Source organism: Cynocephalus volans, chromosome 11, assembly GCF_027409185.1.
Source record: "Cynocephalus volans isolate mCynVol1 chromosome 11, mCynVol1.pri, whole genome shotgun sequence".
Classification (NCBI taxonomy): Eukaryota; Metazoa; Chordata; class Mammalia; order Dermoptera; family Cynocephalidae; genus Cynocephalus; species Cynocephalus volans.
Genome location: NC_084470.1, coordinates 130259145 through 130330695, shown reverse-complemented (window position 1 = coordinate 130330695; position 71551 = coordinate 130259145).

Here is a 71551-nt window from a genome sequence, read left to right as displayed (position 1 = left end):
GTTTAAACCGGTTCAATCCGGTTTTATCCAGTTTAAACCGGTTCTATCCGGTTCTATCCGGTTTGAACCGGTTCAATCCGGTTTTATCCGGTTTAAACCGGTTCTATCCGGTTCTATACAGTTGAAAACGGTTTAAAACGGTTCAATCCGGTTTTATCCTGTTTAAACCGGTTTAAACCTGTTCAATCCGGTTTTATCTCGTTTAAACCGGTTCTATCCGGTTCTATCCTGTTTAAATCGGTTTAAACCGGTTCTATCCTGTTCTATCCTGTTTTAACCGGTTAAACCAGTTCAATCCGGTTTTATCCGGTTTAAACCGGTTTAAACTGGTTCAATCCGGTTTTATCCGGTTTAAACGGATTCTATCTGGTTTAAACAAGTTCTATCCAGTTTAAACAGGTTTAAGCCGGTTCAATCCGGTTTTATCCAGTTTAAACCGGTTCAATCCGTATTTTCCAGTTTAATCCGGTTTAAACCAGTTCATTCCGGTTTTATCCGGTTTAAGCCGGTTCAATCCGGTTTAAACCGTTTCAATCTGGTTTTATCCGGTTTGAACCGGTTTAAGCCGCTTCAATCGGGTTTTATCCGGTTTAAACCGGTTCTATCCGGTTCTATCCGGTTGAAACCGGTTTAATCCGGTTCAATCCGGTTTGATCCGGTTTAAACCGGTTCAATCTGGTTTTATCCGGTTTAAACCGGTTTTAACCGATTCAATCCGGTTTATCCAATATAAACTGGTTTAATCCGTTTCAATCCGGTTTTATCCGGTTGAAACCGGTTCTATGCTCTTTATACCAGTTTAAGCCTGTTCAATCGGGTTTTATCCGGTTTAGGCCTGTTTAAGCCGGTTCATTCCAGTTTTATCCAGTTTAAACCGGTTTAAACCCTTTCAATCCGTTTTTATCCGGTTTCAACCGGTTTACACCGGTTCAATCCGGTTTTATCCGGTTTAAACCGTTTCTCTCCACTTCTATCCGTTTTAAACTGGTTTAAACCAGTTCATTCCGGTTTTATCCGGTTTAAACCGGTTTCAACCGGTTCAATCCGGTTTTATCCGGTTTAAACCGGTTTAAGCCAGTTCAATCCGGTTTTATCCGGTTTAAAACGGTTTAATTCTGTTTAAACCGGTTTAAGCTGGTTCAATCCGGTTTAAACCAGTTTGAACCGGTTCAATCCGGTTTTATCCGGTTTAAACCGGTTTAGGCCGGTTCATTCCGGTTTTATCAGTTTTAAACCGGTTTAAACTGCTTCAATCCGTTTATATCCGGTTTAAACCGGTTTAAGCCGGTTCCACCCGGTTTTCTCCGGTTTTAACCGGCTTTAACCGGTTCAATCCGCTTTTATCCAGTTTAAACCGGTTCATTCCGGTTTCATCCGGTTTGAACCGGTTTAAACCGGTTTACACCAGTTCAATCCGGTTTTAAACGGTTTAAACCGGTTCTATCCGGTTCAATCTGGTTTAAACCGGTTTAAACCGGTTCTATCCGTTTTTATCTGGTTTAAACCGGTACAATCTGGTTTTATAAGGTTTAAACCGGTTTAAACCGGATCAATCGGTTTTATCCAGTTTAAACCGGTTCAATCCGTTTTTTCCGGTTTATCAGGTTTAAACCAGTTCATTCCGGTTTTATCCGGTTTAAACCGTTTCAATCTGGTTTTATCCGGTTTGAACCGGTTTAAACCGCTTCAATCCGTTTTTATCCGGTTTAAACCGGTTCTATCCGGTTCTATCCGGTTGAAACCGCTTTAAACCGGTTCAATCTGGTTTTATCCAGTTTAAACCAGTTTTAACCGATTCAATCCGGTTTATCCAGTATAAACTGGTTTAATCCGGTTCAATCCGGTTTTATCCGCTTTAAACCGGTTTAAACCGGTTCAATCGGTTTTTATCTGGTTTAAACCGGATTAAACCCGTTCTATCCGGTTTTATCCAATTTAAACCGGTTCAGTCCGTTTTTTCCGGTTTAAACCGGTTTCAACCAGTTCATTCCGGTTTTATCCGGTTTAAGCCGGATCAATCCGGTTTAAACCGTATCAATCTGATTTTATCCGGTTTTAACCGGTTTAAATCGCTTCAATCCGGTTTTATCCGGTTTAAACCGGTTTTATCCGGTTTAGACCAGTTTAAACCAGTTCAATCCGGTTTTAATCAGCTTAAACCGGTTCAATCTGGTTTTATCCAGTTTAAACCGCTTTAAAACGGTTTTATCTGGTTTTATCCGCTTTAAACCAGTTTGAACCGGTTCAATCCGGTTTTATCCGGTTTAAACCGGATTCGGTTCAATCCGGTTTAAACCGGTTTAAGCCGGTTCAATCCGGTTTTATCCAGTTTAAACCGGTTCTATCTGGTTCTATCTGGTTGAAACCAGTTTAAACCGGTTCAATCCGGTTTTATCCGGTTTAAACCGGTTCATTCCGGTTTTATCCGGTTAAAACCGGTTTGAAACGGTTTGATCCGGTTTTATCCGGTTTAAAGTGGTTCAGTCCGATTTTATCCGGTTTAAACCAGTTCATTCCGGTTTTATCAGTTTTAAACCGGTTTAAACTGCTTCAATCCGTTTATATTCGGTTTAAACCGGTTACAACCGGTTCAATCCGGTTTTCTCCGGTTTAAACCGGTTTAAGCCGGTTCCACCCGGTTTTCTCCGGTTTTAACCGGCTTTAACCGGTTCAATCCGCTTTTATCCAGTTTAAACCGGTTCTTTCCGGTTCTATCCAGTTGAAACCGGTTTAAACCAGTTCAATCCGGTTTTATCCGGTTTAAACCTGTTTAAACCGGTTCAATCGGTTTTATCCAGTTTAAACCGGTTCTATCTGGTTTAAACCCGTTTAAGCCAGTTCAATCCGGTTTTATCCAGTTTAAACCGGTCGTATCCGGTTTAAACCGGTTTAGGCCGGTTCATTCCGGTTTTATCAGTTTTAAACCGGTTTAAAATGCTTCAATCCGGTTATATCCGGTTTCAACCGGTTTCAACCGGTTCAATCCGGTTTTATCCGGTTTAAACCAGTTCATTCCTGTTTTATCCGGTTTAAACCGGTTTGAACCGGTTCAATCCGGTTTTATCTGGTTTAAACCGGTTTTATCCGGTTTAGACCAGTTCATTCCGGTTCTATCCGGTTGAAACCGTTTTGAACCGGTTCAATCCGGTTTTATCTGGTTTAAACCGGTTTTATCCGGTTTAGACCAGTTCATTCCGGTTCTATCCGGTTTAAATCGGTTTGAGCCGGTTCATGCCGGTTTTATCCGGTTTAAACCGGATACCGGTTTAAACCGGCTCTATCCAGTTTAAACAGGTTTAACCCGGTTCAATCCGGTTTTATCCAGTTTAAACCGGTTCAATCCGTTTTTTCCGGTTTAAACCGCTTTAAACCAGTTCATTCCGGTTTTATCCGGCTTAAACCGGTTCAATATGGTATTATCCGGATTAAACTGGTTCAATTTGGTTTTATCCCGTTTAAACCGGTTTTATCCGGTTTAAACCGGTATAAACCAGTTCAATCCGGTTTTATCCTGTTTAAACCAGTCCTATCGGGTTTAAACAGGTTTAGGCCAGTTCATTCCGGTTTTATCAGTTTTAAACCGGTTTAAACTGCTTCAATCCGTTTATATCCGTTTTAAACCGGTTACAACCGGTTCAATCCGGTTTTCTCCGGTTTAAACCGGTTTAAGCCGGTTCCATCCGGTTTTCTCCGGTTTTAACCAGCTTTAACCGGTTCAATCTGCTTTTATCCAGTTTAAACCGGTTCTATCTGGTTCTATCCGGTTGAAACCGGTTTAAACCGGTTCAATCCGGTTTTATCCATTTTAAACCGGTTCAATCCGTTTTTTCCGGTTTAAACCAGTTTATTCCGGTTTTATGCGGTTTAAGCCGGTTCAATCCGGTTTTATCTCGTTTAAACCGGTTCTATCCGTTTCTATCCTGTTTAAATCGGTTTAAACCGGTTCTATCCTGTTCTATCCTGTTTTAACCAGTTAAACCAGTTCAATCCGGTTTTATCCGGTTTAAACCGGTTTAAACTGGTTCAATCCGGTTTTATCCGGTTTAAACGGATTCTATCCGGTTTAAACAAGTTCTATCCAGTTTAAACAGGTTTAAGCCGGTTCAATCCGGTTTTATCCAGTTTAAACCGGTTCAATCCGTATTTTCCAGTTTAATCCGGTTTAAACCAGTTCATTCCGGTTTTATCCGGTTTAAGCCGGTTCAATCCGGTTTAAACCGTTTCAATCTGGTTTTATCCGGTTTAAACCGGTTCTATCCGGTTGAAACCGGTTTAATCCGGTTCAATCCGGTTTGATCCGGTTTAAACCGGTTCAATCTGGTTTTATCCGGTTTAAACCGGTTTTAACCGATTCAATCCGGTTTATCCAGTATAAACTGGTTTAATCCGTTTCAATCCGGTTTTATCCGGTTGAAACCGGTTCTATGCTCTTTATACCAGTTTAAGCCTGTTCAATCGGGTTTTATCCGGTTTAGGCCTGTTTAAGCCGGTTCATTCCAGTTTTATCGAGTTTAAACCGGTTTAAACCCTTTCAATCCGTTTTTATCCGGTTTCAACCGGTTTAAACCAGTTCATTCCGGTTTTATCCGGTTTAAACCGGTTTCAACCGGTTCAATCCGGTTTTATCCGGTTTAAACCGGTTTAAGCCAGTTCAATCCGGTTTTATCCGGTTTAAAACGGTTTAATTCTGTTTAAACCGGTTTAAGCTGGTTCAATCCGGTTTAAACCAGTTTGAACCGGTTCAATCCGGTTTTATCCGGTTTAAACCGGTTTAGGCCGGTTCATTCCGGTTTTATCAGTTTTAAACCGGTTTAAACTGCTTCAATCCGTTTATATCCGGTTTAAACCGGTTTAAGCCGGTTCCACCCGGTTTTCTCCGGTTTTAACCGGCTTTAACCGGTTCAATCCGCTTTTATCCAGTTTAAACCGGTTCATTCCGGTTTCATCCGGTTTGAACCGGTTTAAACCGGTTTACACCAGTTCAATCCGGTTTTAAACGGTTTAAACCGGTTCTATCCGGTTCAATCTGGTTTAAACCGGTTTAAACCGGTTCTATCCGTTTTTATCTGGTTTAAACCGGTACAATCTGGTTTTATAAGGTTTAAACCGGTTTAAACCGGATCAATCGGTTTTATCCAGTTTAAACCGGTTCAATCCGTTTTTTCCGGTTTATCAGGTTTAAACCAGTTCATTCCGGTTTTATCCGGTTTAAACCGTTTCAATCTGGTTTTATCCGGTTTGAACCGGTTTAAACCGCTTCAATCCGTTTTTATCCGGTTTAAACCGGTTCTATCCGGTTCTATCCGGTTGAAACCGCTTTAAACCGGTTCAATCTGGTTTTATCCAGTTTAAACCGGTTTTAACCGATTCAATCCGGTTTATCCAGTATAAACTGGTTTAATCCGGTTCAATCCGGTTTTATCCGCTTTAAACCGGTTTAAACCGGTTCAATCGGTTTTTATCTGGTTTAAACCGGATTAAACCCGTTCTATCCGGTTTTATCCAATTTAAACCGGTTCAGTCCGTTTTTTCCGGTTTAAACCGGTTTCAACCAGTTCATTCCGGTTTTATCCGGTTTAAGCCGGATCAATCCGGTTTAAATCGCTTCAATCTGATTTTATCCGGTTTTAACCGGTTTAAATCGCTTCAATCCGGTTTTATCCGGTTTAAACCGGTTTTATCCGGTTTAGACCAGTTTAAACCAGTTCAATCCGGTTTTAATCAGCTTAAACCGGTTCAATCTGGTTTTATCCAGTTTAAACCGCTTTAAAACGGTTTTATCTGGTTTTATCCGCTTTAAACCAGTTTGAACCGGTTCAATCCGGTTTTATCCGGTTTAAACCGGATTCGGTTCAATCCGGTTTAAACCGGTTTAAGCCGGTTCAATCCGGTTTTATCCAGTTTAAACCGGTTCTATCTGGTTCTATCTGGTTGAAACCAGTTTAAACCGGTTCAATCCGGTTTTATCCGGTTTAAACCGGTTCAATCCGGTTTTATCCGGTTTAAACCGGTTCATTCCGGTTTTATCCGGTTAAAACCGGTTTGAAACGGTTTGATCCGGTTTTATCCGGTTTAAAGTGGTTCAGTCCGATTTTATCCGGTTTAAACCAGTTCATTCCGGTTTTATCAGTTTTAAACCGGTTTAAACTGCTTCAATCCGTTTATATTCGGTTTAAACCGGTTACAACCGGTTCAATCCGGTTTTCTCCGGTTTAAACCGGTTTAAGCCGGTTCCACCCGGTTTTCTCCGGTTTTAACCGGCTTTAACCGGTTCAATCCGCTTTTATCCAGTTTAAACCGGTTCTTTCCGGTTCTATCCAGTTGAAACCGGTTTAAACCAGTTCAATCCGGTTTTATCCGGTTTAAACCTGTTTAAACCGGTTCAATCGGTTTTATCCAGTTTAAACCGGTTCTATCTGGTTTAAACCCGTTTAAGCCAGTTCAATCCGGTTTTATCCAGTTTAAACCGGTCGTATCCGGTTTAAACCGGTTTAGGCCGGTTCATTCCGGTTTTATCAGTTTTAAACCGGTTTAAAATGCTTCAATCCGGTTATATCCGGTTTCAACCGGTTTCAACCGGTTCAATCCGGTTTTATCCGGTTTAAACCAGTTCATTCCTGTTTTATCCGGTTTAAACCGGTTTGAACCGGTTCAATCCGGTTTTATCTGGTTTAAACCGGTTTTATCCGGTTTAGACCAGTTCATTCCGGTTCTATCCGGTTGAAACCGTTTTGAACCGGTTCAATCCGGTTTTATCTGGTTTAAACCGGTTTTATCCGGTTTAGACCAGTTCATTCCGGTTCTATCCGGTTTAAATCGGTTTGAGCCGGTTCATGCCGGTTTTATCCGGTTTAAACCGGATACCGGTTTAAACCGGCTCTATCCAGTTTAAACAGGTTTAACCCGGTTCAATCCGGTTTTATCCAGTTTAAACCGGTTCAATCCGTTTTTTCCGGTTTAAACCGCTTTAAACCAGTTCATTCCGGTTTTATCCGGCTTAAACCGGTTCAATATGGTATTATCCGGATTAAACTGGTTCAATTTGGTTTTATCCCGTTTAAACCGGTTTTATCCGGTTTAAACCGGTATAAACCAGTTCAATCCGGTTTTATCCTGTTTAAACCAGTCCTATCGGGTTTAAACAGGTTTAGGCCAGTTCATTCCGGTTTTATCAGTTTTAAACCGGTTTAAACTGCTTCAATCCGTTTATATCCGTTTTAAACCGGTTACAACCGGTTCAATCCGGTTTTCTCCGGTTTAAACCGGTTTAAGCCGGTTCCATCCGGTTTTCTCCGGTTTTAACCAGCTTTAACCGGTTCAATCTGCTTTTATCCAGTTTAAACCGGTTCTATCTGGTTCTATCCGGTTGAAACCGGTTTAAACCGGTTCAATCCGGTTTTATCCATTTTAAACCGGTTCAATCCGTTTTTTCCGGTTTAAACCAGTTTATTCCGGTTTTATGCGGTTTAAGCCGGTTCAATCCGGTTTTATCTCGTTTAAACCGGTTCTATCCGTTTCTATCCTGTTTAAATCGGTTTAAACCGGTTCTATCCTGTTCTATCCTGTTTTAACCAGTTAAACCAGTTCAATCCGGTTTTATCCGGTTTAAACCGGTTTAAACTGGTTCAATCCGGTTTTATCCGGTTTAAACGGATTCTATCCGGTTTAAACAAGTTCTATCCAGTTTAAACAGGTTTAAGCCGGTTCAATCCGGTTTTATCCAGTTTAAACCGGTTCAATCCGTATTTTCCAGTTTAATCCGGTTTAAACCAGTTCATTCCGGTTTTATCCGGTTTAAGCCGGTTCAATCCGGTTTAAACCGTTTCAATCTGGTTTTATCCGGTTTGAACCGGTTTAAGCCGCTTCAATCGGGTTTTATCCGGTTTAAACCGGTTCTATCCGGTTGAAACCAGTTTAATCCGGTTCAATCCGGTTTTATCCGGTTTAAACCAGTTCTATCCAGTTCTATCCGGTTGAAACCGGTTTAAACCGGTTCAATCCGGTTTTATCCGGTTTAAAACGGTTCAATCCGGTTTTATCCGGTTTAAACCGGTTTAAACCGGTTCAATCCGGTTTTATCCAGTTTAAACCGGTTCTATCCAGTTCTATCCGGTTTGAACCGGTTCAATCCGGTTTTATCCGGTTTAAACCGGTTCTATCCGATTCTATACAGTTGAAAACGGTTTAAAACGGTTCAATCCGGTTTTATCCTGTTTAAACCGGTTTAAACCGGTTCAATCCGGTTTTATCTCGTTTAAACCGGTTCTATCCGGTTCTATCCTGTTTAAATCGGTTTAAACCGGTTCTATCCTGTTCTATCCTGTTTTAACCGGTTAAACCAGTTCAATCCGGTTTTATCCGGTTTAAACCGGTTTAAACTGGTTCAATCCGGTTTTATCCGGTTTAAACGGATTCTATCCGGTTTAAACAAGTTCTATCCAGTTTAAACAGGTTTGAGCCGGTTCAATCCGGTTTTATCCAGTTTAAACCGGTTCAATCCGTATTTTCCAGTTTAATCCGGTTTAAACCAGTTCATTCCGGTTTTATCCGGTTTAAGCTGGTTCAATCCGGTTTAAACCATTTCAATCTGGTTTTATCCGGTTTGAACCGGTTTAAGCCGCTTCAATCGGGTTTTATCCGGTTTAAACCGGTTCTATCCGGTTCTATCCGGTTGAAACCGGTTTAATCCGGTTCAATCCGGTTTGATCCGGTTTAAACCGGTTCAATCCGGTTTTATCCGGTTGAAACCGGTTCTATGCTCTTTATACCAGTTTAAGCCTGTTCAATCGGGTTTTATCCGGTTTAGGCCTGTTTAAGCCGGTTCATTCCAGTTTTATCCAGTTTAAACCGGTTTAAACCCTTTCAATCCGTTTTTATCCGGTTTCAACCGGTTTACACCGGTTCAATCCGGTTTTATCCGGTTTAAACCGTTTCTCTCCACTTCTATCCGTTTTAAACCGGTTTAAACCAGTTCATTCCGGTTTTATCCGGTTTAAACCGGTTTCAACCGGTTCAATCCGGTTTTATCCGGTTTAAACCGGTTTAAGCCAGTGCAATCCGGTTTTATCCGGTTTAAAACGGTTTAATTCTGTTTAAACCGGTTTAACCTGGTTCAATCCGGTTTAAACCAGTTTGAACCGGTTCTATCCGGTTTTATCCATTTTAAACCGGTTCAGTCCGTTTTTTCCGGTTTAAACCGGTTTCAACCAGTTCATTCCGGTTTTATCCGGTTTAAGCCGGATCAATCCGGTTTAAACCGTTTCAATCTGATTTTATCCGGTTTTAACCGGTTTAAACCGCTTCAATCCGGTTTTATCCGGTTTTAACCGGTTTAAACCGCTTCAATCCGGTTTTATCCGGTTTAAACCGGTTTTATCCGGTTTAGACCAGTTTAAACCAGTTCAATCCGGTTTTAATCAGCTTAAACCGGTTCAATCTGGATGTATCCAGTTTAAACCGCTTTAAAACGGTTTTATCCGGTTTTATCTGGTTTAAACCAGTTTGAACCGGTTCAATCCGGTTTTATTCGGTTTAAACCGGTTCAATCCGGTTTAAACCAGTTTAAGCCGGTTCAATCCGGTTTTATGCAGTTTAAACCGGTTCTATCCGGTTCTATCTGGTTGAAACCAGTTTAAACCGGTTCAATCCGGTTTTATCCGGTTTAAACCGGTTCAATCCGGTTTTATCCGGTTTAAACCGGTTCATTCCGTTTTTATCCGGTTAAAACCGGTTTGAAACGGTTCGATCCGGTTTTATCCGGTTTAAACTGGTTCAGTCCGATTTTATCCGGTTTAAACCAGTTCATTCCGGTTTTATCCGGTTTACACTGGTTTGAACCGGTTCAATCCGGTTTTATCCGGTTTAAACCAGTTCACTCCGGTTTTATCCGATTTAAGCCGGTTTGTACCGGTTCAATCCGGTTTTATCCAGTTTAAACCGGTTCTATCCGGTTCTATCTGGTTGAAACCGGTTTAAACCAGTTCAATCCGGTTTTCTCAGGTTAAAACCGGTTCAATCTGGTTTTATCCGGTTTAAACCTGTTTAAACCGGTTCAATCGGTTTTATCCAGTTTAAACCAGTTCTATCCGGTTTAAACCAGTTTAATCCAGTTCAATCCGGTTTTATCCGGTTTATACCGGTCCTATCGGGTTTAAACAGGTTTAGGCCGGTTCATTCCGGTTTTATCAGTTTTAAACCGGTTTAAAATGCTTCAATCCGTTTATATTCGGTTTAAACCGGTTACAACCGGATCAATCCGGTTTTCTCTGGTTTAAACCGGTTTAAGCCGGTTCCACCCGGTTTTCTCCGGTTTTAACCGGCTTTAACCGGTTCAATCCGATTTTATCCAGTTTAAACCGGTTCTATCTGGTTCTATCCCGTTGAAACTGGTTTAAACCGGTTCAATCCGTTTTTATCCGGTTTAAACCGGTACAATCTGGTTTTATCCGGTTTAAACCGGTTTAAACCGGTTCAATCGGTTTTATCCAGTTTAAACCGGTTCAATCCGTTTTTTCCGGTTTAAACCGGTTTAAAGCAGTTCATTCCGGTTTTATCCGGTTTAAACCGGTTCAATCCGGTTTAAACCGGTTCAATCTGGTTTTATCCGTTTTGAACCGGTTTAAACCGCTTCAATCCGTTTTTATCCGGTTTAAACCGTTTCTATCCGGTTCTATCCGGTTGAAAACGGTTTAAAACGGTTCAATCCGGTTTTATCCTGTTTAAACCGGTTTAAACCGGTTCAATCCGGTTTTATCTCGTTTAAACCGGTTCTATCCGTTTCTATCCTGTTTAAATCGGTTTAAACCGGTTCTATCCTGTTCTATCCTGTTTTAACCAGTTAAACCAGTTCAATCCGGTTTTATCCGGTTTAAACCGGTTTAAACTGGTTCAATCCGGTTTTATCCGGTTTAAACGGATTCTATCCGGTTTAAACAAGTTCTATCCAGTTTAAACAGGTTTAAGCCGGTTCAATCCGGTTTTATCCAGTTTAAACCGGTTCAATCCGTATTTTCCAGTTTAATCCGGTTTAAACCAGTTCATTCCGGTTTTATCCGGTTTAAGCCGGTTCAATCCGGTTTAAACCGTTTCAATCTGGTTTTATCCGGTTTGAACCGGTTTAAGCCGCTTCAATCGGGTTTTATCCGGTTTAAACCGGTTCTATCCGGTTGAAACCGGTTTAATCCGGTTCAATCCGGTTTGATCCGGTTTAAACTGGTTCAATCTGGTTTTATCCGGTTTAAACCGGTTTTAACCGATTCAATCCGGTTTATCCAGTATAAACTGGTTTAATCCGTTTCAATCCGGTTTTATCCGGTTGAAACCGGTTCTATGCTCTTTATACCAGTTTAAGCCTGTTCAATCGGGTTTTATCCGGTTTAGGCCTGTTTAAGCTGGTTCATTCCAGTTTTATCCAGTTTAAACCGGTTTAAACCCTTTCAATCCGTTTTTATCCGGTTTCAACCGGTTTACACCGGTTCAATCCGGTTTTATTCGGTTTAAACCGTTTCTCTCCACTTCTATCCGTTTTAAACCGGTTTAAACCAGTTCATTCCGGTTTTATCCGGTTTAAACCGGTTTCAACCGGTTCAATCCGGTTTTATCCGGTTTAAACCGGTTTAAGCCAGTTCAATCCGGTTTTATCCGGTTTAAAACGGTTTAATTCTGTTTAAACCGGTTTAAGCTGGTTCAATCCGGTTTAAACCAGTTTGAACCGGTTCAATCCGGTTTTATCCGGTTTAAACCGGTTTAGGCCGGTTCATTCCGGTTTTATCAGTTTTAAACCGGTTTAAACTGCTTCAATCCGTTTATATCCGGTTTAAACCGGTTTAAGCCGGTTCCACCCGGTTTTCTCCGGTTTTAACCGGCTTTAACCGGTTCAATCCGCTTTTATCCAGTTTAAACCGGTTCATTCCGGTTTCATCCGGTTTGAACCGGTTTAAACCGGTTTACACCAGTTCAATCCGGTTTTAAACGGTTTAAACCGGTTCTATCCGGTTCAATCTGGTTTAAACCGGTTTAAACCGGTTCTATCCGTTTTTATCTGGTTTAAACCGGTACAATCTGGTTTTATAAGGTTTAAACCGGTTTAAACCGGATCAATCGGTTTTATCCAGTTTAAACCGGTTCAATCCGTTTTTTCCGGTTTATCAGGTTTAAACCAGTTCATTCCGGTTTTATCCGGTTTAAACCGTTTCAATCTGGTTTTATCCGGTTTGAACCGGTTTAAACCGCTTCAATCCGTTTTTATCCGGTTTAAACCGGTTCTATCCGGTTCTATCCGGTTGAAACCGCTTTAAACCGGTTCAATCTGGTTTTATCCAGTTTAAACCGGTTTTAACCGATTCAATCCGGTTTATCCAGTATAAACTGGTTTAATCCGGTTCAATCCGGTTTTATCCGCTTTAAACCGGTTTAAACCGGTTCAATCGGTTTTTATCTGGTTTAAACCGGATTAAACCCGTTCTATCCGGTTTTATCCAATTTAAACCGGTTCAGTCCGTTTTTTCCGGTTTAAACCGGTTTCAACCAGTTCATTCCGGTTTTATCCGGTTTAAGCCGGATCAATCCGGTTTAAACCGTTTCAATCTGATTTTATCCGGTTTTAACCGGTTTAAATCGCTTCAATCCGGTTTTATCCGGTTTAAACCGGTTTTATCCGGTTTAGACCAGTTTAAACCAGTTCAATCTGGTTTTAATCAGCTTAAACCGGTTCAATCTGGTTTTATCCAGTTTAAACCGCTTTAAAACGGTTTTATCTGGTTTTATCCGCTTTAAACCAGTTTGAACCGGTTCAATCCGGTTTTATCCGGTTTAAACCGGATTCGGTTCAATCCGGTTTAAACCGGTTTAAGCCGGTTCAATCCGGTTTTATCCAGTTTAAACCGGTTCTATCTGGTTCTATCTGGTTGAAACCAGTTTAAACCGGTTCAATCCGGTTTTATCCGGTTTAAACCGGTTCAATCCGGTTTTATCCGGTTTAAACCGGTTCATTCCGGTTTTATCCGGTTAAAACCGGTTTGAAACGGTTTGATCCGGTTTTATCCGGTTTAAAGTGGTTCAGTCCGATTTTATCCGGTTTAAACCAGTTCATTCCGGTTTTATCAGTTTTAAACCGGTTTAAACTGCTTCAATCCGTTTATATTCGGTTTAAACCGGTTACAACCGGTTCAATCCGGTTTTCTCCGGTTTAAACCGGTTTAAGCCGGTTCCACCCGGTTTTCTCCGGTTTTAACCGGCTTTAACCGGTTCAATCCGCTTTTATCCAGTTTAAACCGGTTCTTTCCGGTTCTATCCAGTTGAAACCGGTTTAAACCAGTTCAATCCGGTTTTATCCGGTTTAAACCTGTTTAAACCGGTTCAATCGGTTTTATCCAGTTTAAACCGGTTCTATCTGGTTTAAACCCGTTTAAGCCAGTTCAATCCGGTTTTATCCAGTTTAAACCGGTCGTATCCGGTTTAAACCGGTTTAGGCCGGTTCATTCCGGTTTTATCAGTTTTAAACCGGTTTAAAATGCTTCAATCCGGTTATATCCGGTTTCAAACGGTTTCAAACGGTTCAATCCGGTTTTATCCGGTTTAAACCAGTTCATTCCTGTTTTATCCGGTTTAAACCGGTTTGAACCGGTTCAATCCGGTTTTATCTGGTTTAAACCGGTTTTATCCGGTTTAGACCAGTTCATTCCGGTTCTATCCGGTTGAAACCGTTTTGAACCGGTTCAATCCGGTTTTATCTGGTTTAAACCGGTTTTATCCGGTTTAGACCAGTTCATTCCGGTTCTATCCGGTTTAAATCGGTTTGAGCCGGTTCATGCCGGTTTTATCCGGTTTAAACCGGATACCGGTTTAAACCGGCTCTATCCAGTTTAAACAGGTTTAACCCGGTTCAATCCGGTTTTATCCAGTTTAAACCGGTTCAATCCGTTTTTTCCGGTTTAAACCGCTTTAAACCAGTTCATTCCGGTTTTATCCGGCTTAAACCGGTTCAATATGGTATTATCCGGATTAAACTGGTTCAATTTGGTTTTATCCCGTTTAAACCGGTTTTATCCGGTTTAAACCGGTATAAACCAGTTCAATCCGGTTTTATCCTGTTTAAACCAGTCCTATCGGGTTTAAACAGGTTTAGGCCAGTTCATTCCGGTTTTATCAGTTTTAAACCGGTTGAAACTGCTTCAATCCGTTTATATCCGTTTTAAACCGGTTACAACCGGTTCAATCCGGTTTTCTCCGGTTTAAACCGGTTTAAGCCGGTTCCATCCGGTTTTCTCCGGTTTTAACCAGCTTTAACCGGTTCAATCTGCTTTTATCCAGTTTAAACCGGTTCTATCTGGTTCTATCCGGTTGAAACCGGTTTAAACCGGTTCAATCCGGTTTTATCCATTTTAAACCGGTTCAATCCGTTTTTTCCGGTTTAAACCAGTTTATTCCGGTTTTATGCGGTTTAAGCCGGTTCAATCCGGTTTTATCTCGTTTAAACCGGTTCTATCCGTTTCTATCCTGTTTAAATCGGTTTAAACCGGTTCTATCCTGTTCTATCCTGTTTTAACCAGTTAAACCAGTTCAATCCGGTTTTATCCGGTTTAAACCGGTTTAAACTGGTTCAATCCGGTTTTATCCGGTTTAAACGGATTCTATCCGGTTTAAACAAGTTCTATCCAGTTTAAACAGGTTTAAGCCGGTTCAATCCGGTTTTATCCAGTTTAAACCGGTTCAATCCGTATTTTCCAGTTTAATCCGGTTTAAACCAGTTCATTCCGGTTTTATCCGGTTTAAGCCGGTTCAATCCGGTTTAAACCGTTTCAATCTGGTTTTATCCGGTTTGAACCGGTTTAAGCCGCTTCAATCGGGTTTTATCCGGTTTAAACCGGTTCTATCCGGTTGAAACCAGTTTAATCCGGTTCAATCCGGTTTGATCCGGTTTAAACCGGTTCAATCTGGTTTTATCCGGTTTAAACCGGTTTTAACCGATTCAATCCGGTTTATCCAGTATAAACTGGTTTAATCCGTTTCAATCCGGTTTTATCCGGTTGAAACCGGTTCTATGCTCTTTATACCAGTTTAAGCCTGTTCAATCGGGTTTTATCCGGTTTAGGCCTGTTTAAGCCGGTTCATTCCAGTTTTATCCAGTTTAAACCGGTTTAAACCCTTTCAATCCGTTTTTATCCGGTTTCAACCGGTTTACACCGGTTCAATCCGGTTTTATCCGGTTTAAACCGTTTCTCTCCACTTCTATCCGTTTTAAACCGGTTTAAACCAGTTCATTCCGGTTTTATCCGGTTTAAACCGGTTTCAACCGGTTCAATCCGGTTTTATCCGGTTTAAACCGGTTTAAGCCAGTTCAATCCGGTTTTATCCGGTTTAAACCGGTTTAATTCTGTTTAAACCGGTTTAAGCTGGTTCAATCCGGTTTAAACCAGTTTGAACCGGTTCAATCCGGTTTTATCCGGTTTAAACCGGTTTAGGCCGGTTCATTCCGGTTTTATCAGTTTTAAACCGGTTTAAACTGCTTCAATCCGTTTATATCCGGTTTAAACCGGTTACAACCGGTTCAATCCGGTTTTATCCAGTTTAAACCGGTTCAATCCGTTTTTTCCGGTTTATCAGGTCTAAACCAGTTCATTCCGGTTTTATCCGGTTTAAACCGTTTCAATCTGGTTTTATCCGGTTTGAACCGGTTTAAACCGCTTCAATCCGTTTTTATCCGGTTTAAACCGGTTCTATCCGGTTCTATCCGGTTGAAACCGCTTTAAACCGGTTCAATCTGGTTTTATCCAGTTTAAACTGGTTTTAACCGATTCAATCCGGTTTATCCAGTATAAACTGGTTTAATCCGGTTCAATCCGGTTTTATCCGCTTTAAACCGGTTTAAACCGGTTCAATCTGTTTTTATCTGGTTTAAACCGGATTAAACCGGTTCTATCCGGTTTTATCCAATTTAAACCGGTTCAGTCCGTTTTTTCCGGTTTAAACCGGTTTCAACCAGTTCATTCCGGTTTTATCCGGTTTAAGTCGGATCAATCCGGTTTAAACCGTTTCAATCTGATTTTATCCGGTTTTAACCGGTTTAAATCGCTTCAATCCGGTTTTATCCGGTTTAAACCGGTTTTATCCGGTTTAGACCAGTTTAAACCAGTTCAATCCGGTTTTAATCAGCTTAAACCGGTTCAATCTGGTTTTATCCAGTTTAAACCGCTTTAAAACGGTTTTATCTGGTTTTATCCGCTTTAAACCAGTTTGAACCGGTTCAATCCAGTTTTATCCGGTTTAAACCGGATTCGGTTCAATCCGGTTTAAACCGGTTTAAGCCGGTTCAATCCGGTTTTATCCAGTTTAAACCGGTACTATCTGGTTCTATCTGGTTGAAACCAGTTTAAACCGGTTCAATCCGGTTTTATCCGGTTTAAACCGGTTCAATCCGGTTTTATCCGGTTTAAACCGGTTCATTCCGGTTTTATCTGGTTAAAACCGGTTTGAAACGTTTTGATCCGGTTTTATCCGGTTTAAAGTGGTTCAGTCCGATTTTATCCGGTTTAAACCAGTTCATTCCGGTTTTATCAGTTTTAAACCGGTTTAAACTGCTTCAATCCGTTTATATTCAGTTTAAACCGGTTACAACCGGTTCAATCCGGTTTTCTCCGGTTTAAACCGGTTTAAGCCGGTTCCACCCGGTTTTCTCCGGTTTTAACCGGCTTTAACCGGTTCAATCCGCTTTTATCCAGTTTAAACCGGTTCTATCTGGTTCTATCCGGTTGAAACCGGTTTAAACCGGTTCAATCCGTTTTTTCCGGTTTAAACCGGTTTCAACCAGTTCATTCCGGTTTTATCCGGTTTAAGCCGGATCAATCCGGTTTAAACCGTTTCAATCTGATTTTATCCGGTTTAAACCGGTTTAAACCGCTTCAATCCGGTTTTATCCGGTTTAAACCAGTTCTATCCAGTTCTATCCGGTTGAAACCGGTTTAAACCGGTTCAATCCGGTTTTATCCGGTTTAAAACGGTTCAATCCGGTTTTATCCGGTTTAAACCGGTTTAAACCGGTTCAATCCGGTTTTATCCAGTTTAAACCGGTTCTATCCGGTTCTATCCGGTTTGAACCGGTTCAATCCGGTTTTATCCGGTTTAAACCGGTTCTATCCGATTCTATACAGTTGAAAACGGTTTAAAACGGTTCAATCCGGTTTTATCCTGTTTAAACCGGTTTAAACCGGTTCAATCCGGTTTTATCTCGTTTAAACCGGTTCTATCCGGTTCTATCCTGTTTAAATCGGTTTAAACCGGTTCTATCCTGTTCTATCCTGTTTTAACCGGTTAAACCAGTTCAATCCGGTTTTATCCGGTTTAAACCGGTTTAAACTGGTTCAATCCGGTTTTATCCGGTTTAAACGGATTCTATCCGGTTTAAACAAGTTCTATCCAGTTTAAACAGGTTTAAGCCGGTTCAATCCGGTTTTATCCAGTTTAAACCGGTTCAATCCGTATTTTCCAGTTTAATCCGGTTTAAACCAGTTCATTCCGGTTTTATCCGGTTTAAGCCGGTTCAATCCGGTTTAAACCATTTCAATCTGGTTTTATCCGGTTTGAACCGGTTTAAGCCGCTTCAATCGGGTTTTATCCGGTTTAAACCGGTTCTATCCGGTTCTATCCGGTTGAAACCGGTTTAATCCGGTTCAATCCGGTTTGATCCGGTTTAAACCGGTTCAATCCGGTTTTATCCGGTTGAAACCGGTTCTATGCTCTTTATACCAGTTTAAGCCTGTTCAATCGGGTTTTATCCGGTTTAGGCCTGTTTAAGCCGGTTCATTCCAGTTTTATCCAGTTTAAACCGGTTTAAACCCTTTCAATCCGTTTTTATCCGGTTTCAACCGGTTTACACCGGTTCAATCCGGTTTTATCCGGTTTAAACCGTTTCTCTCCACTTCTATCCGTTTTAAACCGGTTTAAACCAGTTCATTCCGGTTTTATCCGGTTTAAACCGGTTTCAACCGGTTCAATCCGGTTTTATCCGGTTTAAACCGGTTTAAGCCAGTGCAATCCGGTTTTATCCGGTTTAAAACGGTTTAATTCTGTTTAAACCGGTTTAAGCTGGTTCAATCCGGTTTAAACCAGTTTGAACCGGTTCTATCCGGTTTTATCCATTTTAAACCGGTTCAGTCCGTTTTTTCCGGTTTAAACCGGTTTCAACCAGTTCATTCCGGTTTTATCCGGTTTAAGCCGGATCAATCCGGTTTAAACCGTTTCAATCTGATTTTATCCGGTTTTAACCGGTTTAAACCGCTTCAATCCGGTTTTATCCGGTTTTAACCGGTTTAAACCGCTTCAATCCGGTTTTATCCGGTTTAAACCGGTTTTATCCGGTTTAGACCAGTTTAAACCAGTTCAATCCGGTTTTAATCAGCTTAAACCGGTTCAATCTGGATGTATCCAGTTTAAACCGCTTTAAAACGGTTTTATCCGGTTTTATCTGGTTTAAACCAGTTTGAACCGGTTCAATCCGGTTTTATTCGGTTTAAACCGGTTCAATCCGGTTTAAACCGGTTTAAGCCGGTTCAATCCGGTTTTATGCAGTTTAAACCGGTTCTATCCGGTTCTATCTGGTTGAAACCAGTTTAAACCGGTTCAATCCGGTTTTATCCGGTTTAAACCGGTTCAATCCGGTTTTATCCGGTTTAAACCGGTTCATTCCTGTTTTATCCGGTTAAAACCGGTTTGAAACGGTTCGATCCGGTTTTATCCGGTTTAAACTGGTTCAGTCCGATTTTATCCGGTTTAAACCAGTTCATTCCGGTTTTATCCGGTTTACACTGGTTTGAACCGGTTCAATCCGGTTTTATCCGGTTTAAACCAGTTCACTCCGGTTTTATCCGATTTAAGCCGGTTTGTACCGGTTCAATCCGGTTTTATCCAGTTTAAACCGGTTCTATCCGGTTCTATCTGGTTGAAACCGGTTTAAACCAGTTCAATCCGGTTTTCTCAGGTTAAAACCGGTTCAATCTGGTTTTATCCGGTTTAAACCTGTTTAAACCGGTTCAATCGGTTTTATCCAGTTTAAACCAGTTCTATCCGGTTTAAACCAGTTTAATCCAGTTCAATCCGGTTTTATCCGGTTTATACCGGTCCTATCGGGTTTAAACAGGTTTAGGCCGGTTCATTCCGGTTTTATCAGTTTTAAACCGGTTTAAAATGCTTCAATCCGTTTATATTCGGTTTAAACCGGTTACAACCGGTTCAATCCGGTTTTCTCTGGTTTAAACCGGTTTAAGCCGGTTCCACCCGGTTTTCTCCGGTTTTAACCGGCTTTAACCGGTTCAATCCGATTTTATCCAGTTTAAACCGGTTCTATCTGGTTCTATCCCGTTGAAACTGGTTTAAACCGGTTCAATCCGTTTTTATCCGGTTTAAACCGGTACAATCTGGTTTTATCCGGTTTAAACCGGTTTAAACCGGTTCAATCGGTTTTATCCAGTTTAAACCGGTTCAATCCGTTTTTTCCGGTTTAAACCGGTTTAAAGCAGTTCATTCCGGTTTTATCCGGTTTAAACCGGTTCAATCCGGTTTAAACCGGTTCAATCTGGTTTTATCCGGTTTGAACCGGTTTAAACCGCTTCAATCCGTTTTTATCCGGTTTAAACCGTTTCTATCCGGTTCTATCCGGTTGAAAACGGTTTAAAACGGTTCAATCCGGTTTTATCCTGTTTAAACCGGTTTAAACCGGTTCAATCCGGTTTTATCTCGTTTAAACCGGTTCTATCCGTTTCTATCCTGTTTAAATCGGTTTAAACTGGTTCTATCCTGTTCTATCCTGTTTTAACCAGTTAAACCAGTTCAATCCGGTTTTATCCGGTTTAAACCGGTTTAAACTGGTTCAATCCGGTTTTATCCGGTTTAAACGGATTCTATCCGGTTTAAACAAGTTTTTTCCAGTTTAAACAGGTTTAAGCCGGTTCAATCCGGTTTTATCCAGTTTAAACCGGTTCAATCCGTATTTTCCAGTTTAATCCGGTTTAAACCAGTTCATTCCGGTTTTATCCGGTTTAAGCCGGTTCAATCCGGTTTAAACCGTTTCAATCTGGTTTTATCCGGTTTGAACCGGTTTAAGCCGCTTCAATCGGGTTTTATCCGGTTTAAACCGGTTCTATCCGGTTCTATCCGGTTGAAACCGGTTTAATCCGGTTCAATCCGGTTTGATCCGGTTTAAACCGGTTCAATCTGGTTTTATCCGGTTTAAACCGGTTTTAACCGATTCAATCCGGTTTATCCAGTATAAACTGGTTTAATCCGTTTCAATCCGGTTTTATCCGGTTGAAACCGGTTCTATGCTCTTTATACCAGTTTAAGCCTGTTCAATCGGGTTTTATCCGGTTTAGGCCTGTTTAAGCCGGTTCATTCCAGTTTTATCCAGTTTAAACCGGTTTAAACCCTTTCAATCCGTTTTTATCCGGTTTCAACCGGTTTACACCGGTTCAATCCGGTTTTATCCGGTTTAAACCGTTTCTCTCCACTTCTATCCGTTTTAAACCGGTTTAAACCAGTTCATTCCGGTTTTATCCGGTTTAAACCGGTTTCAACCGGTTCAATCCGGTTTTATCCGGTTTAAACCGGTTTAAGCCAGTTCAATCCGGTTTTATCCGGTTTAAACCGGTTTAATTCTGTTTAAACCGGTTTAAGCTGGTTCAATCCGGTTTAAACCAGTTTGAACCGGTTCAATCCGGTTTTATCCGGTTTAAACCGGTTTAGGCCGGTTCATTCCGGTTTTATCAGTTTTAAACCGGTTTAAACTGCTTCAATCCGTTTATATCCGGTTTAAACCGGTTACAACCGGTTCAATCCGGTTTTATCCAGTTTAAACCGGTTCAATCCGTTTTTTCCGGTTTATCAGGTCTAAACCAGTTCATTCCGGTTTTATCCGGTTTAAACCGTTTCAATCTGGTTTTATCCGGTTTGAACCGGTTTAAACTGCTTCAATCCGTTTTTATCCGGTTTAAACCGGTTCTACCGGTTCTATCCGGTTGAAACCGCTTTAAACCGGTTCAATCTGGTTTTATCCAGTTTAAACTGGTTTTAACCGATTCAATCCGGTTTATCCAGTATAAACTGGTTTAATCCGGTTCAATCCGGTTTTATCCGCTTTAAACCGGTTTAAACCGGTTCAATCTGTTTTTATCTGGTTTAAACCGGATTAAACCGGTTCTATCCGGTTTTATCCAATTTAAACCGGTTCAGTCCGTTTTTTCCGGTTTAAACCGGTTTCAACCAGTTCATTCCGGTTTTATCCGGTTTAAGCCGGATCAATCCGGTTTAAACCGTTTCAATCTGATTTTATCCGGTTTTAACCGGTTTAAATCGCTTCAATCCGGTTTTATCCGGTTTAAACCGGTTTTATCCGGTTTAGACCAGTTTAAACCAGTTCAATCCGGTTTTAATCAGCTTAAACCGGTTCAATCTGGTTTTATCCAGTTTAAACCGCTTTAAAACGGTTTTATCTGGTTTTATCCGCTTTAAACCAGTTTGAACCGGTTCAATCCGGTTTTATCCGGTTTAAACCGGATTCGGTTCAATCCGGTTTAAACCGGTTTAAGCCGGTTCAATCCGGTTTTATCCAGTTTAAACCGGTACTATCTGGTTCTATCTGGTTGAAACCAGTTTAAACCGGTTCAATCCGGTTTTATCCGGTTTAAACCGGTTCAATCCGGTTTTATCCGGTTTAAACCGGTTCATTCCGGTTTTATCTGGTTAAAACCGGTTTGAAACGTTTTGATCCGGTTTTATCCGGTTTAAAGTGGTTCAGTCCGATTTTATCCGGTTTAAACCAGTTCATTCCGGTTTTATCAGTTTTAAACCAGTTTAAACTGCTTCAATCCGTTTATATTCAGTTTAAACCGGTTACAACCGGTTCAATCCGGTTTTCTCCGGTTTAAACCGGTTTAAGCCGGTTCCACCCGGTTTTCTCCGGTTTTAACCGGCTTTAACCGGTTCAATCCGCTTTTATCCAGTTTAAACCGGTTCTATCTGGTTCTATCCGGTTGAAACCGGTTTAAACCGGTTCAATCCGTTTTTTCCGGTTTAAACCGGTTTCAACCAGTTCATTCCGGTTTTATCCGGTTTAAGCCGGATCAATCCGGTTTAAACCGTTTCAATCTGATTTTATCCGGTTTAAACCGGTTTAAACCGCTTCAATCCGGTTTTATCCGGTTGAAACCAGTTCTATCCAGTTTTATCCGGTTTAAACCGGTTTAAACCGGTTCAATCCGGTTTTATCCAGTTTAAACCGGTTCTATCCGGTTCTATCCGGTTTGAACCGGTTCAATCCGGTTTTATCCAGTTTAAACCGGTTCTATCCGATTCTATACAGTTGAAAACGGTTTAAAACGGTTCAATCCGGTTTTATCCTGTTTAAACCGGTTTAAACCGGTTCAATCCGGTTTTATCTCGTTTAAACCGGTTCTATCCGGTTCTATCCTGTTTAAATCGGTTTAAACCGGTTCTATCCTGTTCTATCCTGTTTTAACCGGTTAAACCAGTTCAATCCGGTTTTATCCGGTTTAAACGGATTCTATCCGGTTTAAACAAGTTCTATCCAGTTTAAACAGGTTTAAGCCGGTTCAATCCGGTTTTATCCAGTTTAAACCGGTTCAATCCGTATTTTCCAGTTTAATCCGGTTTAAAGCAGTTCATTCCGGTTTTATCCGGTTTAAGCCGGTTCAATCCGGTTTAAACCGTTTCAATCTGGTTTTATCCGGTTTGAACCGGTTTAAGCCGCTTCAATCGGGTTTTATCCGGTTTAAACCGGTTCTATCCGGTTCTATCCGGTTGAAACCGGTTTAATCCGGTTCAATCCGGTTTGATCCGGTTTAAACCGGTTCAATCTGGTTTTATCCGGTTTAAACCGGTTTTAACCGATTCAATCCGGTTTATCCAGTATAAACTGGTTTAATCCGTTTCAATCCGGTTTTATCCGGTTGAAACCGGTTCTATGCTCTTTATACCAGTTTAAGCCTGTTCAATCGGGTTTTATCCGGTTTAGGCCTGTTTAAGCCGGTTCATTCCAGTTTTATCCAGTTTAAACCGGTTTAAACCCTTTCAATCCGTTTTTATCCGGTTTCAACCGGTTTACACCGGTTCAATCCGGTTTTATCCGGTTTAAACCGTTTCTCTCCACTTCTATCCGTTTTAAACCGGTTTAAACCAGTTCATTCCGGTTTTATCCGGTTTAAACCGGTTTCAACCGGTTCAATCCGGTTTTATCCGGTTTAAACCGGTTTAAGCCAGTTCAATCCGGTTTTATCCGGTTTAAACCGGTTTAATTCTGTTTAAACCGGTTTAAGCTGGTTCAATCCGGTTTAAACCAGTTTGAACCGGTTCAATCCGGTTTTATCCGGTTTAAACCGGTTTAGGCCGGTTCATTCCGGTTTTATCAGTTTTAAACCGGTTTAAAATGCTTCAATCCGGTTATATCCGGTTTCAACCGGTTTCAACCGGTTCAATCCGGTTTTATCCGGTTTAAACCAGTTCATTCCTGTTTTATCCGGTTTAAACCGGTTTGAACCGGTTCAATCCGGTTTTATCTGGTTTAAACCGGTTTTATCCGGTTTAGACCAGTTCATTCCGGTTCTATCCGGTTGAAACCGTTTTGAACCGGTTCAATCCGGTTTTATCTGGTTTAAACCGGTTTTATCCGGTTTAGACCAGTTCATTCCGGTTCTATCCGGTTTAAATCGGTTTGAGCCGGTTCATGCCGGTTTTATCCGGTTTAAACCGGATACCGGTTTAAACCGGCTCTATCCAGTTTAAACAGGTTTAAGCCGGTTCAATCCGGTTTTATCCAGTTTAAACCGGTTCAATCCGTTTTTTCCGGTTTAAACCGCTTTAAACCAGTTCATTCCGGTTTTATCCGGCTTAAACCGGTTCAATATGGTATTATCCGGATTAAACTGGTTCAATTTGGTTTTATCCCGTTTAAACCGGTTTTATCCGGTTTAAACCGGTATAAACCAGTTCAATCCGGTTTTATCCTGTTTAAACCAGTCCTATCGTGTTTAAACAGGTTTAGGCCAGTTCATTCCGGTTTTATCAGTTTTAAACCGGTTTAAACTGCTTCAATCCGTTTATATCCGTTTTAAACCGGTTACAACCGGTTCAATCCGGTTTTCTCCGGTTTAAACCGGTTTAAGCCGGTTCCATCCGGTTTTCTCCGGTTTTAACCAGCTTTAACCGGTTCAATCTGCTTTTATCCGGTTTAAACCGGTTCTATCCGATTCTATACAGTTGAAAACGGTTTAAAACGGTTCAATCCGGTTTTATCCTGTTTAAACCGGTTTAAACCGGTTCAATCCGGTTTTATCTCGTTTAAACCGGTTCTATCCGGTTCTATCCTGTTTAAATCGGTTTAAACCGGTTCTATCCTGTTCTATCCTGTTTTAACCGGTTAAACCAGTTCAATCCGGTTTTATCCGGTTTAAACCGGTTTAAACTGGTTCAATCCGGTTTTATCCGGTTTAAACGGATTCTATCCGGTTTAAAAAGTTCTATCCAGTTTAAACAGGTTTAAGCCGGTTCAATCCGGTTTTATCCAGTTTAAACCGGTTCAATCCGTATTTTCCAGTTTAATCCGGTTTAAACCAGTTCATTCCGGTTTTATCCGGTTTAAGCCGGTTCAATCCGGTTTAAACCGTTTCAATCTGGTTTTATCCGGTTTGAACCGGTTTAAGCCGCTTCAATCGGGTTTTATCCGGTTTAAACCGGTTCTATCCGGTTCTATCCGGTTGAAACCGGTTTAATCCGGTTCAATCCGGTTTGATCCGGTTTAAACCGGTTCAATCTGGTTTTATCCGGTTTAAACCGGTTTTAACCGATTCAATCCGGTTTATCCAGTATAAACTGGTTTAATCCGTTTCAATCCGGTTTTATCCGGTTGAAACCGGTTCTATGCTCTTTATACCAGTTTAAGCCTGTTCAATCGGGTTTTATCCGGTTTAGGCCTGTTTAAGCCGGTTCATTCCAGTTTTATCCAGTTTAAACCGGTTTAAACCCTTTCAATCCGTTTTTATCCGGTTTCAACCGGTTTACACCGGTTCAATCCGGTTTTATCCGGTTTAAACCGTTTCTCTCCACTTCTATCCGTTTTAAACCGGTTTAAACCAGTTCATTCCGGTTTTATCCAGTTTAAACCGGTTTCAACCGGTTCAATCCGGTTTTATCCGGTTTAAACCGGTTTAAGCCAGTTCAATCCGGTTTTATCCGGTTTAAAACGGTTTAATTCTGTTTAAACCGGTTTAAGCTGGTTCAATCCGGTTTAAACCAGTTTGAACCGGTTCAATCCGGTTTTATCCGGTTTAAACCGGTTTAGGCCGGTTCATTCCGGTTTTATCAGTTTTAAACCGGTTTAAACTGCTTCAATCCGTTTATATCCGGTTTAAACCGGTTTAAGCCGGTTCCACCCGGTTTTCTCCGGTTTTAACCGGCTTTAACCGGTTCAATCCGCTTTTATCCAGTTTAAACCGGTTCATTCCGGTTTCATCCGGTTTGAACCGGTTTAAACCGGTTTACACCAGTTCAGTCCGGTTTTAAACGGTTTAAACCGGTTCTATCCGGTTCAATCTGGTTTAAACCGGTTTAAACCGGTTCTATCCGTTTTTATCTAGTTTAAACCGGTACAATCTGGTTTTATAAGGTTTAAACCGGTTTAAACCGGATCAATCGGTTTTATCCAATTTAAACCGGTTCAATCCGTTTTTTCCGGTTTATCAGGTTTAAACCAGTTCATTCCGGTTTTATCCGGTTTAAACCGTTTCAATCTGGTTTTATCCGGTTTGAACCGGTTTAAACCGCTTCAATCCGTTTTTATCCGGTTTAAACCGGTTCTATCCGGTTCTATCCGGTTGAAACCGCTTTAAACCGGTTCAATCTGGTTTTATCCAGTTTAAACCGGTTTTAACCGATTCAATCCGGTTTATCCAGTATAAACTGGTTTAATCCGGTTCAATCCGGTTTTATCCGCTTTAAACCGGTTTAAACCGGTTCAATCGGTTTTTATCTGGTTTAAACCGGATTAAACCGGTTCTATCCGGTTTTATCCAATTTAAACCGGTTCAGTCCGTTTTTTCCGGTTTAAACCGGTTTCAACCAGTTCATTCCGGTTTTATCCGGTTTAAGCCGGATCAATCCGGTTTAAACCGTTTCAATCTGATTTTATCCGGTTTTAACCGGTTTAAATCGCTTCAATCCGGTTTTATCCGGTTTAAACCGGTTTTATCCGGTTTAGACCTGTTTAAACCAGTTCAATCCGGTTTTAATCAGCTTAAACCGGTTCAATCTGGTTTTATCCAGTTTAAACCGCTTTAAAACGGTTTTATCTGGTTTTATCCGCTTTAAACCAGTTTGAACCGGTTCAATCCGGTTTTATCCGGTTTAAACCGGATTCGGTTCAATCCGGTTTAAACCGGTTTAAGCCGGTTCAATCCGGTTTTATCCAGTTTAAACCGGTTCTATCTGGTTCTATCTGGTTGAAACCAGTTTAAACCGGTTCAATCCGGTTTTATCCGGTTTAAACCAGTTCAATCCGGTTTTATCCGGTTTAAACCGGTTCATTCCGGTTTTATCCGGTTAAAACCGGTTTGAAACGTTTTGATCCGGTTTTATCCGGTTTAAAGTGGTTCAGTCCGATTTTATCCGGTTTAAACCAGTTCATTCCGGTTTTATCAGTTTTAAACCGGTTTAAACTGCTTCAATCCGTTTATATTCGGTTTAAACCGGTTACAACCGGTTCAATCCGGTTTTCTCCGGTTTAAACCGGTTTAAGCCGGTTCCACCCGGTTTTCTCCGGTTTTAACCGGCTTTAACCGGTTCAATCCGCTTTTATCCAGTTTAAACCGGTTCTATCTGGTTCTATCCGGTTGAAACCGGTTTAAACCGGTTCAATCCGTTTTTTCCGGTTTAAACCGGTTTCAACCAGTTCATTCCGGTTTTATCCGGTTAAAACCGGTTTGAAACGTTTCATTCCGGTTTTATCCCTTTAAAACCGGTTTGAAACGGTTCAATCCGGTTTTATCCGGTTTAAACCGGTTCGATCCGTTTTTATCCGGTTTAAACCAGTTCACTCCGGTTTTATCCGGTTTAAACAGGTTTGAACCGGTTCAATCCGGTTTTATCTCGTTTAAACCGGTTCAATCTGGTTTTATCCTGTTGAAACCGGTTTTATCCGGTTTAGACCGGTTTAAACCAGTTCAATCCGGTTTTAATCGGCTTAAACTGGTTCAATCTGGTTTTATCCGATTTAAACCGCTTTAAAACGGTTTAATCCGTTTTTATCCGGTTTAAACCAGTTTGAACCGTTTCAATCCGGTTTTATCTGGTTTAAACCGGTTTAAACCGGTTCAATCCGGTTTTATCTCGTTTATACCGGTTCTATCTGGTTCTATCCTTTTTAAATCGGATTAAACTGTTTCTGTCCTGTTCTATCCTGTTTTAACTGGATTAAACCAGTTCAATCTGGTTTTATCCTGTTTAAACCGGTTTAAACCCTTTCAATCCGTTTTTATCCGGTTTCAACCGGTTTACAGCGGTTCAATCCGGTTTTATCCGGTTTATACCGTTTCTATCCGGTTCTATCCGTTTTAAACTGGTTTAAACCAGTTCATTCCGGTTTTATCCGGTTTAAACCGGTTCAATCCGGTCTTATCCGGTTTAAACCGGTTTAAGCCGGTTCAATCGGGTCTTATCCGGTTTAAACCGGTTTAAACCAGTTCATTCCGGTTTTTATCAGGTTTAAACCCGTTTGAACCGGTTCAATACGGTTTAATCCGGTTTAAACCGGTTTGAACCGGTTCAATCCGGTTTAAACCAGTTTAAGCCGGTTCAATCCGGTTTTATCCGGTTTAAACCGGTTCAATCTGATTTTATGCGGTTTAAACCAGTTTGAACCGGTTCAATCCGGTTTAATCCGGTTTAAACCAGTTTAAGCCAGTTCAATCCAGTTTTATCCAGTTTAAACCGTTTCTATCCGGTTCTATCCGGTTGAAACCAGTTTAAACCGGTTCAATCCGGTTTTATCCGGTTTAAACCAGTTCAATCCGGTTTTATCCAGTTTAAACCGGTTCATTCTGGTTTTATCCGGTTTAAACCGTTTTAAAACGGTTCAATCCGTTTTTATCCGGTTTCAACCGGTTTACACCGGTTCAATCCGGTTTTATCCGGTTAAAACCGTTTCTCTCCACTTCTATCCGTTTTAAACCAGTTTAAACCAGTTCATTCCGGTTTTATCCGGTTTAAACCGGTTTGAACCGGTTCAATCCGGTTTTATCCGGTTTAAACCGGTTTAAGCCGGTTCTATCCGGTTTTATCCGGTTTAAACCGGTTTAATCCTGTTTAAACCGGTTTAAGCTGGTTCAATCCGGTTTTATCCAGTTTATACCGGTTCTATCCGGTTCTATCTGGTTGAGACCAGTTTATACCGGTTCAATCCGGTTTTATCCGGTTTAAACTGGTTCAATCCGGTTTTATCCGGTTTAAACCGTTTCAATCCGGTTTTATCCGGTTTAAACCGGTTCATTCCGGTTTTATCCGGTAAAAACCGGTTTGAAATGCTTCAATCCTGTTTTTTCCGGTTTAAACTGGTTCAGTCCGGCTTTATCCTGTTTAAACCAGTTCATTCCGGTTTTATCCGGTTTAAACCGGTTCAATCCGGTTTTATCCGGTTTAAACCAGTTCACTCTGGTTTTATCCGGTTTAAACCGGTTTGAACCGGTTCAATCCGGTTTTATCCGGTTTAAACCTGTTTAAGCTGGTTCAATCCGGTTTTATCCAGTTTAAACCGGTTCTTTCCGGTTCTATCCAGTTGAAACCGGTTTAAACCAGTTCAATCCGGTTTTATCCGGTTTAAACCTGTTTAAACCGGTTCAATCAGTTTTATCCAGTTTAAACCGGTTCTATCTGGTTTAAACCCGTTTAAGCCAGTTCAATCCGGTTTTATCCAGTTTAAACCGGTCGTATCCGGTTTAAACCGGTTTAGGCCGGTTCATTCCGGTTTTATCAGTTTTAAACCGGTTTAAAATGCTTCAATCCGGTTATATCCGGTTTCAACCGGTTTCAACCGGTTCAATCCGGTTTTATCCGGTTTAAACCAGTTCATTCCTGTTTTATCCGGTTTAAACCGGTTTGAACCGGTTCAATCCGGTTTTATCTGGTTTAAACCGGTTTTATCCGGTTTAGACCAGTTCATTCCGGTTCTATCCGGTTGAAACCGTTTTGAACCGGTTCAATCCGGTTTTATCTGGTTTAAACCGGTTTTATCCGGTTTAGACCAGTTCATTCCGGTTCTATCCGGTTTAAATCGGTTTGAGCCGGTTCATGCCGGTTTTATCCGGTTTAAACCGGATACCGGTTTAAACCGGCTCTATCCAGTTTAAACAGGTTTAAGCCGGTTCAATCCGGTTTTATCCAGTTTAAACCGGTTCAATCCGTTTTTTCCGGTTTAAACCGCTTTAAACCAGTTCATTCCGGTTTTATCCGGCTTAAACCGGTTCAATATGGTATTATCCGGATTAAACTGGTTCAATTTGGTTTTATCCCGTTTAAACCGGTTTTATCCGGTTTAAACCGGTATAAACCAGTTCAATCCGGTTTTATCCTGTTTAAACCAGTCCTATCGTGTTTAAACAGGTTTAGGCCAGTTCATTCCGGTTTTATCAGTTTTAAACCGGTTTAAACTGCTTCAATCCGTTTATATCCGTTTTAAACCGGTTACAACCGGTTCAATCCGGTTTTCTCCGGTTTAAACCGGTTTAAGCCGGTTCCATCCGGTTTTCTCCGGTTTTAACCAGCTTTAACCGGTTCAATCTGCTTTTATCCAGTTTAAACCGGTTCTATCTGGTTCTATCCGGTTGAAACCGGTTTAAACCGGTTCAATCCGGTTTTATCCATTTTAAACCGGTTCAATCCGTTTTTTCCGGTTTAAACCAGTTTATTCCGGTTTTATGCGGTTTAAGCCGGTTCAATCCGGTTTTATCTCGTTTAAACCGGTTCTATCCGTTTCTATCCTGTTTAAATCGGTTTAAACCGGTTCTATCCTGTTCTATCCTGTTTTAACCAGTTAAACCAGTTCAATCCGGTTTTATCCGGTTTAAACCGGTTTAAACTGGTTCAATCCGGTTTTATCCGGTTTAAACGGATTCTATCCGGTTTAAACAAGTTCTATCCAGTTTAAACAGTTTTAAGCCGGTTCAATCCGGTTTTATCCAGTTTAAACCGGTTCAATCCGTATTTTCCAGTTTAATCCGGTTTAAACCAGTTCATTCCGGTTTTATCCGGTTTAAGCCGGTTCAATCCGGTTTAAACCGTTTCAATCTGGTTTTATCCGGTTTGAACCGGTTTAAGCCGCTTCAATCGGGTTTTATCCGGTTTAAACCGGTTCTATCCGGTTCTATCCGGTTGAAACCGGTTTAATCCGGTTCAATCCGGTTTGATCCGGTTTAAACCGGTTCAATCTGCTTTTATCCAGTTTAAACCGGTTTTAACCGATTCAATCCGGTTTATCCAGTATAAACTGGTTTAATCCGTTTCAATCCGGTTTTATCTGGTTGAAACCGGTTCTATGCTCTTTATACCAGTTTAAGCCTGTTCAATCGGGTTTTATCCGGTTTAGGCCTGTTTAAGCCGGTTCATTCCAGTTTTATCCAGTTTAAACCGGTTTAAACCCTTTCAATCCGTTTTTATCCGGTTTCAACCGGTTTACACCGGTTCAATCCGGTTTTATCCGGTTTAAACCGTTTCTCTCCACTTCTATCCGTTTTAAACCGGTTTAAACCAGTTCATTCCGGTTTTATCCGGTTTAAACCGGTTTCAACCGGTTCAATCCGGTTTTATCCGGTTTAAACCGGTTTAAGCCAGTTCAATCCGGTTTTATCCGGTTTAAACCGGTTTAATTCTGTTTAAACCGGTTTAAGCTGGTTCAATCCGGTTTAAACCAGTTTGAACCGGTTCAATCCGGTTTTATCCGGTTTAAACCGGTTTAGGCCGGTTCATTCCGGTTTTATCAGTTTTAAACCGGTTTAAACTGCTTCAATCCGTTTATATCCGGTTTAAACCGGTTTAAGCCGGTTCCACCCGGTTTTCTCCGGTTTTAACCGGTTTAAGCCGGTTCCACCCGGTTTTCTCCGGTTTTAACCGGCTTTAACCGGTTCAATCCGCTTTTATCCAGTTTAAACCGGTTCATTCCGGTTTCATCCGGTTTGAACCGGTTTAAACCGGTTTACACCAGTTCAATCCGGTTTTAAACGGTTTAAACCGGTTCTATCCGGTTCAATCTGGTTTAAACCAGTTTAAACCGGTTCTATCCGTTTTTATCCGGTTTAAACCGGTACAATCTGATTTTATCAGGTTTAAACCGGTTTAAACCGGAACAATCGGTTTTATCCAGTTTAAACCGGTTCAATCCGTTTTTTCCGGTTTATCAGGTCTAAACCAGTTCATTCCGGTTTTATCCGGTTTAAACCGTTTCAATCCGGTTTTATCCGGTTTAAACCGGTTCAATCCGGTTTTATCCGGTTTAAACCAGTTCATTCCGGTTTTATCAGTTTTAAACCGGTTTAAACTGCTTCAATCCGTTTATATTCAGTTTAAACCGGTTACAACCGGTTCAATCCGGTTTTCTCCGGTTTAAACCGGTTTAAGCCGGTTCCACCCGGTTTTCTCCGGTTTTAACCGGCTTTAACCGGTTCAATCCGCTTTTATCCAGTTTAAACCGGTTCTATCTGGTTCTATCCGGTTGAAACCGGTTTAAACCGGTTCAATCCGTTTTTTCCGGTTTAAACCGGTTTCAACCAGTTCATTCCGGTTTTATCCGGTTTAAGCCGGATCAATCCGGTTTAAACCGTTTCAATCTGATTTTATCCGGTTTAAACCGGTTTAAACCGCTTCAATCCGGTTTTATCCGGTTTAAACCAGTTCTACCCAGTTCTATCCGGTTGAAACCGGTTTAAACCGGTTCAATCCGGTTTTATCCGGTTTAAAACGGTTCAATCCGGTTTTATCCGTTTTAAACCGGTTTAAACCGGTTCAATCCGGTTTTATCCAGTTTAAACCGGTTCTATCCGGTTCTATCCGGTTTGAACCGGTTCAATCCGGTTTTATCCGGTTTAAACCGGTTCTATCCGGTTCTATACAGTTGAAAACGGTTTAAAACGGTTCAATCCGGTTTTATCCTGTTTAAACCGGTTTAAACCTGTTCAATCCGGTTTTATCTCGTTTAAACCGGTTCTATCCGGTTCTATCCTGTTTAAATCGGTTTAAACCGGTTCTATCCTGTTCTATCCTGTTTTAACCGGTTAAACCAGTTCAATCCGGTTTTATCCGGTTTAAACCGGTTTAAACTGGTTCAATCCGGTTTTATCCGGTTTAAACGGATTCTATCTGGTTTAAACAAGTTCTATCCAGTTTAAACAGGTTTAAGCCGGTTCAATCCGGTTTTATCCAGTTTAAACCGGTTCAATCCGTATTTTCCAGTTTAATCCGGTTTAAACCAGTTCATTCCGGTTTTATCCGGTTTAAGCCGGTTCAATCCGGTTTAAACCGTTTCAATCTGGTTTTATCCGGTTTGAACCGGTTTAAGCCGCTTCAATCGGGTTTTATCCGGTTTAAACCGGTTCTATCCGGTTCTATCCGGTTGAAACCGGTTTAATCCGGTTCAATCCGGTTTGATCCGGTTTAAACCGGTTCAATCTGGTTTTATCCGGTTTAAACCGGTTTTAACCGATTCAATCCGGTTTATCCAATATAAACTGGTTTAATCCGTTTCAATCCGGTTTTATCCGGTTGAAACCGGTTCTATGCTCTTTATACCAGTTTAAGCCTGTTCAATCGGGTTTTATCCGGTTTAGGCCTGTTTAAGCCGGTTCATTCCAGTTTTATCCAGTTTAAACCGGTTTAAACCCTTTCAATCCGTTTTTATCCGGTTTCAACCGGTTTACACCGGTTCAATCCGGTTTTATCCGGTTTAAACCGTTTCTCTCCACTTCTATCCGTTTTAAACTGGTTTAAACCAGTTCATTCCGGTTTTATCCGGTTTAAACCGGTTTCAACCGGTTCAATCCGGTTTTATCCGGTTTAAACCGGTTTAAGCCAGTTCAATCCGGTTTTATCCGGTTTAAAACGGTTTAATTCTGTTTAAACCGGTTTAAGCTGGTTCAATCCGGTTTAAACCAGTTTGAACCGGTTCAATCCGGTTTTATCCGGTTTAAACCGGTTTAGGCCGGTTCATTCCGGTTTTATCAGTTTTAAACCGGTTTAAACTGCTTCAATCCGTTTATATCCGGTTTAAACCGGTTTAAGCCGGTTCCACCCGGTTTTCTCCGGTTTTAACCGGCTTTAACCGGTTCAATCCGCTTTTATCCAGTTTAAACCGGTTCATTCCGGTTTCATCCGGTTTGAACCGGTTTAAACCGGTTTACACCAGTTCAATCCGGTTTTAAACGGTTTAAACCGGTTCTATCCGGTTCAATCTGGTTTAAACCGGTTTAAACCGGTTCTATCCGTTTTTATCTGGTTTAAACCGGTACAATCTGGTTTTATAAGGTTTAAACCGGTTTAAACCGGATCAATCGGTTTTATCCAGTTTAAACCGGTTCAATCCGTTTTTTCCGGTTTATCAGGTTTAAACCAGTTCATTCCGGTTTTATCCGGTTTAAACCGTTTCAATCTGGTTTTATCCGGTTTGAACCGGTTTAAACCGCTTCAATCCGTTTTTATCCGGTTTAAACCGGTTCTATCCGGTTCTATCCGGTTGAAACCGCTTTAAACCGGTTCAATCTGGTTTTATCCAGTTTAAACCGGTTTTAACCGATTCAATCCGGTTTATCCAGTATAAACTGGTTTAATCCGGTTCAATCCGGTTTTATCCGCTTTAAACCGGTTTAAACCGGTTCAATCGGTTTTTATCTGGTTTAAACCGGATTAAACCCGTTCTATCCGGTTTTATCCAATTTAAACCGGTTCAGTCCGTTTTTTCCGGTTTAAACCGGTTTCAACCAGTTCATTCCGGTTTTATCCGGTTTAAGCCGGATCAATCCGGTTTAAACCGTATCAATCTGATTTTATCCGGTTTTAACCGGTTTAAATCGCTTCAATCCGGTTTTATCCGGTTTAAACCGGTTTTATCCGGTTTAGACCAGTTTAAACCAGTTCAATCCGGTTTTAATCAGCTTAAACCGGTTCAATCTGGTTTTATCCAGTTTAAACCGCTTTAAAACGGTTTTATCTGGTTTTATCCGCTTTAAACCAGTTTGAACCGGTTCAATCCGGTTTTATCCGGTTTAAACCGGATTCGGTTCAATCCGGTTTAAACCGGTTTAAGCCGGTTCAATCCGGTTTTATCCAGTTTAAACCGGTTCTATCTGGTTCTATCTGGTTGAAACCAGTTTAAACCGGTTCAATCCGGTTTTATCCGGTTTAAACCGGTTCAATCCGGTTTTATCCGGTTTAAACCGGTTCATTCCGGTTTTATCCGGTTAAAACCGGTTTGAAACGGTTTGATCCGGTTTTATCCGGTTTAAAGTGGTTCAGTCCGATTTTATCCGGTTTAAACCAGTTCATTCCGGTTTTATCAGTTTTAAACCGGTTTAAACTGCTTCAATCCGTTTATATTCGGTTTAAACCGGTTACAACCGGTTCAATCCGGTTTTCTCCGGTTTAAACCGGTTTAAGCCGGTTCCACCCGGTTTTCTCCGGTTTTAACCGGCTTTAACCGGTTCAATCCGCTTTTATCCAGTTTAAACCGGTTCTTTCCGGTTCTATCCAGTTGAAACCGGTTTAAACCAGTTCAATCCGGTTTTATCCGGTTTAAACCTGTTTAAACCGGTTCAATCGGTTTTATCCAGTTTAAACCGGTTCTATCTGGTTTAAACCCGTTTAAGCCAGTTCAATCCGGTTTTATCCAGTTTAAACCGGTCGTATCCGGTTTAAACCGGTTTAGGCCGGTTCATTCCGGTTTTATCAGTTTTAAACCGGTTTAAAATGCTTCAATCCGGTTATATCCGGTTTCAACCGGTTTCAACCGGTTCAATCCGGTTTTATCCGGTTTAAACCAGTTCATTCCTGTTTTATCCGATTTAAACCGGTTTGAACCGGTTCAATCCGGTTTTATCTGGTTTAAACCGGTTTTATCCGGTTTAGACCAGTTCATTCCGGTTCTATCCGGTTGAAACCGTTTTGAACCGGTTCAATCCGGTTTTATCTGGTTTAAACCGGTTTTATCCGGTTTAGACCAGTTCATTCCGGTTCTATCCGGTTTAAATCGGTTTGAGCCGGTTCATGCCGGTTTTATCCGGTTTAAACCGGATACCGGTTTAAACCGGCTCTATCCAGTTTAAACAGGTTTAACCCGGTTCAATCCGGTTTTATCCAGTTTAAACCGGTTCAATCCGTTTTTTCCGGTTTAAACCGCTTTAAACCAGTTCATTCCGGTTTTATCCGGCTTAAACCGGTTCAATATGGTATTATCCGGATTAAACTGGTTCAATTTGGTTTTATCCCGTTTAAACCGGTTTTATCCGGTTTAAACCGGTATAAACCAGTTCAATCCGGTTTTATCCTGTTTAAACCAGTCCTATCGGGTTTAAACAGGTTTAGGCCAGTTCATTCCGGTTTTATCAGTTTTAAACCGGTTTAAACTGCTTCAATCCGTTTATATCCGTTTTAAACCGGTTACAACCGGTTCAATCCGGTTTTCTCCGGTTTAAACCGGTTTAAGCCGGTTCCATCCGGTTTTCTCCGGTTTTAACCAGCTTTAACCGGTTCAATCTGCTTTTATCCAGTTTAAACCGGTTCTATCTGGTTCTATCCGGTTGAAACCGGTTTAAACCGGTTCAATCCGGTTTTATCCATTTTAAACCGGTTCAATCCGTTTTTTCCGGTTTAAACCAGTTTATTCCGGTTTTATGCGGTTTAAGCCGGTTCAATCCGGTTTTATCTCGTTTAAACCGGTTCTATCCGTTTCTATCCTGTTTAAATCGGTTTAAACCGGTTCTATCCTGTTCTATCCTGTTTTAACCAGTTAAACCAGTTCAATCCGGTTTTATCCGGTTTAAACCGGTTTAAACTGGTTCAATCCGGTTTTATCCGGTTTAAACGGATTCTATCCGGTTTAAACAAGTTCTATCCAGTTTAAACAGGTTTAAGCCGGTTCAATCCGGTTTTATCCAGTTTAAACCGGTTCAATCCGTATTTTCCAGTTTAATCCGGTTTAAACCAGTTCATTCCGGTTTTATCCGGTTTAAGCCGGTTCAATCCGGTTTAAACCGTTTCAATCTGGTTTTATCCGGTTTGAACCGGTTTAAGCCGCTTCAATCGGGTTTTATCCGGTTTAAACCGGTTCTATCCGGTTGAAACCGGTTTAATCCGGTTCAATCCGGTTTGATCCGGTTTAAACCGGTTCAATCTGGTTTTATCCGGTTTAAACCGGTTTTAACCGATTCAATCCGGTTTATCCAGTATAAACTGGTTTAATCCGTTTCAATCCGGTTTTATCCGGTTGAAACCGGTTCTATGCTCTTTATACCAGTTTAAGCCTGTTCAATCGGGTTTTATCCGGTTTAGGCCTGTTTAAGCCGGTTCATTCCAGTTTTATCGAGTTTAAACCGGTTTAAACCCTTTCAATCCGTTTTTATCCGGTTTCAACCGGTTTAAACCAGTTCATTCCGGTTTTATCCGGTTTAAACCGGTTTCAACCGGTTCAATCCGGTTTTATCCGGTTTAAACCGGTTTAAGCCAGTTCAATCCGGTTTTATCCGGTTTAAACCGGTTTAATTCTGTTTAAACCGGTTTAAGCTGGTTCAATCCGGTTTAAACCAGTTTGAACCGGTTCAATCCGGTTTTATCCGGTTTAAACCGGTTTAGGCCGGTTCATTCCGGTTTTATCAGTTTTAAACCGGTTTGAACTGCTTCAATCCGTTTATATCCGGTTTAAACCGGTTACAACCGGTTCAATCCGGTTTTATCCAGTTTAAACCGGTTCAATCCGTTTTTTCCGGTTTATCAGGTCTAAACCAGTTCATTCCGGTTTTATCCGGTTTAAACCGTTTCAATCTGGTTTTATCCGGTTTGAACCGGTTTAAACCGCTTCAATCCGTTTTTATCCGGTTTAAACCGGTTCTATCCGGTTCTATCCGGTTGAAACCGCTTTAAACCGGTTCAATCTGGTTTTATCCAGTTTAAACTGGTTTTAACCGATTCAATCCGGTTTATCCAGTATAAACTGGTTTAATCCGGTTCAATCCGGTTTTATCCGCTTTAAACCGGTTTAAACCGGTTCAATCTGTTTTTATCTGGTTTAAACCGGATTAAACCGGTTCTATCCGGTTTTATCCAATTTAAACCGGTTCAGTCCGTTTTTTCCGGTTTAAACCGGTTTCAACCAGTTCATTCCGGTTTTATCCGGTTTAAGCCGGATCAATCCGGTTTAAACCGTTTCAATCTGATTTTATCCGGTTTTAACCGGTTTAAATCGCTTCAATCCGGTTTTATCCGGTTTAAACCGGTTTTATCCGGTTTAGACCAGTTTAAACCAGTTCAATCCGGTTTTAATCAGCTTAAACCGGTTCAATCTGGTTTTATCCAGTTTAAACCGCTTTAAAACGGTTTTATCTGGTTTTATCCGCTTTAAACCAGTTTGAACCGGTTCAATCCAGTTTTATCCGGTTTAAACCGGATTCGGTTCAATCCGGTTTAAACCGGTTTAAGCCGGTTCAATCCGGTTTTATCCAGTTTAAACCGGTACTATCTGGTTCTATCTGGTTGAAACCAGTTTAAACCGGTTCAATCCGGTTTTATCCGGTTTAAACCGGTTCAATCCGGTTTTATCCGGTTTAAACCGGTTCATTCCGGTTTTATCTGGTTAAAACCGGTTTGAAACGTTTTGATCCGGTTTTATCCGGTTTAAAGTGGTTCAGTCCGATTTTATCCGGTTTAAACCAGTTCATTCCGGTTTTATCAGTTTTAAACCGGTTTAAACTGCTTCAATCCGTTTATATTCAGTTTAAACCGGTTACAACCAGTTCAATCCGGTTTTCTCCGGTTTAAACCGGTTTAAGCCGGTTCCACCCGGTTTTCTCCGGTTTTAACCGGCTTTAACCGGTTCAATCCGCTTTTATCCAGTTTAAACCGGTTCTATCTGGTTCTATCCGGTTGAAACCGGTTTAAACCGGTTCAATCCGTTTTTTCCGGTTTAAACCGGTTTCAACCAGTTCATTCCGGTTTTATCCGGTTTAAGCCGGATCAATCCGGTTTAAACCGTTTCAATCTGATTTTATCCGGTTTAAACCGGTTTAAACCGCTTCAATCCGGTTTTATCCGGTTTAAACCAGTTCTATCCAGTTCTATCCGGTTGAAACCGGTTTAAACCGGTTCAATCCGGTTTTATCCGGTTTAAAACGGTTCAATCCGGTTTTATCCGGTTTAAACCGGTTTAAACCGGTTCAATCCGGTTTTATCCAGTTTAAACCGGTTCTATCCGGTTCTATCCGGTTTGAACCGGTTCAATCCGGTTTTATCCGGTTTAAACCGGTTCTATCCGATTCTATACAGTTGAAAACGGTTTAAAACGGTTCAATCCGGTTTTATCCTGTTTAAACCGGTTTAAACCGGTTCAATCCGGTTTTATCTCGTTTAAACCGGTTCTATCCGGTTCTATCCTGTTTAAATCGGTTTAAACCGGTTCTATCCTGTTCTATCCTGTTTTAACCGGTTAAACCAGTTCAATCCGGTTTTATCCGGTTTAAACCGGTTTAAACTGGTTCAATCCGGTTTTATCCGGTTTAAACGGATTCTATCCGGTTTAAACAAGTTCTATCCAGTTTAAACAGGTTTAAGCCGGTTCAATCCGGTTTTATCCAGTTTAAACCGGTTCAATCCGTATTTTCCAGTTTAATCCGGTTTAAACCAGTTCATTCCGGTTTTATCCGGTTTAAGCTGGTTCAATCCGGTTTAAACCATTTCAATCTGGTTTTATCCGGTTTGAACCGGTTTAAGCCGCTTCAATCGGGTTTTATCCGGTTTAAACCGGTTCTATCCGGTTCTATCCGGTTGAAACCGGTTTAATCCGGTTCAATCCGGTTTGATCCGGTTTAAACCGGTTCAATCCGGTTTTATCCGGTTGAAACCGGTTCTATGCTCTTTATACCAGTTTAAGCCTGTTCAATCGGGTTTTATCCGGTTTAGGCCTGTTTAAGCCGGTTCATTCCAGTTTTATCCAGTTTAAACCGGTTTAAACCCTTTCAATCCGTTTTTATCCGGTTTCAACCGGTTTACACCGGTTCAATCCGGTTTTATCCGGTTTAAACCGTTTCTCTCCACTTCTATCCGTTTTAAACCGGTTTAAACCAGTTCATTCCGGTTTTATCCGGTTTAAACCGGTTTCAACCGGTTCAATCCGGTTTTATCCGGTTTAAACCGGTTTAAGCCAGTGCAATCCGGTTTTATCCGGTTTAAAACGGTTTAATTCTGTTTAAACCGGTTTAACCTGGTTCAATCCGGTTTAAACCAGTTTGAACCGGTTCTATCCGGTTTTATCCATTTTAAACCGGTTCAGTCCGTTTTTTCCGGTTTAAACCGGTTTCAACCAGTTCATTCCGGTTTTATCCGGTTTAAGCCGGATCAATCCGGTTTAAACCGTTTCAATCTGATTTTATCCGGTTTTAACCGGTTTAAACCGCTTCAATCCGGTTTTATCCGGTTTTAACCGGTTTAAACCGCTTCAATCCGGTTTTATCCGGTTTAAACCGGTTTTATCCGGTTTAGACCAGTTTAAACCAGTTCAATCCGGTTTTAATCAGCTTAAACCGGTTCAATCTGGATGTATCCAGTTTAAACCGCTTTAAAACGGTTTTATCCGGTTTTATCTGGTTTAAACCAGTTTGAACCGGTTCAATCCGGTTTTATTCGGTTTAAACCGGTTCAATCCGGTTTAAACCAGTTTAAGCCGGTTCAATCCGGTTTTATGCAGTTTAAACCGGTTCTATCCGGTTCTATCTGGTTGAAACCAGTTTAAACCGGTTCAATCCGGTTTTATCCGGTTTAAACCGGTTCAATCCGGTTTTATCCGGTTTAAACCGGTTCATTCCGTTTTTATCCGGTTAAAACCGGTTTGAAACGGTTCGATCCGGTTTTATCCGGTTTAAACTGGTTCAGTCCGATTTTATCCGGTTTAAACCAGTTCATTCCGTTTTTATCCGGTTTACACTGGTTTGAACCGGTTCAATCCGGTTTTATCCGGTTTAAACCAGTTCACTCCGGTTTTATCCGATTTAAGCCGGTTTGTACCGGTTCAATCCGGTTTTATCCAGTTTAAACCGGTTCTATCCGGTTCTATCTGGTTGAAACCGGTTTAAACCAGTTCAATCCGGTTTTCTCAGGTTAAAACCGGTTCAATCTGGTTTTATCCGGTTTAAACCTGTTTAAACCGGTTCAATCGGTTTTATCCAGTTTAAACCAGTTCTATCCGGTTTAAACCAGTTTAATCCAGTTCAATCCGGTTTTATCCGGTTTATACCGGTCCTATCGGGTTTAAACAGGTTTAGGCCGGTTCATTCCGGTTTTATCAGTTTTAAACCGGTTTAAAATGCTTCAATCCATTTATATTCGGTTTAAACCGGTTACAACCGGATCAATCCGGTTTTCTCTGGTTTAAACCGGTTTAAGCCGGTTCCACCCGGTTTTCTCCGGTTTTAACCGGCTTTAACCGGTTCAATCTGATTTTATCCAGTTTAAACCGGTTCTATCTGGTTCTATCCCGTTGAAACTGGTTTAAACCGGTTCAATCCGTTTTTATCCGGTTTAAACCGGTACAATCTGGTTTTATCCGGTTTAAACCGGTTTAAACCGGTTCAATCGGTTTTATCCAGTTTAAACCGGTTCAATCCGTTTTTTCCGGTTTAAACCGGTTTAAAGCAGTTCATTCCGGTTTTATCCGGTTTAAACCGGTTCAATCCGGTTTAAACCGGTTCAATCTGGTTTTATCCGGTTTGAACCGGTTTAAACCGCTTCAATCCGTTTTTATCCGGTTTAAACCGTTTCTATCCGGTTCTATCCGGTTGAAAACGGTTTAAAACGGTTCAATCCGGTTTTATCCTGTTTAAACCGGTTTAAACCGGTTCAATCCGGTTTTATCTCGTTTAAACCGGTTCTATCCGTTTCTATCCTGTTTAAATCGGTTTAAACCGGTTCTATCCTGTTCTATCCTGTTTTAACCAGTTAAACCAGTTCAATCCGGTTTTATCCGGTTTAAACCGGTTTAAACTGGTTCAATCCGGTTTTATCCGGTTTAAACGGATTCTATCCGGTTTAAACAAGTTCTATCCAGTTTAAACAGGTTTAAGCCGGTTCAATCCGGTTTTATCCAGTTTAAACCGGTTCAATCCGTATTTTCCAGTTTAATCCGGTTTAAACCAGTTCATTCCGGTTTTATCCGGTTTAAGCCGGTTCAATCCGGTTTAAACCGTTTCAATCTGGTTTTATCCGGTTTGAACCGGTTTAAGCCGCTTCAATCGGGTTTTATCCGGTTTAAACCGGTTCTATCCGGTTGAAACCGGTTTAATCCGGTTCAATCCGGTTTGATCCGGTTTAAACTGGTTCAATCTGGTTTTATCCGGTTTAAACCGGTTTTAACCGATTCAATCCGGTTTATCCAGTATAAACTGGTTTAATCCGTTTCAATCCGGTTTTATCCGGTTGAAACCGGTTCTATGCTCTTTATACCAGTTTAAGCCTGTTCAATCGGGTTTTATCCGGTTTAGGCCTGTTTAAGCTGGTTCATTCCAGTTTTATCCAGTTTAAACCGGTTTAAACCCTTTCAATCCGTTTTTATCCGGTTTCAACCGGTTTACACCGGTTCAATCCGGTTTTATTCGGTTTAAACCGTTTCTCTCCACTTCTATCCGTTTTAAACCGGTTTAAACCAGTTCATTCCGGTTTTATCCGGTTTAAACCGGTTTCAACCGGTTCAATCCGGTTTTATCCGGTTTAAACCGGTTTAAGCCAGTTCAATCCGGTTTTATCCGGTTTAAAACGGTTTAATTCTGTTTAAACCGGTTTAAGCTGGTTCAATCCGGTTTAAACCAGTTTGAACCGGTTCAATCCGGTTTTATCCGGTTTAAACCGGTTTAGGCCGGTTCATTCCGGTTTTATCAGTTTTAAACCGGTTTAAACTGCTTCAATCCGTTTATATCCGGTTTAAACCGGTTTAAGCCGGTTCCACCCGGTTTTCTCCGGTTTTAACCGGCTTTAACCGGTTCAATCCGCTTTTATCCAGTTTAAACCGGTTCATTCCGGTTTCATCCGGTTTGAACCGGTTTAAACCGGTTTACACCAGTTCAATCCGGTTTTAAACGGTTTAAACCGGTTCTATCCGGTTCAATCTGGTTTAAACCGGTTTAAACCGGTTCTATCCGTTTTTATCTGGTTTAAACCGGTACAATCTGGTTTTATAAGGTTTAAACCGGTTTAAACCGGATCAATCGGTTTTATCCAGTTTAAACCGGTTCAATCCGTTTTTTCCGGTTTATCAGGTTTAAACCAGTTCATTCCGGTTTTATCCGGTTTAAACCGTTTCAATCTGGTTTTATCCGGTTTGAACCGGTTTAAACCGCTTCAATCCGTTTTTATCCGGTTTAAACCGGTTCTATCCGGTTCTATCCGGTTGAAACCGCTTTAAACCGGTTCAATCTGGTTTTATCCAGTTTAAACCGGTTTTAACCGATTCAATCCGGTTTATCCAGTATAAACTGGTTTAATCCGGTTCAATCCGGTTTTATCCGCTTTAAACCGGTTTAAACCGGTTCAATCGGTTTTTATCTGGTTTAAACCGGATTAAACCCGTTCTATCCGGTTTTATCCAATTTAAACCGGTTCAGTCCGTTTTTTCCGGTTTAAACCGGTTTCAACCAGTTCATTCCGGTTTTATCCGGTTTAAGCCGGATCAATCCGGTTTAAACCGTTTCAATCTGATTTTATCCGGTTTTAACCGGTTTAAATCGCTTCAATCCGGTTTTATCCGGTTTAAACCGGTTTTATCCGGTTTAGACCAGTTTAAACCAGTTCAATCTGGTTTTAATCAGCTTAAACCGGTTCAATCTGGTTTTATCCAGTTTAAACCGCTTTAAAACGGTTTTATCTGGTTTTATCCGCTTTAAACCAGTTTGAACCGGTTCAATCCGGTTTTATCCGGTTTAAACCGGATTCGGTTCAATCCGGTTTAAACCGGTTTAAGCCGGTTCAATCCGGTTTTATCCAGTTTAAACCGGTTCTATCTGGTTCTATCTGGTTGAAACCAGTTTAAACCGGTTCAATCCGGTTTTATCCGGTTTAAACCGGTTCAATCCGGTTTTATCCGGTTTAAACCGGTTCATTCCGGTTTTATCCGGTTAAAACCGGTTTGAAACGGTTTGATCCGGTTTTATCCGGTTTAAAGTGGTTCAGTCCGATTTTATCCGGTTTAAACCAGTTCATTCCGGTTTTATCAGTTTTAAACCGGTTTAAACTGCTTCAATCCGTTTATATTCGGTTTAAACCGGTTACAACCGGTTCAATCCGGTTTTCTCCGGTTTAAACCGGTTTAAGCCGGTTCCACCCGGTTTTCTCCGGTTTTAACCGGCTTTAACCGGTTCAATCCGCTTTTATCCAGTTTAAACCGGTTCTTTCCGGTTCTATCCAGTTGAAACCGGTTTAAACCAGTTCAATCCGGTTTTATCCGGTTTAAACCTGTTTAAACCGGTTCAATCGGTTTTATCCAGTTTAAACCGGTTCTATCTGGTTTAAACCCGTTTAAGCCAGTTCAATCCGGTTTTATCCAGTTTAAACCGGTCGTATCCGGTTTAAACCGGTTTAGGCCGGTTCATTCCGGTTTTATCAGTTTTAAACCGGTTTAAAATGCTTCAATCCGGTTATATCCGGTTTCAACCGGTTTCAACCGGTTCAATCCGGTTTTATCCGGTTTAAACCAGTTCATTCCTGTTTTATCCGGTTTAAACCGGTTTGAACCGGTTCAATCCGGTTTTATCTGGTTTAAACCGGTTTTATCCGGTTTAGACCAGTTCATTCCGGTTCTATCCGGTTGAAACCGTTTTGAACCGGTTCAATCCGGTTTTATCTGGTTTAAACCGGTTTTATCCGGTTTAGACCAGTTCATTCCGGTTCTATCCGGTTTAAATCGGTTTGAGCCGGTTCATGCCGGTTTTATCCGGTTTAAACCGGATACCGGTTTAAACCGGCTCTATCCAGTTTAAACAGGTTTAACCCGGTTCAATCCGGTTTTATCCAGTTTAAACCGGTTCAATCCGTTTTTTCCGGTTTAAACCGCTTTAAACCAGTTCATTCCGGTTTTATCCGGCTTAAACCGGTTCAATATGGTATTATCCGGATTAAACTGGTTCAATTTGGTTTTATCCCGTTTAAACCGGTTTTATCCGGTTTAAACCGGTATAAACCAGTTCAATCCGGTTTTATCCTGTTTAAACCAGTCCTATCGGGTTTAAACAGGTTTAGGCCAGTTCATTCCGGTTTTATCAGTTTTAAACCGGTTTAAACTGCTTCAATCCGTTTATATCCGTTTTAAACCGGTTACAACCGGTTCAATCCGGTTTTCTCCGGTTTAAACCGGTTTAAGCCGGTTCCATCCGGTTTTCTCCGGTTTTAACCAGCTTTAACCGGTTCAATCTGCTTTTATCCAGTTTAAACCGGTTCTATCTGGTTCTATCCGGTTGAAACCGGTTTAAACCGGTTCAATCCGGTTTTATCCATTTTAAACCGGTTCAATCCGTTTTTTCCGGTTTAAACCAGTTTATTCCGGTTTTATGCGGTTTAAGCCGGTTCAATCCGGTTTTATCTCGTTTAAACCGGTTCTATCCGTTTCTATCCTGTTTAAATCGGTTTAAACCGGTTCTATCCTGTTCTATCCTGTTTTAACCAGTTAAACCAGTTCAATCCGGTTTTATCCGGTTTAAACCGGTTTAAACTGGTTCAATCCGGTTTTATCCGGTTTAAACGGATTCTATCCGGTTTAAACAAGTTCTATCCAGTTTAAACAGGTTTAAGCCGGTTCAATCCGGTTTTATCCAGTTTAAACCGGTTCAATCCGTATTTTCCAGTTTAATCCGGTTTAAACCAGTTCATTCCGGTTTTATCCGGTTTAAGCCGGTTCAATCCGGTTTAAACCGTTTCAATCTGGTTTTATCCGGTTTGAACCGGTTTAAGCCGCTTCAATCGGGTTTTATCCGGTTTAAACCGGTTCTATCCGGTTGAAACCAGTTTAATCCGGTTCAATCCGGTTTGATCCGGTTTAAACCGGTTCAATCTGGTTTTATCCGGTTTAAACCGGTTTTAACCGATTCAATCCGGTTTATCCAGTATAAACTGGTTTAATCCGTTTCAATCCGGTTTTATCCGGTTGAAACCGGTTCTATGCTCTTTATACCAGTTTAAGCCTGTTCAATCGGGTTTTATCCGGTTTAGGCCTGTTTAAGCCGGTTCATTCCAGTTTTATCCAGTTTAAACCGGTTTAAACCCTTTCAATCCGTTTTTATCCGGTTTCAACCGGTTTACACCGGTTCAATCCGGTTTTATCCGGTTTAAACCGTTTCTCTCCACTTCTATCCGTTTTAAACCGGTTTAAACCAGTTCATTCCGGTTTTATCCGGTTTAAACCGGTTTCAACCGGTTCAATCCGGTTTTATCCGGTTTAAACCGGTTTAAGCCAGTTCAATCCGGTTTTATCCGGTTTAAACCGGTTTAATTCTGTTTAAACCGGTTTAAGCTGGTTCAATCCGGTTTAAACCAGTTTGAACCGGTTCAATCCGGTTTTATCCGGTTTAAACCGGTTTAGGCCGGTTCATTCCGGTTTTATCAGTTTTAAACCGGTTTAAACTGCTTCAATCCGTTTATATCCGGTTTAAACCGGTTACAACCGGTTCAATCCGGTTTTATCCAGTTTAAACCGGTTCAATCCGTTTTTTCCGGTTTATCAGGTCTAAACCAGTTCATTCCGGTTTTATCCGGTTTAAACCGTTTCAATCTGGTTTTATCCGGTTTGAACCGGTTTAAACCGCTTCAATCCGTTTTTATCCGGTTTAAACCGGTTCTATCCGGTTCTATCCGGTTGAAACCGCTTTAAACCGGTTCAATCTGGTTTTATCCAGTTTAAACTGGTTTTAACCGATTCAATCCGGTTTATCCAGTATAAACTGGTTTAATCCGGTTCAATCCGGTTTTATCCGCTTTAAACCGGTTTAAACCGGTTCAATCTGTTTTTATCTGGTTTAAACCGGATTAAACCGGTTCTATCCGGTTTTATCCAATTTAAACCGGTTCAGTCCGTTTTTTCCGGTTTAAACCGGTTTCAACCAGTTCATTCCGGTTTTATCCGGTTTAAGTCGGATCAATCCGGTTTAAACCGTTTCAATCTGATTTTATCCGGTTTTAACCGGTTTAAATCGCTTCAATCCGGTTTTATCCGGTTTAAACCGGTTTTATCCGGTTTAGACCAGTTTAAACCAGTTCAATCCGGTTTTAATCAGCTTAAACCGGTTCAATCTGGTTTTATCCAGTTTAAACCGCTTTAAAACGGTTTTATCTGGTTTTATCCGCTTTAAACCAGTTTGAACCGGTTCAATCCAGTTTTATCCGGTTTAAACCGGATTCGGTTCAATCCGGTTTAAACCGGTTTAAGCCGGTTCAATCCGGTTTTATCCAGTTTAAACCGGTACTATCTGGTTCTATCTGGTTGAAACCAGTTTAAACCGGTTCAATCCGGTTTTATCCGGTTTAAACCGGTTCAATCCGGTTTTATCCGGTTTAAACCGGTTCATTCCGGTTTTATCTGGTTAAAACCGGTTTGAAACGTTTTGATCCGGTTTTATCCGGTTTAAAGTGGTTCAGTCCGATTTTATCCGGTTTAAACCAGTTCATTCCGGTTTTATCAGTTTTAAACCGGTTTAAACTGCTTCAATCCGTTTATATTCAGTTTAAACCGGTTACAACCGGTTCAATCCGGTTTTCTCCGGTTTAAACCGGTTTAAGCCGGTTCCACCCGGTTTTCTCCGGTTTTAACCGGCTTTAACCGGTTCAATCCGCTTTTATCCAGTTTAAACCGGTTCTATCTGGTTCTATCCGGTTGAAACCGGTTTAAACCGGTTCAATCCGTTTTTTCCGGTTTAAACCGGTTTCAACCAGTTCATTCCGGTTTTATCCGGTTTAAGCCGGATCAATCCGGTTTAAACCGTTTCAATCTGATTTTATCCGGTTTAAACCGGTTTAAACCGCTTCAATCCGGTTTTATCCGGTTTAAACCAGTTCTATCCAGTTCTATCCGGTTGAAACCGGTTTAAACCGGTTCAATCCGGTTTTATCCGGTTTAAAACGGTTCAATCCGGTTTTATCCGGTTTAAACCGGTTTAAACCGGTTCAATCCGGTTTTATCCAGTTTAAACCGGTTCTATCCGGTTCTATCCGGTTTGAACCGGTTCAATCCGGTTTTATCCGGTTTAAACCGGTTCTATCCGATTCTATACAGTTGAAAACGGTTTAAAACGGTTCAATCCGGTTTTATCCTGTTTAAACCGGTTTAAACCGGTTCAATCCGGTTTTATCTCGTTTAAACCGGTTCTATCCGGTTCTATCCTGTTTAAATCGGTTTAAACCGGTTCTATCCTGTTCTATCCTGTTTTAACCGGTTAAACCAGTTCAATCCGGTTTTATCCGGTTTAAACCGGTTTAAACTGGTTCAATCCGGTTTTATCCGGTTTAAACGGATTCTATCCGGTTTAAACAAGTTCTATCCAGTTTAAACAGGTTTAAGCCGGTTCAATCCGGTTTTATCCAGTTTAAACCGGTTCAATCCGTATTTTCCAGTTTAATCCGGTTTAAACCAGTTCATTCCGGTTTTATCCGGTTTAAGCCGGTTCAATCCGGTTTAAACCATTTCAATCTGGTTTTATCCGGTTTGAACCGGTTTAAGCCGCTTCAATCGGGTTTTATCCGGTTTAAACCGGTTCTATCCGGTTCTATCCGGTTGAAACCGGTTTAATCCGGTTCAATCCGGTTTGATCCGGTTTAAACCGGTTCAATCCGGTTTTATCCGGTTGAAACCGGTTCTATGCTCTTTATACCAGTTTAAGCCTGTTCAATCGGGTTTTATCCGGTTTAGGCCTGTTTAAGCCGGTTCATTCCAGTTTTATCCAGTTTAAACCGGTTTAAACCCTTTCAATCCGTTTTTATCCGGTTTCAACCGGTTTACACCGGTTCAATCCGGTTTTATCCGGTTTAAACCGTTTCTCTCCACTTCTATCCGTTTTAAACCGGTTTAAACCAGTTCATTCCGGTTTTATCCGGTTTAAACCGGTTTCAACCGGTTCAATCCGGTTTTATCCGGTTTAAACCGGTTTAAGCCAGTGCAATCCGGTTTTATCCGGTTTAAAACGGTTTAATTCTGTTTAAACCGGTTTAAGCTGGTTCAATCCGGTTTAAACCAGTTTGAACCGGTTCTATCCGGTTTTATCCATTTTAAACCGGTTCAGTCCGTTTTTTCCGGTTTAAACCGGTTTCAACCAGTTCATTCCGGTTTTATCCGGTTTAAGCCGGATCAATCCGGTTTAAACCGTTTCAATCTGATTTTATCCGGTTTTAACCGGTTTAAACCGCTTCAATCCGGTTTTATCCGGTTTTAACCGGTTTAAACCGCTTCAATCCGGTTTTATCCGGTTTAAACCGGTTTTATCCGGTTTAGACCAGTTTAAACCAGTTCAATCCGGTTTTAATCAGCTTAAACCGGTTCAATCTGGATGTATCCAGTTTAAACCGCTTTAAAACGGTTTTATCCGGTTTTATCTGGTTTAAACCAGTTTGAACCGGTTCAATCCGGTTTTATTCGGTTTAAACCGGTTCAATCCGGTTTAAACCGGTTTAAGCCGGTTCAATCCGGTTTTATGCAGTTTAAACCGGTTCTATCCGGTTCTATCTGGTTGAAACCAGTTTAAACCGGTTCAATCCGGTTTTATCCGGTTTAAACCGGTTCAATCCGGTTTTATCCGGTTTAAACCGGTTCATTCCGGTTTTATCCGGTTAAAACCGGTTTGAAACGGTTCGATCCGGTTTTATCCGGTTTAAACTGGTTCAGTCCGATTTTATCCGGTTTAAACCAGTTCATTCCGGTTTTATCCGGTTTACACTGGTTTGAACCGGTTCAATCCGGTTTTATCCGGTTTAAACCAGTTCACTCCGGTTTTATCCGATTTAAGCCGGTTTGTACCGGTTCAATCCGGTTTTATCCAGTTTAAACCGGTTCTATCCGGTTCTATCTGGTTGAAACCGGTTTAAACCAGTTCAATCCGGTTTTCTCAGGTTAAAACCGGTTCAATCTGGTTTTATCCGGTTTAAACCTGTTTAAACCGGTTCAATCGGTTTTATCCAGTTTAAACCAGTTCTATCCGGTTTAAACCAGTTTAATCCAGTTCAATCCGGTTTTATCCGGTTTATACCGGTCCTATCGGGTTTAAACAGGTTTAGGCCGGTTCATTCCGGTTTTATCAGTTTTAAACCGGTTTAAAATGCTTCAATCCGTTTATATTCGGTTTAAACCGGTTACAACCGGTTCAATCCGGTTTTCTCTGGTTTAAACCGGTTTAAGCCGGTTCCACCCGGTTTTCTCCGGTTTTAACCGGCTTTAACCGGTTCAATCCGATTTTATCCAGTTTAAACCGGTTCTATCTGGTTCTATCCCGTTGAAACTGGTTTAAACCGGTTCAATCCGTTTTTATCCGGTTTAAACCGGTACAATCTGGTTTTATCCGGTTTAAACCGGTTTAAACCGGTTCAATCGGTTTTATCCAGTTTAAACCGGTTCAATCCGTTTTTTCCGGTTTAAACCGGTTTAAAGCAGTTCATTCCGGTTTTATCCGGTTTAAACCGGTTCAATCCGGTTTAAACCGGTTCAATCTGGTTTTATCCGGTTTGAACCGGTTTAAACCGCTTCAATCCGTTTTTATCCGGTTTAAACCGTTTCTATCCGGTTCTATCCGGTTGAAAATGGTTTAAAACGGTTCAATCCGGTTTTATCCTGTTTAAACCGGTTTAAACCGGTTCAATCCGGTTTTATCTCGTTTAAACCGGTTCTATCCGTTTCTATCCTGTTTAAATCGGTTTAAACTGGTTCTATCCTGTTCTATCCTGTTTTAACCAGTTAAACCAGTTCAATCCGGTTTTATCCGGTTTAAACCGGTTTAAACTGGTTCAATCCGGTTTTATCCGGTTTAAACGGATTCTATCCGGTTTAAACAAGTTCTATCCAGTTTAAACAGGTTTAAGCCGGTTCAATCCGGTTTTATCCAGTTTAAACCGGTTCAATCCGTATTTTCCAGTTTAATCCGGTTTAAACCAGTTCATTCCGGTTTTATCCGGTTTAAGCCGGTTCAATCCGGTTTAAACCGTTTCAATCTGGTTTTATCCGGTTTGAACCGGTTTAAGCCGCTTCAATCGGGTTTTATCCGGTTTAAACCGGTTCTATCCGGTTCTATCCGGTTGAAACCGGTTTAATCCGGTTCAATCCGGTTTGATCCGGTTTAAACCGGTTCAATCTGGTTTTATCCGGTTTAAACCGGTTTTAACCGATTCAATCCGGTTTATCCAGTATAAACTGGTTTAATCCGTTTCAATCCGGTTTTATCCGGTTGAAACCGGTTCTATGCTCTTTATACCAGTTTAAGCCTGTTCAATCGGGTTTTATCCGGTTTAGGCCTGTTTAAGCCGGTTCATTCCAGTTTTATCCAGTTTAAACCGGTTTAAACCCTTTCAATCCGTTTTTATCCGGTTTCAACCGGTTTACACCGGTTCAATCCGGTTTTATCCGGTTTAAACCGTTTCTCTCCACTTCTATCCGTTTTAAACCGGTTTAAACCAGTTCATTCCGGTTTTATCCGGTTTAAACCGGTTTCAACCGGTTCAATCCGGTTTTATCCGGTTTAAACCGGTTTAAGCCAGTTCAATCCGGTTTTATCCGGTTTAAACCGGTTTAATTCTGTTTAAACCGGTTTAAGCTGGTTCAATCCGGTTTAAACCAGTTTGAACCGGTTCAATCCGGTTTTATCCGGTTTAAACCGGTTTAGGCCGGTTCATTCCGGTTTTATCAGTTTTAAACCGGTTTAAACTGCTTCAATCCGTTTATATCCGGTTTAAACCGGTTACAACCGGTTCAATCCGGTTTTATCCAGTTTAAACCGGTTCAATCCGTTTTTTCCGGTTTATCAGGTCTAAACCAGTTCATTCCGGTTTTATCCGGTTTAAACCGTTTCAATCTGGTTTTATCCGGTTTGAACCGGTTTAAACTGCTTCAATCCGTTTTTATCCGGTTTAAACCGGTTCTACCGGTTCTATCCGGTTGAAACCGCTTTAAACCGGTTCAATCTGGTTTTATCCAGTTTAAACTGGTTTTAACCGATTCAATCCGGTTTATCCAGTATAAACTGGTTTAATCCGGTTCAATCCGGTTTTATCCGCTTTAAACCGGTTTAAACCGGTTCAATCTGTTTTTATCTGGTTTAAACCGGATTAAACCGGTTCTATCCGGTTTTATCCAATTTAAACCGGTTCAGTCCGTTTTTTCCGGTTTAAACCGGTTTCAACCAGTTCATTCCGGTTTTATCCGGTTTAAGCCGGATCAATCCGGTTTAAACCGTTTCAATCTGATTTTATCCGGTTTTAACCGGTTTAAATCGCTTCAATCCGGTTTTATCCGGTTTAAACCGGTTTTATCCGGTTTAGACCAGTTTAAACCAGTTCAATCCGGTTTTAATCAGCTTAAACCGGTTCAATCTGGTTTTATCCAGTTTAAACCGCTTTAAAACGGTTTTATCTGGTTTTATCCGCTTTAAACCAGTTTGAACCGGTTCAATCCGGTTTTATCCGGTTTAAACCGGATTCGGTTCAATCCGGTTTAAACCGGTTTAAGCCGGTTCAATCCGGTTTTATCCAGTTTAAACCGGTACTATCTGGTTCTATCTGGTTGAAACCAGTTTAAACCGGTTCAATCCGGTTTTATCCGGTTTAAACCGGTTCAATCCGGTTTTATCCGGTTTAAACCGGTTCATTCCGGTTTTATCTGGTTAAAACCGGTTTGAAACGTTTTGATCCGGTTTTATCCGGTTTAAAGTGGTTCAGTCCGATTTTATCCGGTTTAAACCAGTTCATTCCGGTTTTATCAGTTTTAAACCGGTTTAAACTGCTTCAATCCGTTTATATTCAGTTTAAACCGGTTACAACCGGTTCAATCCGGTTTTCTCCGGTTTAAACCGGTTTAAGCCGGTTCCACCCGGTTTTCTCCGGTTTTAACCGGCTTTAACCGGTTCAATCCGCTTTTATCCAGTTTAAACCGGTTCTATCTGGTTCTATCCGGTTGAAACCGGTTTAAACCGGTTCAATCCGTTTTTTCCGGTTTAAACCGGTTTCAACCAGTTCATTCCGGTTTTATCCGGTTTAAGCCGGATCAATCCGGTTTAAACCGTTTCAATCTGATTTTATCCGGTTTAAACCGGTTTAAACCGCTTCAATCCGGTTTTATCCGGTTGAAACCAGTTCTATCCAGTTTTATCCGGTTTAAACCGGTTTAAACCGGTTCAATCCGGTTTTATCCAGTTTAAACCGGTTCTATCCGGTTCTATCCGGTTTGAACCGGTTCAATCCGGTTTTATCCAGTTTAAACCGGTTCTATCCGATTCTATACAGTTGAAAACGGTTTAAAACGGTTCAATCCGGTTTTATCCTGTTTAAACCGGTTTAAACCGGTTCAATCCGGTTTTATCTCGTTTAAACCGGTTCTATCCGGTTCTATCCTGTTTAAATCGGTTTAAACCGGTTCTATCCTGTTCTATCCTGTTTTAACCGGTTAAACCAGTTCAATCCGGTTTTATCCGGTTTAAACGGATTCTATCCGGTTTAAACAAGTTCTATCCAGTTTAAACAGGTTTAAGCCGGTTCAATCCGGTTTTATCCAGTTTAAACCGGTTCAATCCGTATTTTCCAGTTTAATCCGGTTTAAAGCAGTTCATTCCGGTTTTATCCGGTTTAAGCCGGTTCAATCCGGTTTAAACCGTTTCAATCTGGTTTTATCCGGTTTGAACCGGTTTAAGCCGCTTCAATCGGGTTTTATCCGGTTTAAACCGGTTCTATCCGGTTCTATCCGGTTGAAACCGGTTTAATCCGGTTCAATCCGGTTTGATCCGGTTTAAACCGGTTCAATCTGGTTTTATCCGGTTTAAACCGGTTTTAACCGATTCAATCCGGTTTATCCAGTATAAACTGGTTTAATCCGTTTCAATCCGGTTTTATCCGGTTGAAACCGGTTCTATGCTCTTTATACCAGTTTAAGCCTGTTCAATCGGGTTTTATCCGGTTTAGGCCTGTTTAAGCCGGTTCATTCCAGTTTTATCCAGTTTAAACCGGTTTAAACCCTTTCAATCCGTTTTTATCCGGTTTCAACCGGTTTACACCGGTTCAATCCGGTTTTATCCGGTTTAAACCGTTTCTCTCCACTTCTATCCGTTTTAAACCGGTTTAAACCAGTTCATTCCGGTTTTATCCGGTTTAAACCGGTTTCAACCGGTTCAATCCGGTTTTATCCGGTTTAAACCGGTTTAAGCCAGTTCAATCCGGTTTTATCCGGTTTAAACCGGTTTAATTCTGTTTAAACCGGTTTAAGCTGGTTCAATCCGGTTTAAACCAGTTTGAACCGGTTCAATCCGGTTTTATCCGGTTTAAACCGGTTTAGGCCGGTTCATTCCGGTTTTATCAGTTTTAAACCGGTTTAAACTGCTTCAATCCGTTTATATCCGGTTTAAACCGGTTACAACCGGTTCAATCCGGTTTTATCCAGTTTAAACCGGTTCAATCCGTTTTTTCCGGTTTATCAGGTCTAAACCAGTTCATTCCGGTTTTATCCGGTTTAAACCGTTTCAATCTGGTTTTATCCGGTTTGAACCGGTTTAAACTGCTTCAATCCGTTTTTATCCGGTTTAAACCGGTTCTACCGGTTCTATCCGGTTGAAACCGCTTTAAACCGGTTCAATCTGGTTTTATCCAGTTTAAACTGGTTTTAACCGATTCAATCCGGTTTATCCAGTATAAACTGGTTTAATCCGGTTCAATCCGGTTTTATCCGCTTTAAACCGGTTTAAACCGGTTCAATCTGTTTTTATCTGGTTTAAACCGGATTAAACCGGTTCTATCCGGTTTTATCCAATTTAAACCGGTTCAGTCCGTTTTTTCCGGTTTAAACCGGTTTCAACCAGTTCATTCCGGTTTTATCCGGTTTAAGCCGGATCAATCCGGTTTAAACCGTTTCAATCTGATTTTATCCGGTTTTAACCGGTTTAAATCGCTTCAATCCGGTTTTATCCGGTTTAAACCGGTTTTATCCGGTTTAGACCAGTTTAAACCAGTTCAATCCGGTTTTAATCAGCTTAAACCGGTTCAATCTGGTTTTATCCAGTTTAAACCGCTTTAAAACGGTTTTATCTGGTTTTATCCGCTTTAAACCAGTTTGAACCGGTTCAATCCGGTTTTATCCGGTTTAAACCGGATTCGGTTCAATCCGGTTTAAACCGGTTTAAGCCGGTTCAATCCGGTTTTATCCAGTTTAAACCGGTACTATCTGGTTCTATCTGGTTGAAACCAGTTTAAACCGGTTCAATCCGGTTTTATCCGGTTTAAACCAGTTCAATCCGGTTTTATCCGGTTTAAACCGGTTCATTCCGGTTTTATCTGGTTAAAACCGGTTTGAAACGTTTTGATCCGGTTTTATCCGGTTTAAAGTGGTTCAGTCCGATTTTATCCGGTTTAAACCAGTTCATTCCGGTTTTATCAGTTTTAAACCGGTTTAAACTGCTTCAATCCGTTTATATTCAGTTTAAACCGGTTACAACCGGTTCAATCCGGTTTTCTCCGGTTTAAACCGGTTTAAGCCGGTTCCACCCGGTTTTCTCCGGTTTTAACCGGCTTTAACCGGTTCAATCCGCTTTTATCCAGTTTAAACCGGTTCTATCTGGTTCTATCCGGTTGAAACCGGTTTAAACCGGTTCAATCCGTTTTTTCCGGTTTAAACCGGTTTCAACCAGTTCATTCCGGTTTTATCCGGTTTAAGCCGGATCAATCCGGTTTAAACCGTTTCAATCTGATTTTATCCGGTTTAAACCGGTTTAAACCGCTTCAATCCGGTTTTATCCGGTTGAAACCAGTTCTATCCAGTTTTATCCGGTTTAAACCGGTTTAAACCGGTTCAATCCGGTTTTATCCAGTTTAAACCGGTTCTATCCGGTTCTATCCGGTTTGAACCGGTTCAATCCGGTTTTATCCAGTTTAAACCGGTTCTATCCGATTCTATACAGTTGAAAACGGTTTAAAACGGTTCAATCCGGTTTTATCCTGTTTAAACCGGTTTAAACCGGTTCAATCCGGTTTTATCTCGTTTAAACCGGTTCTATCCGGTTCTATCCTGTTTAAATCGGTTTAAACCGGTTCTATCCTGTTCTATCCTGTTTTAACCGGTTAAACCAGTTCAATCCGGTTTTATCCGGTTTAAACGGATTCTATCCGGTTTAAACAAGTTCTATCCAGTTTAAACAGGTTTAAGCCGGTTCAATCCGGTTTTATCCAGTTTAAACCGGTTCAATCCGTATTTTCCAGTTTAATCCGGTTTAAAGCAGTTCATTCCGGTTTTATCCGGTTTAAGCCGGTTCAATCCGGTTTAAACCGTTTCAATCTGGTTTTATCCGGTTTGAACCGGTTTAAGCCGCTTCAATCGGGTTTTATCCGGTTTAAACCGGTTCTATCCGGTTCTATCCGGTTGAAACCGGTTTAATCCGGTTCAATCCGGTTTGATCCGGTTTAAACCGGTTCAATCTGGTTTTATCCGGTTTAAACCGGTTTTAACCGATTCAATCCGGTTTATCCAGTATAAACTGGTTTAATCCGTTTCAATCCGGTTTTATCCGGTTGAAACCGGTTCTATGCTCTTTATACCAGTTTAAGCCTGTTCAATCGGGTTTTATCCGGTTTAGGCCTGTTTAAGCCGGTTCATTCCAGTTTTATCCAGTTTAAACCGGTTTAAACCCTTTCAATCCGTTTTTATCCGGTTTCAACCAGTTTACACCGGTTCAATCCGGTTTTATCCGGTTTAAACCGTTTCTCTCCACTTCTATCCGTTTTAAACCGGTTTAAACCAGTTCATTCCGGTTTTATCCGGTTTAAACCGGTTTCAACCGGTTCAATCCGGTTTTATCCGGTTTAAACCGGTTTAAGCCAGTTCAATCCGGTTTTATCCTGTTTAAAACGGTTTAATTCTGTTTAAACCGGTTTAAGCTGGTTCAATCCGGTTTAAACCAGTTTGAACCGGTTCAATCCGGTTTTATCCGGTTTAAACCGGTTTAGGCCGGTTCATTCCGGTTTTATCAGTTTTAAACCGGTTTAAACTGCTTCAATCCGTTTATATCCGGTTTAAACCGGTTTAAGCCGGTTCCACCCGGTTTTCTCCGGTTTTAACCGGCTTTAACCGGTTCAATCCGCTTTTATCCAGTTTAAACCGGTTCATTCCGGTTTCATCCGGTTTGAACCGGTTTAAACCGGTTTACACCAGTTCAATCCGGTTTTAAACGGTTTAAACCGGTTCTATCCGGTTCAATCTGGTTTAAACCGGTTTAAACCGGTTCTATCCGTTTTTATCTGGTTTAAACCGGTACAATCTGGTTTTATAAGGTTTAAACCGGTTTAAACCGGATCAATCGGTTTTATCCAGTTTAAACCGGTTCAATCCGTTTTTTCCGGTTTATCAGGTTTAAACCAGTTCATTCCGGTTTTATCCGGTTTAAACCGTTTCAATCTGGTTTTATCCGGTTTGAACCGGTTTAAACCGCTTCAATCCGTTTTTATCCGGTTTAAACCGGTTCTATCCGGTTCTATCCGGTTGAAACCGCTTTAAACCGGTTCAATCTGGTTTTATCCAGTTTAAACCGGTTTTAACCGATTCAATCCGGTTTATCCAGTATAAACTGGTTTAATCCGGTTCAATCCGGTTTTATCCGCTTTAAACCGGTTTAAACCGGTTCAATCGGTTTTTATCTGGTTTAAACCGGATTAAACCGGTTCTATCCGGTTTTATCCAATTTAAACCGGTTCAGTCCGTTTTATCCGGTTTAAACCGGTTTCAACCAGTTCATTCCGGTTTTATCCGGTTTAAGCCGGATCAATCCGGTTTAAACCGTTTCAATCTGATTTTATCCGGTTTTAACCGGTTTAAATCGCTTCAATCCGGTTTTATCCGGTTTAAACCGGTTTTATCCGGTTTAGACCAGTTTAAACCAGTTCAATCCGGTTTTAATCAGCTTAAACCGGTTCAATCTGGTTTTATCCAGTTTAAACCGCTTTAAAACGGTTTTATCTGGTTTTATCCGCTTTAAACCAGTTTGAACCGGTTCAATCCGGTTTTATCCGGTTTAAACCGGATTCGGTTCAATCCGGTTTAAACCGGTTTAAGCCGGTTCAATCCGGTTTTATCCAGTTTAAACCGGTACTATCTGGTTCTATCTGGTTGAAACCAGTTTAAACCGGTTCAATCCGGTTTTATCCGGTTTAAACCGGTTCAATCCGGTTTTATCCGGTTTAAACCGGTTCATTCCGGTTTTATCTGGTTAAAACCGGTTTGAAACGTTTTGATCCGGTTTTATCCGGTTTAAAGTGGTTCAGTCCGATTTTATCCGGTTTAAACCAGTTCATTCCGGTTTTATCAGTTTTAAACCGGTTTAAACTGCTTCAATCCGTTTATATTCGGTTTAAACCGGTTACAACCGGTTCAATCCGGTTTTCTCCGGTTTAAACCGGTTTAAGCCGGTTCCACCCGGTTTTCTCCGGTTTTAACCGGCTTTAACCGGTTCAATCCGCTTTTATCCAGTTTAAACCGGTTCTTTCCGGTTCTATCCAGTTGAAACCGGTTTAAACCAGTTCAATCCGGTTTTATCCGGTTTAAACCTGTTTAAACCGGTTCAATCGGTTTTATCCAGTTTAAACCGGTTCTATCTGGTTTAAACCCGTTTAAGCCAGTTCAATCCGGTTTTATCCAGTTTAAACCGGTCGTATCCGGTTTAAACCGGTTTAGGCCGGTTCATTCCGGTTTTATCAGTTTTAAACCGGTTTAAAATGCTTCAATCCGGTTATATCCGGTTTCAACCGGTTTCAACCGGTTCAATCCGGTTTTGTCCGGTTTAAACCAGTTCATTCCTGTTTTATCCGGTTTAAACCGGTTTGAACCGGTTCAATCCGGTTTTATCTGGTTTAAACCGGTTTTATCCGGTTTAGACCAGTTCATTCCGGTTCTATCCGGTTGAAACCGTTTTGAACCGGTTCAATCCGGTTTTATCTGGTTTAAACCGGTTTTATCCGGTTTAGACCAGTTCATTCCGGTTCTATCCGGTTTAAATCGGTTTGAGCCGGTTCATGCCGGTTTTATCCGGTTTAAACCGGATACCGGTTTAAACCGGCTCTATCCAGTTTCAACAGGTTTAACCCGGTTCAATCCGGTTTTATCCAGTTTAAACCGGTTCAATCCGTTTTTTCCGGTTTAAACCGCTTTAAACCAGTTCATTCCGGTTTTATCCGGCTTAAACCGGTTCAATATGGTATTATCCGGATTAAACTGGTTCAATTTGGTTTTATCCCGTTTAAACCGGTTTTATCCGGTTTAAACCGGTATAAACCAGTTCAATCCGGTTTTATCCTGTTTAAACCAGTCCTATCGGGTTTAAACAGGTTTAGGCCAGTTCATTCCGGTTTTATCAGTTTTAAACCGGTTTAAACTGCTTCAATCCGTTTATATCCGTTTTAAACCGGTTACAACCGGTTCAATCCGGTTTTCTCCGGTTTAAACCGGTTTAAGCCGGTTCCATCCGGTTTTCTCCGGTTTTAACCAGCTTTAACCGGTTCAATCTGCTTTTATCCAGTTTAAACCGGTTCTATCTGGTTCTATCCGGTTGAAACCGGTTTAAACCGGTTCAATCCGGTTTTATCCATTTTAAACCGGTTCAATCCGTTTTTTCCGGTTTAAACCAGTTTATTCCGGTTTTATGCGGTTTAAGCCGGTTCAATCCGGTTTTATCTCGTTTAAACCGGTTCTATCCGTTTCTATCCTGTTAAAATCGGTTTAAACCGGTTCTATCCTGTTCTATCCTGTTTTAACCAGTTAAACCAGTTCAATCCGGTTTTATCCGGTTTAAACCGGTTTAAACTGGTTCAATCCGGTTTTATCCGGTTTAAACGGATTCTATCCGGTTTAAACAAGTTCTATCCTGTTTAAACAGGTTTAAGCCGGTTCAATCCGGTTTTATCCAGTTTAAACCGGTTCAATCCGTATTTTCCAGTTTAATCCGGTTTAAACCAGTTCATTCCGGTTTTATCCGGTTTAAGCCAGTTCAATCCGGTTTAAACCGTTTCAATCTGGTTTTATCCGGTTTGAACCGGTTTAAGCCGCTTCAATCGGGTTTTATCCGTTTTAAACCGGTTCAATCTGGTTTTATCCGGTTTAAACCGGTTTACACCGGTTCAATCCGGTTTTATCCGGTTTAAACCGTTTCTCTCCACTTCTATCCGTTTTAAACCGGTTTAAACCAGTTCATTCCGGTTTTATCCGGTTTAAACCGGTTTCAACCGGTTCAATCCAGTTTTATCCGGTTTAAACCGGTTTAAGCCAGTTCAATCCGGTTTTATCCGGTTTAAAACGGTTTAATTCTGTTTAAACCGGTTTAAGCTGGTTCAATCCGGTTTAAACCAGTTTGAACCGGTTCAATCCGGTTTTATCCGGTTTAAACCGGTTTAGGCCGGTTCATTCCGGTTTTATCAGTTTTAAACCGGTTTAAACTGCTTCAATCCGTTTATATCCGGTTTAAACCGGTTTAAGCCGGTTCCACCCGGTTTTCTCCGGTTTTAACCGGCTTTAACCGGTTCAATCCGCTTTTATCCAGTTTAAACCGGTTCATTCCGGTTTCATCCGGTTTGAACCGGTTTAAACCGGTTTACACCAGTTCAATCCGGTTTTAAACGGTTTAAACCGGTTCTATCCGGTTCAATCTGGTTTAAACCGGTTTAAACCGGTTCTATCCGTTTTTATCTGGTTTAAACCGGTACAATCTGGTTTTATAAGGTTTAAACCGGTTTAAACCGGATCAATCGGTTTTATCCAGTTTAAACCGGTTCAATCCGTTTTTTCCGGTTTATCAGGTTTAAACCAGTTCATTCCGGTTTTATCCGGTTTAAACCGTTTCAATCTGGTTTTATCCGGTTTGAACCGGTTTAAACCGCTTCAATCCGTTTTTATCCGGTTTAAACCGGTTCTATCCGGTTCTATCCGGTTGAAACCGCTTTAAACCGGTTCAATCTGGTTTTATCCAGTTTAAACCGGTTTTAACCGATTCAATCCGGTTTATCCAGTATAAACTGGTTTAATCCGGTTCAATCCGGTTTTATCCGCTTTAAACCGGTTTAAACCGGTTCAATCGGTTTTTATCTGGTTTAAACCGGATTAAACCCGTTCTATCCGGTTTTATCCAATTTAAACCGGTTCAGTCCGTTTTTTCCGGTTTAAACCGGTTTCAACGAGTTCATTCCGGTTTTATCCGGTTTAAGCCGGATCAATCCGGTTTAAACCGTTTCAATCTGATTTTATCCGGTTTTAACCGGTTTAAATCGCTTCAATCCGGTTTTATCCGGTTTAAACCGGTTTTATCCGGTTTAGACCAGTTTAAACCAGTTCAATCCGGTTTTAATCAGCTTAAACCGGTTCAATCTGGTTTTATCCAGTTTAAACCGCTTTAAAACGGTTTTATCTGGTTTTATCCGCTTTAAACCAGTTTGAACCGGTTCAATCCGGTTTTATCCGGTTTAAACCGGATTCGGTTCAATCCGGTTTAAACCGGTTTAAGCCGGTTCAATCCAGTTTTATCCAGTTTAAACCGGTTCTATCTGGTTCTATCTGGTTGAAACCAGTTTAAACCGGTTCAATCCGGTTTTATCCGGTTTAAACCGGTTCAATCCGGTTTTATCCGGTTTAAACCGGTTCATTCCGGTTTTATCCGGTTAAAACCGGTTTGAAACGGTTTGATCCGGTTTTATCCGGTTTAAAGTGGTTCAGTCCGATTTTATCCGGTTTAAACCAGTTCATTCCGGTTTTATCAGTTTTAAACCGGTTTAAACTGCTTCAATCCGTTTATATTCGGTTTAAACCGGTTACAACCGGTTCAATCCGGTTTTCTCCGGTTTAAACCGGTTTAAGCCGGTTCCACCCGGTTTTCTCCGGTTTTAACCGGCTTTAACCGGTTCAATCCGCTTTTATCCAGTTTAAACTGGTTCTTTCCGGTTCTATCCAGTTGAAACCGGTTTAAACCAGTTCAATCCGGTTTTATCCGGTTTAAACCTGTTTAAACCGGTTCAATCGGTTTTATCCAGTTTAAACCGGTTCTATCTGGTTTAAACCCGTTTAAGCCAGTTCAATCCGGTTTTATCCAGTTTAAACCGGTCGTATCCGGTTTAAACCGGTTTAGGCCGGTTCATTCCGGTTTTATCAGTTTTAAACCGGTTTAAAATGCTTCAATCCGGTTATATCCGGTTTCAACCGGTTTCAACCGGTTCAATCCGGTTTTATCCGGTTTAAACCAGTTCATTCCTGTTTTATCCGGTTTAAACCGGTTTGAACCGGTTCAATCCGGTTTTATCTGGTTTAAACCGGTTTTATCCGGTTTAGACCAGTTCATTCCGGTTCTATCCGGTTGAAACCGTTTTGAACCGGTTCAATCCGGTTTTATCTGGTTTAAACCGGTTTTATCCGGTTTAGACCAGTTCATTCCGGTTCTATCCGGTTTAAATCGGTTTGAGCCGGTTCATGCCGGTTTTATCCGGTTTAAACCGGATACCGGTTTAAACCGGCTCTGTCCAGTTTAAACAGGTTTAACCCGGTTCAATCCGGTTTTATCCAGTTTAAACCGGTTCAATCCGTTTTTTCCGGTTTAAACCGCTTTAAACCAGTTCATTCCGGTTTTATCCGGCTTAAACCGGTTCAATATGGTATTATCCGGATTAAACTGGTTCAATTTGGTTTTATCCCGTTTAAACCGGTTTTATCCGGTTTAAACCAGTATAAACCAGTTCAATCCGGTTTTATCCTGTTTAAACCAGTCCTATCGGGTTTAAACAGGTTTAGGCCAGTTCATTCCGGTTTTATCAGTTTTAAACCGGTTTAAACTGCTTCAATCCGTTTATATCCGTTTTAAACCGGTTACAACCGGTTCAATCCGGTTTTCTCCGGTTTAAACCGGTTTAAGCCGGTTCCATCCGGTTTTCTCCGGTTTTAACCAGCTTTAACCGGTTCAATCTGCTTTTATCCAGTTTAAACCGGTTCTATCTGGTTCTATCCGGTTGAAACCGGTTTAAACCGGTTCAATCCGGTTTTATCCATTTTAAACCGGTTCAATCCGTTTTTTCCGGTTTAAACCAGTTTATTCCGGTTTTATGCGGTTTAAGCCGGTTCAATCCGGTTTTATCTCGTTTAAACCGGTTCTATCCGTTTCTATCCTGTTTAAATCGGTTTAAACCGGTTCTATCCTGTTCTATCCTGTTTTAACCAGTTAAACCAGTTCAATCCGGTTTTATCCGGTTTAAACCGGTTTAAACTGGTTCAATCCGGTTTTATCCGGTTTAAACGGATTCTATCCGGTTTAAACAAGTTCTATCCAGTTTAAACAGGTTTAAGCCGGTTCAATCCGGTTTTATCCAGTTTAAACCGGTTCAATCCGTATTTTCCAGTTTAATCCGGTTTAAACCAGTTCATTCCGGTTTTATCCGGTTTAAGCCGGTTCAATCCGGTTTAAACCGTTTCAATCTGGTTTTATCCGGTTTGAACTGGTTTAAGCCGCTTCAATCGGGTTTTATCCGGTTTAAACCGGTTCTATCCGGTTGAAACCAGTTTAATCCGGTTCAATCCGGTTTGATCCGGTTTAAACCGGTTCAATCTGGTTTTATCCGGTTTAAACCGGTTTTAACCGATTCAATCCGGTTTATCCAGTATAAACTGGTTTAATCCGTTTCAATCCGGTTTTATCCGGTTGAAACCGGTTCTATGCTCTTTATACCAGTTTAAGCCTGTTCAATCGGGTTTTATCCGGTTTAGGCCTGTTTAAGCCGGTTCATTCCAGTTTTATCCAGTTTAAACCGGTTTAAACCCTTTCAATCCGTTTTTATCCGGTTTCAACCGGTTTACACCGGTTCAATCCGGTTTTATCCGGTTTAAACCGTTTCTCTCCACTTCTATCCGTTTTAAACCGGTTTAAACCAGTTCATTCCGGTTTTATCCGGTTTAAACCGGTTTCAACCGGTTCAATCCGGTTTTATCCGGTTTAAACCGGTTTAAGCCAGTTCAATCCGGTTTTATCCGGTTTAAACCGGTTTAATTCTGTTTAAACCGGTTTAAGCTGGTTCAATCCGGTTTAAACCAGTTTGAACCGGTTCAATCCGGTTTTATCCGGTTTAAACCGGTTTAGGCCGGTTCATTCCGGTTTTATCAGTTTTAAACCGGTTTAAACTGCTTCAATCCGTTTATATCCGGTTTAAACCGGTTACAACCGGTTCAATCCGGTTTTATCCAGTTTAAACCGGTTCAATCCGTTTTTTCCGGTTTATCAGGTCTAAACCAGTTCATTCCGGTTTTATCCGGTTTAAACCGTTTCAATCTGGTTTTATCCGGTTTGAACCGGTTTAAACCGCTTCAATCCGTTTTTATCCGGTTTAAACCGGTTCTATCCGGTTCTATCCGGTTGAAACCGCTTTAAACCGGTTCAATCTGGTTTTATCCAGTTTAAACTGGTTTTAACCGATTCAATCCGGTTTATCCAGTATAAACTGGTTTAATCCGGTTCAATCCGGTTTTATCCGCTTTAAACCGGTTTAAACCGGTTCAATCTGTTTTTATCTGGTTTAAACCGGATTAAACCGGTTCTATCCGGTTTTATCCAATTTAAACCGGTTCAGTCCGTTTTTTCCGGTTTAAACCGGTTTCAACCAGTTCATTCCGGTTTTATCCGGTTTAAGCCGGATCAATCCGGTTTAAACCGTTTCAATCTGATTTTCTCCGGTTTTAACCGGTTTAAATCGCTTCAATCCGGTTTTATCCGGTTTAAACCGGTTTTATCCGGTTTAGACCAGTTTAAACCAGTTCAATCCGGTTTTAATCAGCTTAAACCGGTTCAATCTGGTTTTATCCAGTTTAAACCGCTTTAAAACGGTTTTATCTGGTTTTATCCGCTTTAAACCAGTTTGAACCGGTTCAATCCAGTTTTATCCGGTTTAAACCGGATTCGGTTCAATAAGGTTTAAACCGGTTTAAGCCGGTTCAATCCGGTTTTATCCAGTTTAAACCGGTACTATCTGGTTCTATCTGGTTGAAACCAGTTTAAACCGGTTCAATCCGGTTTTATCCGGTTTAAACCGGTTCAATCCGGTTTTATCCGGTTTAAACCGGTTCATTCCGGTTTTATCTGGTTAAAACCGGTTTGAAACGTTTTGATCCGGTTTTATCCGGTTTAAAGTGGTTCAGTCCGATTTTATCCGGTTTAAACCAGTTCATTCCGGTTTTATCAGTTTTAAACCGGTTTAAACTGCTTCAATCCGTTTATATTCAGTTTAAACCGGTTACAACCGGTTCAATCCGGTTTTCTCCGGTTTAAACCGGTGTAAGCCGGTTCCACCCGGTTTTCTCCGGTTTTAACCGGCTTTAACCGGTTCAATCCGCTTTTATCCAGTTTAAACCGGTTCTATCTGGTTCTATCCGGTTGAAACCGGTTTAAACCGGTTCAATCCGTTTTTTCCGGTTTAAACCGGTTTCAACCAGTTCATTCCGGTTTTATCCGGTTTAAGCCGGATCAATCCGGTTTAAACCGTTTCAATCTGATTTTATCCGGTTTAAACCGGTTTAAACCGCTTCAATCCGGTTTTATCCGGTTTAAACCAGTTCTATCCAGTTCTATCCGGTTGAAACCGGTTTAAACCGGTTCAATCCGGTTTTATCCGGTTTAAAACGGTTCAATCCGGTTTTATCCGGTTTAAACCAGTTTAAACCGGTTCAATCCGGTTTTATCCAGTTTAAACCGGTTCTATCCGGTTCTATCCGGTTTGAACCGGTTCAATCCGGTTTTATCCGGTTTAAACCGGTTCTATCCGATTCTATACAGTTGAAAACGGTTTAAAACGGTTCAATCCGGTTTTATCCTGTTTAAACCGGTTTAAACCGGTTCAATCCGGTTTTATCTCGTTTAAACCGGTTCTATCCGGTTCTATCCTGTTTAAATCGGTTTAAACCGGTTCTATCCTGTTCTATCCTGTTTTAACCGGTTAAACCAGTTCAATCCGGTTTTATCCGGTTTAAACCGGTTTAAACTGGTTCAATCCGGTTTTATCCGGTTTAAACGGATTCTATCCGGTTTAAACAAGTTCTATCCAGTTTAAACAGGTTTAAGCCGGTTCAATCCGGTTTTATCCAGTTTAAACCGGTTCAATCCGTATTTTCCAGTTTAATCCGGTTTAAACCAGTTCATTCCGGTTTTATCCGGTTTAAGCCGGTTCAATCCGGTTTAAACCGTTTCAATCTGGTTTTATCCGGTTTGAACCGGTTTAAGCCGCTTCAATCGGGTTTTATCCGGTTTAAACCGGTTCTATCCGGTTCTATCCGGTTGAAACCGGTTTAATCCGGTTCAATCCGGTTTGATCCGGTTTAAACCGGTTCAATCTGGTTTTATCCGGTTTAAACCGGTTTTAACCGATTCAATCCGGTTTATCCAGTATAAACTGGTTTAATCCGTTTCAATCCGGTTTTATCCGGTTGAAACCGGTTCTATGCTCTTTATACCAGTTTAAGCCTGTTCAATCGGGTTTTATCCGGTTTAGGCCTGTTTAAGCCGGTTCATTCCAGTTTTATCCAGTTTAAACCGGTTTAAACCCTTTCAATCCGTTTTTATCCGGTTTCAACCAGTTTACACCGGTTCAATCCGGTTTTATCCGGTTTAAACCGTTTCTCTCCACTTCTATCCGTTTTAAACCGGTTTAAACCAGTTCATTCCGGTTTTATCCGGTTTAAACCGGTTTCAACCGGTTCAATCCGGTTTTATCCGGTTTAAACCGGTTTAAGCCAGTTCAATCCGGTTTTATCCGGTTTAAAACCGTTTAATTCTGTTTAAACCGGTTTAAGCTGGTTCAATCCGGTTTAAACCAGTTTGAACCGGTTCAATCCGGTTTTATCCGGTTTAAACCGGTTTAGGCCGGTTCATTCCGGTTTTATCAGTTTTAAACCGGTTTAAACTGCTTCAATCCGTTTATATCCGGTTTAAACCGGTTTAAGCCGGTTCCACCCGGTTTTCTCCGGTTTTAACCGGCTTTAACCGGTTCAATCCGCTTTTATCCAGTTTAAACCGGTTCATTCCGGTTTCATCCGGTTTGAACCGGTTTAAACCGGTTTACACCAGTTCAATCCGGTTTTAAACGGTTTAATCCGGTTCTATCCGGTTCAATCTGGTTTAAACCGGTTTAAACCGGTTCTATCCGTTTTTATCTGGTTTAAACCGGTACAATCTGGTTTTATAAGGTTTAAACCGGTTTAAACCGGATCAATCGGTTTTATCCAGTTTAAACCGGTTCAATCCGTTTTTTCCGGTTTATCAGGTTTAAACCAGTTCATTCCGGTTTTATCCGGTTTAAACCGTTTCAATCTGGTTTTATCCGGTTTGAACCGGTTTAAACCGCTTCAATCCGTTTTTATCCGGTTTAAACCGGTTCTATCCGGTTCTATCCGGTTGAAACCGCTTTAAACCTGTTCAATCTGGTTTTATCCAGTTTAAACCGGTTTTAACCGATTCAATCCGGTTTATCCAGTATAAACTGGTTTAATCCGGTTCAATCCGGTTTTATCCGCTTTAAACCGGTTTAAACCGGTTCAATCGGTTTTTATCTGGTTTAAACCGGATTAAACCGGTTCTATCCGGTTTTATCCAATTTAAACCGGTTCAGTCCGTTTTTTCCGGTTTAAACCGGTTTCAACCAGTTCATTCCGGTTTTATCCGGTTTAAGCCGGATCAATCCGGTTTAAACCGTTTCAATCTGATTTTATCCGGTTTTAACCGGTTTAAATCGCTTCAATCCGGTTTTATCCGGTTTAAACCGGTTTTATCCGGTTTAGACCAGTTTAAACCAGTTCAATCCGGTTTTAATCAGCTTAAACCGGTTCAATCTGGTTTTATCCAGTTTAAACCGCTTTAAAACGGTTTTATCTGGTTTTATCCGCTTTAAACCAGTTTGAACCGGTTCAATCCGGTTTTATCCGGTTTAAACCGGATTCGGTTCAATCCGGTTTAAACCGGTTTAAGCCGGTTCAATCCGGTTTTATCCAGTTTAAACCGGTTCTATCTGGTTCTATCTGGTTGAAACCAGTTTAAACCGGTTCAATCCGGTTTTATCCGGTTTAAACCAGTTCAATCCGGTTTTATCCGGTTTAAACCGGTTCATTCCGGTTTTATCCGGTTAAAACCGGTTTGAAACGGTTTGATCCGGTTTTATCCGGTTTAAAGTGGTTCAGTCCGATTTTATCCGGTTTAAACCAGTTCATTCCGGTTTTATCAGTTTTAAACCGGTTTAAACTGCTTCAATCCGTTTATATTCGGTTTAAACCGGTTACAACCGGTTCAATCCGGTTTTCTCCGGTTTAAACCGGTTTAAGCCGGTTCCACCCGGTTTTCTCCGGTTTTAACCGGCTTTAACCGGTTCAATCCGCTTTTATCCAGTTTAAACCGGTTCTATCTGGTTCTATCCGGTTGAAACCGGTTTAAACCGGTTCAATCCGTTTTTTCCGGTTTAAACCGGTTTCAACCAGTTCATTCCGGTTTTATCCGGTTTAAGCCGGATCAATCCGGTTTAAACCGTTTCAATCTGATTTTATCTGGTTTAAACCGGTTTAAACCGCTTCAATCCGGTTTTATCCGGTTTAAACCAGTTCTATCCAGTTCTATCCGGTTGAAACCGGTTTAAACCGGTTCAATCCGGTTTTATCCGGTTTAAAACGGTTCAATCCGGTTTTATCCAGTTTAAACCGGTTCTATCCGGTTCTATCCGGTTTGAACCGGTTCAATCCGGTTTTATCCGGTTTAAACCGGTTTAGGCCGGTTCAATCCGGTTTTATCCAGTTTAAACCGGTTCTATCCGGTTCTATCCGGTTGAAACCAGTTTAAACCGGTTCAATCCGGTTTTATCCGGTTTAAACCGGTTCAATCCGATTTTATCCGGTTTAAACCGGTTCATTCCGGTTTTATCCGGTTAAAACCGGTTTGAAACGTTTCATTCCGGTTTTATCCCTTTAAAACCGGTTTGAAACGGTTCAATCCGGTTTTATCCGGTTTAAACCGGTTCGATCCGTTTTTATCCGGTTTAAACCAGTTCACTCCGGTTTTATCCGGTTTAAACCGGTTTGAACCGGTTCAATCCGGTTTTATCTCGTTTAAACCGGTTCAGTCTGGTTTTATCCTGTTGAAACCGGTTTTATCCGGTTTAGACCGGTTTAAACCAGTTCAATCCGGTTTTAATCGGCTTAAACTGGTTCAATCTGGTTTTATCCGATTTAAACCGCTTTAAAACGGTTTAATCCGTTTTTATCCGGTTTAAACCAGTTTGAACCGTTTCAATCCGGTTTTATCCGGTTTAAACCGGTTTAAACCGGTTCAATCCGGTTTTATCTCGTTTAGACCGGTTCTATCCGGTTCTATCCTTTTTAAATCGGATTAAACTGTTTCTGTCCTGTTCTATCCTGTTTTAAGTGGATTAAACCAGTTCAATCTGGTTTTATCCTGTTTAAACCGGTTTAAACGCTTTCAATCCGTTTTTATCCGGTTTCAACCGGTTTACAGCGGTTCAATCCGGTTTTATCCGGTTTATACCGTTTCTATCCGGTTCTATCCGTTTTAAACTGGTTTAAACCAGTTCATTCCGGTTTTATCCGGTTTAAACCTGTTTGAACCGGTTCAAACCGGTCTTATCCGGTTTAAACCGGTTCAATCCGGTCTTATCCGGTTTAAACCGGTTTAAGCCGGTTCAATCGGGTCTTATCCGGTTTAAACCGGTTTAAACCAGTTCATTCCGGTTTTATCAGGTTTAAACCCGTTTGAACCGGTTCAATACGGTTTAATCCGGTTTAAACCGGTTTGAACCGGTTCAATCCGGTTTAAACCAGTTTAAGCCGGTTCAATCCGGTTTTATCCGGTTTAAACCGGTTCAATCTGATTTTATGCGGTTTAAACCAGTTTGAACCGGTTCAATCCGGTTTAATCCGGTTTAAACCAGTTTAAGCCAGTTCAATCCAGTTTTATCCAGTTTAAACCGTTTCTATCCGGTTCTATCCGGTTGAAACCAGTTTAAACCGGTTCAATCCGGTTTTATCCGGTTTAAACCAGTTCAATCCGGTTTTATCCAGTTTAAACCGGTTCATTCTGGTTTTATCCGGTTTAAACCGGTTTAAAACGGTTCAATCCGTTTTTATCCGGTTTCAACCGGTTTACACCGGTTCAATCCGGTTTTATCCGGTTAAAACCGTTTCTCTCCACTTCTATCCGTTTTAAACCAGTTTAAACCAGTTCATTCCGGTTTTATCCGGTTTAAACCGGTTTGAACCGGTTCAATCCGGTTTTATCCGGTTTAAACCGGTTTAAGCCGGTTCTATCCGGTTTTATCCGGTTTAAACCGGTTTAATCCTGTTTAAACCGGTTTAAGCTGGTTCAATCCGGTTTTATCCAGTTTATACCGGTTCTATCCGGTTCTATCTGGTTGAGACCAGTTTATACCGGTTCAATCCGGTTTTATCCGGTTTAAACCGGTTCAATCCGGTTTTATCCGGTTTAAACCGTTTCAATCCGGTTTTATCTGGTTTAAACCGGTTCATTCCGGTTTTATCCGGTTAAAACCGGTTTGAAATGCTTCAATCCTGTTTTTTCCGGTTTAAACTGGTTCAGTCCGGTTTTATCCTGTTTAAACCAGTTCATTCCGGTTTTATCCGGTTTAAACCGGTTCAATCCGGTTTTATCCGGTTTAAACCAGTTCACTCTGGTTTTATCCGGTTTAAACCGGTTTGAACCGGTTCAATCCGGTTTTATCCGGTTTAAACCTGTTTAAGCTGGTTCAATCCGGTTTTATCCAGTTTAAACCGGTTCTTTCCGGTTCTATCCAGTTGAAACCGGTTTAAACCAGTTCAATCCGGTTTTATCCGGTTTAAACCTGTTTAAACCGGTTCAATCGGTTTTATCCAGTTTAAACCGGTTCTATCTGGTTTAAACCCGTTTAAGCCAGTTCAATCCGGTTTTATCCAGTTTAAACCGGTCGTATCCGGTTTAAACCGGTTTAGGCCGGTTCATTCCGGTTTTATCAGTTTTAAACCGGTTTAAAATGCTTCAATCCGGTTATATCCGGTTTCAACCGGTTTCAACCGGTTCAATCCGGTTTTATCCGGTTTAAACCAGTTCATTCCTGTTTTATCCGGTTTAAACCGGTTTGAACCGGTTCAATCTGGTTTTATCTGGTTTAAACCGGTTTTATCCGGTTTAGACCAGTTCATTCCGGTTCTATCCGGTTGAAACCGTTTTGAACCGGTTCAATCCGGTTTTATCTGTTTTAAACCGGTTTTATCCGGTTTAGACCAGTTCATTCCGGTTCTATCCGGTTTAAATCGGTTTGAGCCGGTTCATGCCTGTTTTATCCGGTTTAAACCGGATACCGGTTTAAACCGGCTCTATCCAGTTTAAACAGGTTTAAGCCGGTTCAATCCGGTTTTATCCAGTTTAAACCGGTTCAATCCGTTTTTTCCGGTTTAAACCGCTTTAAACCAGTTCATTCCGGTTTTATCCGGCTTAAACCGGTTCAATATGGTATTATCCGGATTAAACTGGTTCAATTTGGTTTTATCCCGTTTAAACCGGTTTTATCCGGTTTAAACCGGTATAAACCAGTTCAATACGGTTTTATCCTGTTTAAACCAGTCCTATCGTGTTTAAACAGGTTTAGGCCAGTTCATTCCGGTTTTATCAGTTTTAAACCGGTTTAAACTGCTTCAATCCGTTTATATCCGTTTTTTACCGGTTACAACCGGTTCAATCCGGTTTTCTCCGGTTTAAACCGGTTTAAGCCGGTTCCATCCTGTTTTCTCCGGTTTTAACCAGCTTTAACCGGTTCAATCTGCTTTTATCCAGTTTAAACCGGTTCTATCTGGTTCTATCCGGTTGAAACCGGTTTAAACCGGTTCAATCCGGTTTTATCCATTTTAAACCGGTTCAATCCGTTTTTTCCGGTTTAAACCAGTTTATTCCGGTTTTATGCGGTTTAAGCCGGTTCAATCCGGTTTTATCTCGTTTAAACCGGTTCTATCCGTTTCTATCCTGTTTAAATCGGTTTAAACCGGTTCTATCCTGTTCTATCCTGTTTTAACCAG